At 40.2% G+C, this 72,089-nt stretch overlaps 1 protein-coding gene across 1 annotated transcript; it reads right to left on the reverse strand.

Moving 5' to 3' along the window:
- Positions 1–7,413: 7,413 nt before the first annotated feature.
- On the reverse strand, positions 7,414–44,193 carry DNAJC10 (DnaJ heat shock protein family (Hsp40) member C10). Its single transcript, XM_032783793.2, has 23 exons — positions 44,116–44,193; positions 42,540–42,915; positions 40,066–40,231; positions 38,164–38,214; positions 34,125–34,207; positions 33,781–33,912; positions 32,569–32,662; positions 32,211–32,288; positions 29,932–29,975; positions 29,402–29,539; positions 28,317–28,406; positions 23,611–23,724; positions 23,057–23,171; positions 19,962–20,089; positions 19,526–19,642; positions 17,896–17,997; positions 17,156–17,311; positions 15,706–15,839; positions 13,778–13,831; positions 13,006–13,153; positions 11,292–11,411; positions 9,651–9,770; positions 7,414–8,545 (listed from the first exon to the last, which is right to left on the reverse strand). Exons 2-23 carry the CDS (start codon positions 42,744–42,746, stop codon positions 8,534–8,536), a joined length of 2,403 nt encoding a protein of 800 aa, XP_032639684.1. The 5' UTR covers positions 42,747–42,915; positions 44,116–44,193; the 3' UTR covers positions 7,414–8,533.
- Positions 44,194–72,089: the final 27,896 nt, after the last annotated feature.

The following is a 72,089-nucleotide window of genomic DNA, read 5'->3' on the forward strand; positions in this document are numbered from 1 at the left end:
ACTGGGTGATCACATGGCGTGTTCTTCTCCTCTTTTATAAACTCAAGTTGATTATTTAGGTAGCTTGAGATTTGAGTCAGTACTCATGAATTTTCATTATCTTCAAACTCCAACAGTGTAGATTTCAGCTCATCTCAGAACAGCATGAGAAGTAGCTGAGAATAAACTATCAGAAACCAGTGTCATTTGCATTCAGTAAATGGACTGAGGATTAGAAGTACTGTGCAGCCAAGGAGCAGCCACATGTCTCTAAAGGCACATTTGAGTGTGAAGGCAGGAGAAAACTATTTTATTATTACTTAACAACAAAAGGTTACGCACTTTGTCTTTTTGTCCTGAGACTGTAAGCATGTCTGCAAGTGACTCACATGAGGACCGTATCCCGAATCTTTACTGCCACCTGCTGACAACCACTTTATCTGTCATGTCATTCTAACTGTAGTACGTACTCCAGCTGTATCTGTTACCTTCCACACCAGGACTGAAAAACAGAGGGAAAATATAGTAGCAGTAAGGAATCTGCACTGGCTGCCAGTTTCTCTTGGTGTGTGACTCATAAAGCCCCAACTAGCTTGGCATTTACCTACTTTCAAAATCCCCTCTCTTCTGTTGACATACAGCTGCAGTGATGCTGGCGCTTGATTTCCTTCATGGTGATGTCATAAGGTATAATTCCCAAATCTGAACCTTAGCATCCAAAATTTGGGTACCTGCATGAATCCTCTAAGCTTAATTACCAGCTTAGATCCTGTAGCGCTGCCACCAACCAGAAATTCCAGTGCCTGATACACTCTGGTCTCTCCAAAACCTTCCCTGGGGACCCCAAGACTCAGATGCCTTGAGTCTCACAACAAAGGGAAATAAGCCACTTCCCTTCCCCCCTCTTTACCTCCTCCCAGGCTTCCCCTCCCTGGGTTACCCTGGAAGATTACTGTACTTAAACTCCTTGAATTACAAAACAGAGAGGACAATTCACCTTCCCCCCTCCTTCTTTTTCCCCCTCCCAGTCTTTCCCTGAGAGAGACAGTAATCCTGGCACAGAGATTCCTATCCCCTTGAGCCTCAACTAGAAAAGAAAATCAAACAGGTCTTAAAAAGAAAGCTTTTAATAAAAAGAAAGAAAAGACATAAAAATCGTCTCTGTAATCAAGATGAAAATATTACAGGGTCTGTTAACTTATAAAAAATGAATAAACAGCCTTATTCAGAAAAATACAATTTAAATATTTCCAGCAAACTACACACTTGCAAATACAGAAAACAATGTAAAAACCTATATTGTTTTTCTATCTATACTTACAACTTGGAAACAGAAGATTAGAGAGCCTGGAGATAGTGTGATCACCCTCAGAACCTAGAGAGCACACAGAAACAGAACAAAGGACCCACACCCAAAACTTCCCTCCCTTGAGATTTGAAAGTATCTTGTTTCCTGATCGGTCCTCTGGTCAGGTGTTGTTTGTTAACCCTTTACAGGTGAAAGAGACATTAACCCTCAGCTATCTGTTTATGACAGGTGAAGAGGGGGATTCCAGCAGAGCATTATCAGGGCCCTGGAACTCTCTCCCCATTTTTAGTTTCAACTTGACTGCTGAAGGCTATTGGCCAAAGGAGTTTATTTTTTTGAGGATTTGGGGGACAACCTCCCCCACTACCTGTGATTGATTTTTATCTGGCTTCTTGTATAATGTAGTTCTAGGGAGTCATGAAAACGGGTAGTGCACATCCTACCTCCAGTAGAGGGAGTTGACTGTCCCATGCTTCTCTTGAGGCAATGACAGTTTTACCTCCTCAAGAATGGCAGCATTGGGACCGATGCCTTAAAAATAAACAAGTCAATTCATATTTTATAACTACCACATGACAGGCTTTTATTCTGTGGTTTCAATGCCTCCATGGCTAGCAACAGAATGTGCAGCAAGCCAAGGCATTTTAAAGTGAAAATGGTTAAAGTGGTGTCAGCATCAGAGTTTCAGCAAAAGGAGCTGATTCCACAGCACTGAGACACCTGAGGGCAATTGTGGTACTTTGGGATAATATCAAGCTGTGTTTACACTGTGAAGGCAATTCACTTGGAGTGTTTTTAAAGACGTTCCACATCTGATCAAAACACCAGATGTCTCAACTGAGTTCTAAAATGGGTCTTGAAAACAATTTGGCACTGACTACACCAATAGCCAAAGTGTTTTGCACCCTGATAGGAGAGAGATCAGGTTAGCAATATGCACTGTCTACGAATGGGTTACTTTCCTATCCTACACAGGGACTTAGTGGCTTCTGATGCATCTAGTTTTCTCCCAGTCTCTTTGTCAGGTGTGTGTGTGTGGCGTGTGGTTTTTTTTTTTTTTTTTTTTTTTTAGCCACTCTCCACATTCAAAAAGATTAGGAAACAAGGCACTCCATCTGTTCTGTTTACTACTGTCCATTGAAGCATCCAGAGTTTATTCCAGTTTTAAATTGACACTAAATGAGAATTTGGCTTATGAAGGTGTCAGTGAATGTGCTAAGAGTTCCATTCTTTTTTCCTCCAGAGACTGCATACTTCCTTTCGTTCTGTCAGGACTTTATCTCAGGGTTTTCCCTTGTCAGAGACACAAAAGGAAAACCCATTTTGTTTTTTAAATGGAACTTTAGCAGCAAGGCATAAGACTACCTGCCAGAAAGAGTCAATAAGATTGTGAGCCCCTAGTGTTGATAAGACACATTTTAATTAACTTAAATTCATTCACACTCTTCCATTAGCTACAGCTCCAGTTTTCTTTGTAAACTGGGCGCAGTCAAATGATATCCACAGAGATTTACAGTATCACTGACAGTCACCCATGTGGTATTTCAGGTGGAGGTATAGATGCCGATCCTTGCCCCTGGCTGAGGAGCACTCTGAGAGTCCAGAAGTGTTGAGATGGTGTAAAAGCCACTTCTGCACTTCCCCAATCCGGGGGCTGCCCTGCACTGGTCCAGTTCATTGGTGTGTTAGGACAATTTGAGGACTGCTCTAATGTGTGCCAACTGCCCACAGCAGTTGGCAGTCTCCAAGGCATAAGGACAACTCGGACCCCCTATGCCCGCTAAAGGGATATATGCCACCCAAAGATAGTCTTTTATTTGGGTGATCCTCCTATGGTGTGCTAATCTGGCATTAGCCTTGCACCAACAGAGCAGTTCACAGTTGCTGCGGTATAGGGAGAATCTGGCCCACAGTCTGCTGATAAAGCATGTCCCAGCATATGATACTCTCTTCTATGGATCAACCCAGATCACTAACCCTCAGTGGGGCAAAGTTTGGATGTCTCTACCTTAAAGTAATCCCACACTTTTCCATCCAGCACGATGGTGATGGTGGGGAACCTTTTCCCATGCACTCAGATATCATGGTGTTGAGGACTGGATTAGAACAGAGAGAGAACTTGACTGGGGTTGTATTTATATTCACATGCATAGCCTCTTACTCCATTTTATCAAATAACAAAAATATCTATCACGCTTCCAAGTAATATTTTTTTCCATTAGAGCAAACTTGTTCTGCAAGTTCAATGACCTTGTTGGCACTGTCTTGTTTTTACTGGAAAAAAAACTTCAGATTCCTGACTTCAGAGACAAAACTGAATCTAACATCTGCTCAAAGTATTTGGTGTTCAAGAGCATTTGCACTAGCACAGAGGGAAAGAACTGTATTTATTTGTAAGTTCTATTAGCAGGGATTGTGCTTATTCCTGTATTTTCACTACAGCTGATCTAAACTCATTCAGCAACAATTACCCAGCTAGGGGCACGTTCTTCTTTAGTTTTAACACATTTGGGCTCCTACACTATCAAAAATTTTCTTCATACACAACCATTAGTAAAGTCGGGCATACACATGGCAAGAACCTATTATACACATATATGGCCACATCTTATATATATGATCTGAACCAAGTCCTGGTCCACTTACTTCAGTGGGATCACAATCTGATTCAGTATGTAAATGTAAACAGTAGTATCAGAAGAGACAAAAGTAAGGTAATCAACTTTATCTCACCCACGCTGCACCTATATAATACTTTCTCTTACTAATGATGAGTTAAACCAGATGTAATGATAATGGTTGGGGCACCTTTATTATAGAATATGCAACCCAGAATACTATAATTAACACATTCTGAACTGGGTATTTCATCTTCTCTCTCCACAATCTTTTGAAACCTTCCAGCCAACAATATCCCTACTGCTGATTAGCTTTAATAGTAGCACTTCAAATGCATCTATCGTCCCTAGAAAAGTATTGCAATACTGAGTGCCTATAATCTGTGCTTCAGTACAGCGCCCCCCCCCCCATGGGAAAATGTTTTCTCATCACTTTTCCGTGTTCACGTTAAAATACTTCTTGTGCCAAATTATTCAAGGAAAACAAGTAACTTTGCATGCTATCCTGTCAGCATGTTCAGGCTGCCAAATGTTCGATTTCATGATATTAACTGAATAAGCTTTTACTTTGTTTCAGATGCTTTTCTGGTAACATTTTAAGACCTATTTGTTTCAGCAGTGAATATTTATGTACCATTTTAATTATGAAGACTTATTGATGATCTATATGTATACTTAAAAGACTTGGCATCTGGGAGTTGGATTGATGTAACGGATTTGACTCTGATATGAAGGTATTCAAGCAAAGAATCTGTAAATAAAATGTATGTATAAACTCCTTTTTGTGAGCACGTAGGGTGTGAGGAAGAAAATTTAAAAGGGAAGTGAATGGTATAATGGGCCAGATTTACAAAGGCATTTAGGTGCCTAAAGACCGATAAATGTGTGGTGGAATTCACAAAAGCATCTAACCAGGGTAGGTGCCTAATTCCCCTTGAAAAACACATAATACCTTTGTACATCTGGACTTCAATCTTAGCATCACTTGTTCAGTTCAAGCACTTCATGCTTTAGAAAGAAACAAAAGAAACATAATGGATTCCAACATAGATGACTTGATGTATTGCTAGCGGGCATAAGGCTGAGACTATTAGGACTTGACAAGTTTCTGACATACGAGGCAAAATATGTTGGGTTTTTATTTTTTTCCCCAAATGATTTGAGCAGAAAATTAATCTCCCCTCCCCCATCTTCAAACTTTGAAACATAAAAGATGTTTTAGATTTTATTATAAATTATCGTTGATTTTACAACTACTGAAAAATACAGTGCTTCCAAAATTAATCGAACCTGAAATGTGCTTATGTTAGAAAACAAACTTAAGGTCATAGTTTGGATATCCATATTATTCTGCTTAACAGTCAAAACAAGTCTTGCAACCAGATGTGCTACTAAGTCCACTCCTGCCTGAATCAGCCTGTGTCCTTCTTGCTTTATACATCAGATCAGCAGTAAAGATTCAAGTAGCAAAACATGGCTGACAAGTTTGTCAGATTCGTCAGAGATGACAATTTACTTTTCTGCAGCTAACTAGCTCTGTGGCCCCAACTGTGGTAAACCCCAGTCCTGATTAAAGCAAACATAATTCAAAGAGCCAAAGGCCCATTTCAAAACCTCCAAATCTGTCAGGACAACTCATGCAATTCTCGTGTGTCTCACCCTTGCACTAACCTTTGTTTCATGCACATCCACTTCCATGTGGGGCAGGGGAGGGAAGAAGCCCAGCTGTATTAGTTTGCTGTGTGTAATGTGAGAAATTTGGCTAGCTTGACATTGTTGACTTAATACCCTGTCTTCAGCAGCTGAAGCCCTGGAGAGTGTTCATATTGTGCTCTGGCTTGACTGTGAGACATTCCATGGACTCCAGCCAAAGAAATCCTTTGCACCCCAGGTATTTCTCCATCCTGTGGAGCATGAGTGGTGGATTGAGAGTGGGAAAGGAAACAGTTGAAAGAATCGTCAGGGCTGGGTGTCCTAACATTTCCACAGAGAAGGGAGAATGCTATGGTGCTGGTGGAATAATGTTGCTGGTGGGGATGGGTAAGATTCAAGCTTTATTGTATCTGCCTCTTCAGTGGAGAGGAAATAAGGAACCATTGAACATCACTTCTTAAATCAGAGCATCCAGTTTATATATGAATCATGATTCATCTTCCAGTTAGTTTATTGCATCTACAAACAGGCTATTAGGTATGTTATTTGGAAGAATTTTTTTAATATAAACACTACTTTAAAATATCAAAACAGCAGTTACATGCAGTTTATTTTGAAATGCCTGCTTTTTCTGTATTGGAGACCATGTGATATTTCAAATTGTCAGTTTAATTCTTTATGGAATTTTTTCCCCATGTTTCCATTGTTTTAGAGGAGTTCTTCAGCATCTCCATTTATTTCCACTCTGACAGCAGAGCGACTGGTACTGACGCTTCCCTGATGCTACTTTGAGGGCCAATATCGTGCAATTTATCTTACAGCTTGCAGAATCAGGATCTTCTATTTAATGATCTTGCTATAGCAGGTGTCCTGGACAGTGCATTTGAACTATTGAGTAAATTACAGATTACTAGCATAAAATCATACCTGCGATATTAGCAACAAAGTAAATGTACCTTAAAAAAGCAAGTAAAATAATGTAAGACGAGTGTTTTGCACAGCTGGAAATTAAGTCTAGCCTTTGTGACAGTAAGAACCGGCAGACAAAGCAATTGGCAAATAAAATCTTGCAAGTCTTTGAAAACATACAACATCCTATAACAATTTTTCTAACCATACATAAGGAGATCTATCAGAGGGTAGAAGAAAAAAGTTGAGTACCAAACCTCTAAAAATTTAAAATACAGTTTATCCATTAATCTTTTTTCAGTTCAGTTCATCCAATAATTTTTTTCATTTCATGTCTTGAAATTATGCTATTTCAGAGCTGTGGAACATGGCAAGAATCTTTCCAGACAGACTTCTACACAAACTCCTTCACATCAAATTAAATCTTAACCCATTTTTTTAAATTTTACTTGGACAAAATTCCCTCCGTATAGCCCATTTTGTATTTCTTCTCTTCTACAAGGTGAGGTCTTATATATGTAGACTTCTTGGGCTGCCAAATACTGGTATTCTGTGAACTGGACACTTCTGATGGGCACAACAGTGTCCTATTTCCATACTATCAATACAAGTTTGGAAGGACTAACATGGGAGGGAATATTATTGAATCTGTATGTTCATTTAAGAAAAACCTAAGGGTTCGAAGGGCTGGTAATATATATTAAATATCCTGCAAACAATATACATAACTGTAAACACAGGGTAAAAGTATTTGAGTTTGGGTGCCTCAGATTGGCTAGAGTCACTTTTTGTTTTTGTGTGTCTCACACTCTAATTTATAATATAAGTTACTCAGTGAGGACAGGACCTCTACGAATTTCTGATATACTCATCATTATGGTAACTACAGTAGGTTCAATTGTGCCAAAGCTGGGTGGGTGGAAACGGGGAGAAAAGCTCATCTGACAATGGCGAATCTATATTTTATTAAAGAGTAAATCATTTAAAAAATACAGTGATCTTTCAAAGAAGTCTGACTCACAGTAGACAGTTTTTGTGGACTCCAGTAAAACAAAAATGTAAAACGATTTAAACGTTGCTAAGTGCAAATGGTGCATATAGGATCCTTTGTTGCATACACAATTTTTAAAAAGTATAACCTCAAAGAATGACCTCAGTGTCTACATGAACAATGTTAAATGTCCATTATGAAACAGTCAAAATTCAGAAGGCACTTGTACAAAAAGGGGAAATATGCACGGTGGACCAGGTCCATATTTCATGATGATTTTCAAGGGTGGCTGGGAGCATACAGTTTGACAGTGGTTATACCAAAACAAGTTAAAAGATGTCCCCCACGTATTCATCTGAGTTAAAGAAAAACTGGAAAACTTTACTATGAAACAAGCTGGGAATTCTGTACAGGATACTTCAGTGGTATAACACACTTGTATTTCAGTTAAACATTGAGTTTTGAAATCCTAATATGGTGAGATGAATTTAAAAAAAAAAAAAGACACAGCTCTCCAAGACTTTTGTCACCTCAGTTGGTAAGATATAGCAATATTCTACAAGGAAGGTGATCTGTTGATTCTATAAACCTATCCAACTACTGGTTGCTTGGTGAATTACTACAAAATTAAAAATCCAAAACTAAACTTCCGTCATAAGATTATTTTTCCATCACATTGATGTCAGATGATTCCTCAGTGTTCAGGAAGGGATAGTGCACTGTGCTGTGTGAAAATGCAAGTTTGGCTGGCTTTATTGCACGCTTGTCCACAGGTTGAATGCACATTTCCCTATTTCATTATTGTCTAAGCCCTTGAAGTTTGTGTCTCCTAATCAGCAAGTGAGGCAGTCACAGCCTATGCCCAAATTCTTGGAATCCCTCCACAACAAATAGAGCAACACCCTCCCAAAAGTTTTTTAGAATTCATTTGGACAAGCCTCGGTGCCCCTGAATTCAAACTAAGGTTCATTTCAGTTTTTCCAATCATGAAATTAATCTAACTTTTGTATTTTCATCATGGTGCCTTCTATTTGTCACAGCTTCGGTATACTCTGAAATTGATCGTCTTCAACATCAGAGTTCATCCTGGTGGTAATAAAAATAACAAAATTACAATCCAAAAGCACTGATATTCCATTTTTTTCTTCACACCAGTAATTTTATATTTTCTTGCACTAGTTCTTTAACACCATAACTTGGCTGGACAAACACTTAGTAAATTATTAAATGTCAAAATTTGAGTTTGCTATCTCCTTCCTGCTGGAAAACAGAAATACTAGTCCTGGGCTAATATGTCTCTGTACCTATGTCCCCTTGCCTGCCAGGCTCAAGGTAAGTCTGCCCTCCAGTGTAAGCCCAGGATTCAAACTCAGGCTCAAGCCTAATTTTCCCCTTTCCCCCCTGCCCCACTTTCCACCTACAAACAAATCACATTGACTTATGCTCCCAGGACCCTATGGGGGTGGAGGGTCTGATCCTGAGTCAAGCTGGAATCCAGTGTTCAAGCCCTATTGCTTTGCAGTGTAGACACAGCCCCCCTGGACTTGTGCTTTGGGAGCCTGCCAAAAACATCCCAGAATACCATGGGCTGACTTTTTGTCCTTGTTCTCTGGACAGTCAAGTTCTCTCACTGCACCACTAGCGAAGGGCTCGAGAGGCCACATTTTGGGAGAGTGCTAAGAAGTCTGGGATATGAGTAGTTCGACTCAGGCCCACAAAATGCCGTGTAGATACTGGAGCCCCAGGTTGGGACCCAGGATTCAACAACTACTAATCTAAGGTTACAGATAAATGTAGATGCTCAAGCCCTAGGTTAACAAACCCAGGGTCTGCTAACTCTAGTTCTTCTAAACCAGGGATTACATTGCAGAGTAGACATACCCAGTATGAGGGGCTTGGCTAAAGCACACTAAACTAACCCCAGCTAATGAATGGTCCCTTGGAACGGTCCTTTTTATACTGAATTAAACTTTGGCAGGAATGGTGCAAAAATAGCCTCAGGGAGGATGCAGTAACTGGTTCTGTGCCCATCCACAGAAGCAGAAAAGCTGACTTAGTGAATACTTTAACTAGACCAAGACTGCATATAAAAATACATTTTATGGACATAAAGATGAAAGGCTATCAAGATTATTTAAATAGCTATTCTTTACATTAATATATGTCTTCACAAAAGCCACAAGTTTCCTACCTTGTTTCTAGAAGATTTTTTTCTTTTTCCTTTATTTTTAATGACAGCTAATCTTTCAGTCAGAAGATTGGCTATGCCTTTTGCATCTCTGCTGTCTATATGCTCTCCAAGAACATTTTTCTTTAAAAACAGGAGAAGAGTACATTATTATCACTTCATGCCTTCTCTACTGAAGAGAAATGGATCTTGTGACTGCTGGGTGAAATTCACACCCATTCTGGAAACAATTGCAAGGCCCTATGCAGTGCTCAAACTCCCAAATGGGGTGAATATCACCCTTCGGGGAGGGAGAGAATTTAAGTCTGTGCTTCATAAAATGTCAATTCCCTCAGTAATAATTATTATGGAGTTCCAGTGTGTGTAAAACATGCACATTAAGGAAAACTAACTTTTGATATGCATATTAAATATTTACTCAACTATAAATACATATTTTAGAAATCTATCACATTGTCAGATCAGGCCTGCAGTAAGAGATTTACTGAATGTAGGTAACAAACTCATATTCACAGAGAGATCCCATAGAAGTGAATGGGATTACTATTTGGGCACAGACTAGTTTCCGGGGTAAGGATTTTCAGAATCATGCTCTTAATATTGCCCAATAGAGGCTGTTTGTAAATGCAAAGTAAAATTGAAAGAATAAGCTTTGTCATTAGAAAGTATTGAAAAGTGAACATTTTTTCTGACACACAACAAATAATTATAGATCTTGCCATAGAATAGTTTGGAAGCTTAATAACATCCAATGATTTCTAATGAAAAAGGCGATTTTCTAGAGATGGCTGGAAACTTTGTGATGGAAAGCTTTTTCTTTTGTTGAAAAATGCTAATTTGTTAAAAGCATGATCTTTGGTGGAAATGTCACTTTTGACAGAAGTTTGTTTGGGAAGAAAACTTGAATAAATATTTCGATCATCTCAAAACAGAACATTTCAATTTTCTTTTTTGACATAATTTTGTTTCACTTTTTATATAACACAAAAAATAAAAATCAAACTCTGAATGAAATGTTCTGTTTTATTGAAGCAAAGCATTTTCAACTGGATCAGAAGTTTTAAATTTTGTTTTGCAGGAAATTTTGCAATTTGTTCCTTTTGTTCCATTTAGGAACAAAAACTTGTGACACTTCTCACTAAATGAAAAATCGGGTGCCCACTTAGCTCTACAATTTTTCCTTACTTTGCATTATCAATTTGTCTAGATAGCAGCTTCCTTTCCCATCAGACACAATGACTTATCTCTCATTACACTAGTGTTTTCCTGCTACAGAAATTCCAAGTATTAAAAAAGCATTTTTTAGTGTTTCATTTCCTTTAGATAGATTAGAGAATCAATGTTGATAGAATCCAAAGTAAGAACTATAATATATGTCGACATGTAATTTCCAGTACAAAATTAAGCACAATACAATCTTAAATAGTAGTGGAACTAGAGCACTTAAGCAGCAGTACTTCCCCTCATGTGTCAGAGACTCTCAGGCTTTAAGATCAGAAGGGACCATTATGACCATCCAGTCTGACCTCCTGCACAATGCAGGCCACAGAATCTCACCCGCCCACGCCTGTATCAAACCTGTGTCTGAGCCATTGAAGTCCTCAAATCATGGTTTGTGTGAATCATATTTAAACTAATATTTACCTTTGCTCCTTGGTAGGGATAAAATTTAACAGTAGGGTAGGCTCTGATGCCAGCCGTCTGACAAGTATGAGCATAAGCTTGACAGTCAACTTTTCCAGCTTTTACTTTTCCTTTTACAGTCTAAAAAAGAGAATTGTTTACTAGAATCCCCATTAGAATAAGCAAACTTCAAAATTTCCATGACTCAGACAACTTTTTATAAATTGGAATTGTAGGAAAAACACACAACAAAGAAGCATAGTATAAAATATGTCCATTCATTCTACCAAGTGCAGATAAAGGGTAACATTTTTAAAAAAATGCTTTAAGTCCCAGTTTTAAAATTAAAATAGGCACCTGAAAGCCTAAATCCCCTTGATTTTTCAGTGAGACTTAGGGTATATCTACAGTGCAAGTAGGGGTGTAATTTGCAGTTTGTGTAAATGTACCAATGCAAGCTTTAATCTACCTAGAATGCTAAAAATATGAATGAGAATGTTGTGTTGTAGGCTTCCATATGGCTGTACAAGGAGTGAGGTGTGATTTAACAGTTCTGAAAACTGTACTAAACAGAGTGAAAATGAAAAGCAAAATCTTTATTCAGACTGAAAGAAGAAAAACCATAAACAGAGGCCTGAATAACACTTTTCAAATGGAAAGATCTAGGATGAGAGCTGCAGACACACAAACATCCATAAACGCTGCCTTCGGCGTACCCCTTAATAAGCCCTGATGCAGGGGCATGTGTGCTAGGGATATGGAGGAGGTGTCTTCATCGGGCAGCCCCAGGAGATTACTGTCAATGAGTCAGATCCCGCCCCAGAAATTATGCTGGAGTTGCAGCATCTACAGCAGTCCTGCATCTAGAGGGTGCAAAGGTAGCTTAAAGCCACTTTAGCCTCTCTTTAGCCTTGGTCTGCAAGTTCTGTGCTGCTCCTTTTAAAAGGTGTAGCACAGAATCTCGTCCCTACAACTTTCAAATTTGTGCCTGTCTTTTGGAGCTCAGTTAGGCATAGCTGTCACCAATTTGTTTCCCTATGAAGACATGAACTATTGGGACATCTTTCTTACATACAAAAGGAATGCAAAATCACTGAACAGAGACCTGGGTTTTGTTCTTTGCTTTGACCTTGGACAAGTCCCTGAATCTGCCTGTGTCCCCCACAGATTCCGATCTGTAAGATACTTGCCTACCTCACAGAGGTAATGAGGATAAACTCATTAATGTACATGAAACACTTAGACACTGTGGTGACAAGCACAATTGGCAAGCCTATTTAAAAATCACATGTCTCTCTACCCTGTAAAGGAAGGGGACCATAATTTCTAAGTATTTAAGTAAATAAATACTCGGAAATTATGGTTCCCTTCTGTTACAGGGAAGAGGGACATGTGATTTTTCTAAGTCTACAGAAGAACTTCTCTCTAGTCACATATGCAAATACCTAATGGTGCTGAGGAAATAAACAGAAGGGGAAATAAAAGGCTTGTCCACATAATAAATTATTGTGCGGGAAGTTGATGCACTGTAGATTCACACCATGGCTTGCTGCCTAGTAACTTACTGTGTAGACGTGCCCTAAGATTTATAGTTTTGAAATAAACGTTGTACTTCATGGCAGCAGCATATATAACTGCTACTAAGTCTACTAATGAAAAGCTATATAAGAAGTAGGTATTATTATTACTTATCAGAAGCAAACTAACTGCTGGTGTCAATAGGTTAAAAACTTACCCTAGCTAGCACCTCAAATTCTGGAGCAAAATTTTGGCAGGGGCCACACCAAGGAGCATAAAAATCAATGACCCAATGATCTTTTCCATGCAAAACTTTTTCTGTGAAGCTCTGAGGTGTCAGATCTACAGATACTTGAGGTAAATATCTGAGGAGAGGGGAAAAACATTTATAATAAAATTTAAAACCTTAAATATATTTAAAATTCCAGTTACACTACAGGAAGCTTCCAGAAATTAGGGAACAGCTATAATGAAATGTAAATAAACACCATAATACTTTTATGCTGAAAGGCCCTTTAGTTTACATGAAGTATAGGCATCTAAGCATTATCTCATCTTTCCTTGAACCAAAAATTGAGGATGTTGTCTAATTTGAGTGTGCGGAGGGCAGACGTGTCCATTCAATATGAATGCTCTTTTCTCATCAATATCTTCTTCCTTTCTTCAGAAAACTTGAACCTGGTATTTAGTCTGAATCTGGGAAGTCAAAGAGCTGTGTTCCGAGACTACAATAATGCTTTATATTAATGGTGGGGTCAGGAACGTGATGCTACCTTCACTGTTGTAGGAAGCTAAGAATACCTTCTCTAAACAATGCTTTTAAGGCTTGAGCCAACAGAGTACAGAAGATCCTGCATCTGTCTTGTGAAGCAACATATCCATCTATATAGGCATTTCTAATGCTTTGTTTCCATGGCATCCGGGTGCCAGCTTCTCCTAGACCCAACCATTGGGTTAGCTTGTGAACAAATTTTAATGTAACAACTCACCCAAGTGCCCAGCTTCTTAACGAATACGAATCCCTGTGCCAACCATTGTAACTACTATGAGAGAACACACAAGAAAATACTAATTATACAACAGCTTAAATAGGTTTGAAAGACTGTAGCGGTGTTAAATCTGAACCCAGGACAACCTATTCATGAAGGCTGACATAAAATTCATTTGAATGCATACATTTTAGAATATATTTATACTATAATTTAGATATTGAAAAAGCTATTTTAATTTCAAATCTGAATAATATAAGTCAACGATATACATTGTAAAATACAGGAACATGAAGAGAAGGAAAGCTTGATCCTATGTTATGTTAAATTAAAGGAGAGTAAGGTAAATTTAGTACTTCAGTCAAATTGACTTTTTGTCAGCTAAAAAGACTTGTGAACATTGTCTCTTTGGTAACATTTCCAGATAAATTTGCTACATCTAATATAGGTGGGACAAAAAAATACCACATGATCAAGTGGAAAACACAATTAAGTAAACAAAAAAAAATTTAACCTATATTACAGAGAACATTTTATTATTACAATGGAAATATTTTCAATTAATTTACTTTTCATTCTATTAACTTCTGCATTTCTCTCAGCTCAGACTATGAAAACAAGCTAGTCAGTAACCCAAAGATCTATTATTTGAACTGTAAATACTGTAGGCGATTGTTTGCTCAATGGAATTTTCACACAAATTAGTGAAACTAATAATCCTAGGCTGTGTGAGAGTTTAATTCATAGTCAAATCTAATCCAACAGTTCTTAGTGGCATTTCTTTCCAGGGGCACTATTTATCCTCAGAGTATATTTTAACATATTTCTTAATTACAAAATCCTGCTTTCTCCAAAATCTGACATTATTAAAGATTGAATTTTTTTCCCCCAAAAAATGGAAAATAAAACACCCCTTCTGGGGAATTTTAGTGCTTTGGGAGAGATTTCAATAGAAGAAGAAGAATAAAATCAACTTTCATCACAGGCAGTTCAACAGTCAAAGCTTCAGCTGCCTTTTAGGCACCCCTCAATGCAGTCTACATAATTTACTATCAATGAGCATTTGATGGAACCCTTCAATTGTATAATCAATCATTAGTCTTTCCCAATTCAGTTTAATCTCTTTCTTCAATATTCCATTTCCTCTGAGGTGCCGGGGTCAGAAATGTAAAGTGTTCCATGTTACAAAGTTTTATGATACGCAATAGAATCGGAGCATTATTACAATTTTTTTTTTTTTTAAATGGTCAGATTTCACTTTCCATAGCAGGAGGTTTTTCACTATCAAGCATTTTTCTGTCATTGTCCCAAAGAAATGGTATGGTGGATGGGCTCACTGGACAGGTGAGAGCAAAAGTTCTACAATGTTGACATCAGACACATGCCAAAGAAGGTTATTTATATATAATATCTATCCCCATACTGATCTGTTTTTAAAGGTCAGGTTGCACTAAAGTACGCATGGTGAGTCAGAGCTATTGGCATTTTCTGCAGAAGACAAAGGACTGGAAAATTTAAGGATCTATGGCACTGTTCTGTCTTAACTACATATTTCGCCACTAACATGGCAAAGGACTAATTGTTTGAAGTTACGTAATTCATTTTTATGTTACTAATGAATATGCTGCTCATGAAAACCTCTGGCAAACTTAATAATAAAACATAGGAACCCCAAACAATTATTTAGATAAACTAAATTAATTTCTTGCACTATTTTAGTATTACAAAACTGAAAATCTCAGAATGTGTGAGAATAAAATCATTCATACTGTACTTGTAAACGCTTATGAGTTTCCTGTGGTTTTGACTTACCATCTTAAAGACACTATTTTCCCTCCCAGGCCCTCCTTAATACGTTTTGAAGATACCATAACTCTTGAAATACAAACCATGACATATTTTCCAAATGTAAACAGTTATTTACTTACTAGTAATGATGACCTGCATTTGATTTTTGAGGAAAGAGTCTTATTTCAGGATACCCCTGTACGTTTTCTTGGTGACAGAAAGAAAAATATTTTTGACAATCCATACTGCCAACAGTGATTAATCCATTTAGCAACTGAAAAAGAAAAAATATTGCATTTTCTAGTCATTGAGGTTAGTTCGTGGCATGTGAATACTTCAGAATTTAGACATCAGTATTTGTTGCAGTCTCACCTCTGGAGTACTTACAGGTAAAAAGCAAAAGGCTGATTTTTTTTTTTCCTTTCCTTTTTTTTAATGGTAACTTTGTGTGTGCAATTACATACATACTTTGCACATGAAATACTATGCATGTAGTAGAACCCCTATTTTATAAATGAACTGGAGATTGAGACATTCCTAATAACAAAAACGTTCATAAAATTGGACATCTCAAAATTACAGTAGGTACAGTACATAAGCTGCAGTATGGTGCTCTGAATTGCTTTTTTTTGGTCCCTCTAAGCACTTCCAATGCACTGAAGCCATTGGCATGTGATGGGATGTAAACTTGTTCTTAATTGACACCACTTTTGTTATGGCCCCCCCCCCACACCCTAGTTGGAGAAAAGCGTTCATATAACTGATTGTTAGTATGACTGTTGTTCATGAAAATCAAAGTTATACTGTACATGTCCAGAGCCATGATTACTCTACACACACTGCTAACTGGCACCAAATGGCTATGTGATTGCAAATCCTTGATCTTTGTGCAATACTATTAGGCAAATGACTACATAGAGCAATGGCCATGCAAAGTAAGCACAGACCTCAATACTGAAGTGTGTATAGTTCAGATCACTGAAAATGAGACTTAAAACATCCTGGAAATACTATTTAATAACACCGTTGAAAAAGCCCTCAAACATATATTTTTTAAAAAATAAATATAGATAACCTTAAATTCATATTTTATACATCAATTTGAAATCAGAACTAGATCCTGATTGGACTCTAGGTGCTACCTTAAATACAAATAATTATAAGCTATTCATAAAGGAACTTAGAGGGGGGAAAACAGCTATGGTTACTTAAAGCCATTTCTGATCCAGTGTACATAAATGAGTCTTTTTACTTTTTTTATTTTAAACACAAATACCTAGTCACCTTGTAATTCGCAACACATAAGGAATTAATCAAACTTCAAGGAATGTTATTCTAAACTTGTCAAAATGTGTGAGATTATGGGTATTTAGGAAGACATTAGCAATGTTCAGGAACTCTTTAAAAAAAAAAATCATCATAGCTGGAACATCATAACACTGCCATGGAGGAACTTATCATTTTGTCCATTATACTAATCACTAGTCTTTTTCACTTTATGATAACTCCTCCAGGTCAATTTATTGAACAGTCTCAATACTTCTATTAAATAGGGCATTTTTAAAACTTAGAATGTGATTTCCACTTTACCCTGGCCATCCTTTTCCATTCCGGCATTAAAGCCTGGCAAGGCCCACACCACGGAGCATAGAAATCAACCATCCAGACTTCATCCCGTTTTCTTTGTTTAACTAGTGCACTGAAAGTGTCTGGTGTTAAGGAGACCACCGAAGGGTTCATGAGATCCTAAAATACACAAATAATGAGACTTACATTTTACCTACAATGACATTATCCTGCACATAGTATTATCAAATACAAACTGATTATATAATACTACCATGCTCATCCCACATATGAAGCTTGTTTGTCTTTAAGTATCAATAACTCAAAAATCCTATAAATTAACAGCCTTTGAAGAATGGACTGAGAGTGTAGAGATCTGCACCTTATTTCACAAAGGTTATAAAACTACTTGCAGTCTTAGGTACATGTATTAGGTACCAGTCTCTGAGCACTCTCAATAATGAATGTATTTCTCCTCCCTATAAAGTTGGGAAGTGCTGTTAACCGCATTTTACAGGCAGGGAACTGATGCATAAAGACATAAAGGACTTGCTCAAGGTCACAGAGAAAGTGTGTAGCAGGGCAGGGAACTGAACCCAGGTCTCTGAATTTCCAGACTAGCACTCAGGAGACCATCCTTCCTCTCCCTCCACTCGTTCTTATTTTAAGAATATCGGGTAGTGATACTAGGATAGCTGGTTAGAAAAGATATCTTGGAATGTTTTACACCAAAATAGCATGTGTATAATGTGTGAAGCACATACCTGTATAAACTCCAAGATCTGTTCAGCAGAGTGATGACCTTCATATTCATGAACAGTGGACTGGTTGAACACCACTGTTGTTGGGTACGCTCTAATGTTATGCTATTGAAAAACACAACAACAAAACAAATTGCAAAATATGTTCCTGTTTGCTGCCAATCCATTAAGGACCATTGGTACTAATGAGTCATACTCTTGCTAGCCAATCTGCTTTGCGCAGTACAACTCGTCAAACATTTAGATAATATACTTAATCTTGCCTTAGCGTGGGATGGACTAGATGACCTACTGAGATCCCTCCCAGCCCTACATTTCTATGATTTGTTGGATTTTGATAAATGGGAGTTTGGAAGGCCTAGAAAAGATTATGGACTAGGGTCTCCAACCCTAATTCATAGTGAAAAGGATGCTGGCTTCTTTAAGAGGCTGTGCTGCTGGAGTTTAAGAGTCATCCCAGTGTGCTCATAGAAAAGGCTGTAGTTTTGTTCCCTTAACCAAGTCTTCTGACCTGTCCCTCCTAATTCTCTAAACAAACCAACCAAAACCCTTTATTTGAAGTTTTCAGAAGTACCCTTCTCCAACCTTCAGGTAAAATAGCTTGTACTGTACTAATAATTGTACATTAATTTTGCTATCTGTAAACCTAGATTCTTCAATGATTTAAGTAGCCGTGTACATTGGCAACTCCTCTATCTTTACAGCTTTCAATTCTATGCCAACTTCCCCATGTATCTTACAACTTTAAATTTTTCACTATAAAACCAGAAATATCCTGGTAATCAGTTGTTGAATTCAATCAGTGCACAGATACAGAAAAGGCCTAAGCAAGTAAAAAGGAAAAAATGCTAAGGAAAGTTCCTTCTTTAAATGTGTGGACTCATCCACACATTTCTTGTGACCTCCAAAACTCCTAATTTGTACTGTAGACAAAAGCAATGCAAATTAAAAAGCAGCTGTAGGCTGGCTGGGAACTTGAACTCTTTGTGGCATTCTGAAAATGGTGCTCCATCAGCATAAACTTCTCTGCTGTTTTTATCTCTCCATGTTCAAAGCAATAATAGGACCAGAGTATACTTTGTATATTTTGTAAATAGATTAGGAACAAGTAACTGAGTCGTACTCATTCATTTCTCTCCCAAATATATAATGTATAATAGGACCAGTGTATACACCTCTACCTCGATATAACGCTGTCCTCGGGAACCAAAAAATCTTACCGTGTTACATTGAACTTGCTTTGATCCATCGGAGTGCGCAGCCCCAGCCCCCCGGAGCACTGCTTTACCACGTTATATCCGAATTCGTGTTATATCGGGGTAGAGGTGTATATTCTATATTTTGTAAATAGACTAGTAACAAGTAACTGAGTCGTGCTCATTCATTTCTCTCTCAAAAGGGAATAACCCAATACTGGAATTCAAATCTTTCCTGACCACTAAGGAGGTCGGACAAGATTTTAATCTTATCACAGAACACATTTGAAGTTTACAGATTCTTTTAAGAGATCTGTATAGTTTATTCCCTTGAAAAAAGCCTTGATAATGGAGCACCCTCTTTGGATGTGTTTTGAAATTTTAACTACAAGAAAACAGCATTTATTAAACAAGACCTTTCAATACTTGCAGCTTACCATGTTGCAAAGCCCTTCATGGATTGTGCAGTCTAGTGTGCCAAATTTAAGCTGACCAATAAGGTGCTTTGATGCTTTTCTCAACTCTGGCAACAAAGCTCGACATGGAGGACACCACTAAAAAATGCAAATCATAATACCACTGTTAAAACAAAGCAAAGAACATATAACTCTCCTGTAAGCAGTTCTCTGCAGAAATGTGAATACATATATTAATGTCTCACAGTATGCTGAGCAATTTGTGTGTGGTCTTGACAAACAAGACTCCAATAAAGGATAAAAACATTCAATGTAGGAATGTCGCAACCGTGGATTAATGAATTATTTGGGTGCTCTCTGCTATAGAATATCATCTTCAAAAACAATGCTGGTATTTTAATACAGTATTTCCATATTTTAGAAAAAAGGAAAAGAAAAATAGCAATCAAATACTTACAGGTGCAAAGAAGTCAACAAGCCATGGTTCCTTCTCCTTGCCAGGAAAATTCTGAGGCCCAAGTGTGATAACATGAGAGTTTACACTCTCCTTGGCGAATGCAACTATGTCATACAGGATCATCTTTCCTAAAAACACCATGCCCCAAAAAAACAACCCACAGTTATTCTTAATATCTATATTCTTATGATTACTCTTCATTTATTTACCAAAAACCGGAGCACACTTCATTAACAGTGTATGATTTGTCTTATTATGAATGTTATACCAGAGATCAGGCTGAAGAGCTGGTAAATGCAAACATTGTCACTGGTCACACTGGGCCTGATTGAAAGCCCACTGAAGTCAATGGGACTTATTCAGTTAACTTCAGTGGTCTTTGAACAAGGCTTTATTAAATAAACTGTATAGCTATCATCTTACCTCAATTTATGTAAGAATCATTTCATTGGTCTGCTCAGTGTAAGGGAACAAGTATGGCAATTCATGTTGGACATTTGATATGAAAATGCTTAATGCATAAAACGTCTAGCCAGGATAAAATATAGAATTAGTGTTCTTTGTGGAAAATGCTTTTTATTTTGAAAATGACATGAGTTGAAGAAATTCAAAGCATGCTGTGACCTGAGAGATTGCTAGTGATGATGCAATTTAATATTGCTCTCACTCAGTTTAGATAGATGAGACTCTCAACATTATTCTCTCATAACCAAACTAAGAACTATGAGAAGTACAAGTTGTGGCAAAGGTTGTAGATGCCACCTATTCTGCACACATTAAAAGAAGACATTCCTAAGAGAAGATACAGATATTTTTAAAAACTTGCAAGAAAAAGGTTAGATGAATCGGCACTGATTGCAGTCATACCAGCATTAAAAATAAGATAAATTCTCTTTATGCTGTTTGCATCTTGTACAGAATTTGGCTACAAAATCATCATACCTATTTGACAGGAGCTCTATTGGTCCCTTCTAAAGCAATGGCTTTAGCTCAGTAGGAGGTTGTATCAGACTAAGGGTACGTCTATACTACCCGGTGGATCGGCGGGTAGTGTTCGATATATCGGGGATCAATTTATCGCATCTCGTCTAGACACGATAAATCGACACCCGTACTCCACCTTGGCTGGGGGAGTAAGCAGAGTCGATGGCAGAGCCGTGATAGTCGACTCACTGCCGTGAGGACAGCCAGGTAAGTCGAACTAAAATACTTCGACTTCAGCTACGCGAATAGTTTGAACCTCTGCGCTGGTGTAGCCCAGGCCTAAGTTTCTGGTTGAGATCTTTTGTGTGCTATGCTCTTCATGCGTCAGAGCCTGAGCCAGATCTGCAGCTGGTATAACCATGCATAACTCAATTGAATTTGATGGAGCTACACTGATTGACATGAACTGCAATTCCAGCCCTGAGTCAATACCTAAATTTTTACAGCACTTCAGAATTCTTTCAAGGGGACACTTCAACATTGTAGATTTGGAATTATTTACTGGTGGGCATTGGAGGACCTAAGCGCATATGGTAAAAGTGGCTGTGACTGAAAGCACCCCTCTATTCACACTCTACACACTAATCTACTAAAACTAATAACTCACTGGTCAATAATATCATGGTGAAATGTATGCAGCAATATTATATGTAAAGTTACAAATTCTCGCTGTATGTTGTTAGCACATATTCAAAACCACACAGCCCTGCCTAGACAAACGTTGTTAAACAGGTCTATCCTAAACAAAGGAATGTGTGTTTATCTTAATTTACATATTAGCAATAAACAGCATCCTCAAGACACTAGGGCGAGAAGATGGCAGGAAACAGAGCAATTTTCATTTCTGCAAACACAAATGGGGGAAGAAAGAGCATGGAGCCTCCTTTATCATGAGATACCATGTTGCCTTCCTCCCGCTGCTTTGGATAAACTTCACTTTTTGGGGGAGGTGAGGGGGTATCCTTCAGAAGAATCCAGTTAAAAGATTTAATGGCCTATAAAAGAAAGGGGTAGGTACACCAAGTTCTCTCTCTTTTACCTAAGACGAAAGCACCAGAACCTTTTGGGATTCTGGGACAGATCCTGATCGAGGAGAGGATCAGTCACTATCTTGCTGGAAGACTGTATGTCTTACAAAAAGCCTTGAACTAAAAGTTGCTAGATTAAGTTTTATATGCGTTTTCACTTTTATTTGCTGGTAACCATTTCTAATTTTATCTTTTATACTTGAATTCACTTGAAATTTTTTTTTTTTTTAATGTAAGCCAACCCAGTGGTGTGAACTATTTTGTAATTTCAGCTACAGTAGTAAAGTGTTGAATGATTCCTTAAAAGGATAACAAATCTGAATATCCCTCTGATTGTTCCAGGACAGGGCTGGACACTTCTTTTGGGAAAATTCAGGGCCAGGGACAGTGTGGACTCATCATCCCAGTTGTTAACCAAGGCTAGGTGAAGCCAGTGGAAATCTGTGGTATTGCAGGCATTGATCCAAGTCTGCCCAATACATAGACAGAATACTTGTTAACTGTGGGAGTTCCAGGCAGAGAGCCAGGACAAGGCATTGTGAGGCACTTGGGGTTACAGGGAAAGAGGTGATACAATTCTTCACTGGTGTGGATTTCACTCCAGAATGTGACAATGGTGGGTGGGATGTGAAATTAGCAAATGGACATATAAAATATGAGATCAAGTCCCAAGATTCTAAAGCCAAAAGCACTATGCAAGCAGCATGTTCAGCATTTGGGGAAGGGTGTGCCTTATGTCATTTTTCAACTACCTTTGCCAAAGCAAAGAGCAGCACTGATCGGCCTCAAATTCCCATTCTTATTCCAAGGCTGTAATGATGTCTTTACATCATTACAGCCTTGGAATAAGAGGGGGAAATAGAGGGAGTACTAAAAAGTGAATAAGTAGGAGGAGAACCTTTTGGTGTTTGAGGATTGCTTACAGAATAATATAACAAGACAATAGGCAATGTTAAAGCAAAATTATGATGTAATATCATTAGAGTTGTGGAAACAATTGTTCTGAAAAACAAATTCAGTCTGAAAAAGACTTCATCTAAAAAAATTATACACTAACTTAAAACTTCTGTCAGTTTGCCTTACCATGATGAATTTCATAATCTTCAGTTCCCTTTCCTTTAAAGACTGCTAGACATGGCTGATAGACATACAAATTACTGCAGACACTTGGTGCAGTAAGGCAGTCAATCTTTCCAACCTATTATTAAACAAACAATATATATATATTTTTAATAAGGGAATCTAATTTATTTATATTATTATATTTGAAAAGTTGATGTAAGTTAAGGTGCTTTTCCAAAATGGTATTTCCTGTCAGTTATGAATGCAATATTCTTTTATAAGTGCTAGTGATCTTGATCAGTTTTATGATTGATACAATGTTTAAGGTGTAATACAATTCACACAGATGTGTTATGTACCACAAGCACAATTAGGTAGAGAAAAGCTTCTAAAAACAAAACAATTTAATTTTGCAACACAGCTAATCACTGCTAATTCTTACCTCAAAGACAGGTATAGGAAATGGAAACTAAACCAATCTCATTTCTTCCAAATAAAATGTTGAGAGAACATAGCATCTGAGATAAATACTCAGGGATGAAATTCTGTAATGCTAAATAAATGAGTATTCTTACCTGAATATGTTCATCTTTAAGCAGAAAATTCAGTTTTTTAAACTCATGCACATTTGACTTGTCACTCTCACCAAACTGAAAGAAAAGCAGCCACCGGTGACGAGCCACGTGGTCCTTAAAATGGGAAGAAAATGAGAGAAAAATGCTTATCTTCCAGTTTCCACCAGTTATGTAAGTTAATGTTTTCAGTCATGTTACTGTAAATCAAATGCTAAGTAATTCACCAGAACCTAAACCTGTATCCAACACACATTGCATTGCCCTTCAGCTTTCCAACAGAGCACTACCCTAAGAGAGAAAAAAAAAACTACTTTGTATATCTTTTTAATCTTGCTTACAATTTGCCTCCCTCATACTAGATCACAAGTGCTAAACTTTGCACTCTCTCTTTAAAGCAGTGATACTCAGACCTCAGTTGTTCAAGAGCCAAAGTAGCAATCAACATTACCCAAAAGAGCCATAAGAGTGTAAATTCACTTTTTCATTTACTACAGTACAATTCATATTTAACAGTATGACAGGAAATATTTTATTTTTATATATAAAATTTTATATAAAAATAATAAAAAAAAAAATTCCCCTCTCACCCCTATGGGTGGTATGTGTCTTCCTCAACCTCGGGTCCTCTACCAGAGGCCTGGGAGTTTGAGGGTTCTGCGCAGTATCTTAGCTGTTAGCACTGCACTCTTCTGGACAGAGAGCTCTGATGTTGTTCCTGGGATCTGTTGGAGCCACTCACCCAGCTTAGGAGTCACAGCCCCGAGGGCTCCTACCACCACTGGGACCACTTGGCCTTCACTTTCCACATCCTCTCTAGTTCCTCTTTCAGGCCCTGGTACTTCTCCAGCTTCTCATATTCCTTCTTCCTGATGTTGCTGTCACTTGGCACTGCTATATCTATCACCACCGCTGTCTTCTGCTCCTTGTCTATTACCACGATGTCTGGTTGATTGGCCAGTACCTGCCTGTCCGTCTGGATCTGGAAGTCCCACAGAATCTTAGCCCTGCTATTCCCACAACCTTCTGTGGAATCTCCCATCTGGTCTTGGGAGGGTCTAGCCCATACGCTGTGCAGATGTTCCTGTACACAATGCCAGCCACTTGGTTGTGCCGTTCAGTGTATGCTGTTCCTGCCTGCATCTTACATCCTGCCACTATGTGTTGGACTGTCTCTGAGGCCTCTCTGCACAGTCTGCACCTTGGGTCCTCTCTAGTGTGGTAGACCCCTGCCTCAATGGATCTGGTGCTCAGTGCCTGTTCCTGTGCTGCTATGATCAGTGCCTCAGTGCTGTCTTTTAGTCCAGCCCTTTCCAGCCACTGGTAGGATTTCCCAATGTCAGCCACCTCAGCTATCTGTCGATGGTACATCCCATGCAGGGTCTTGTCTTGCCATGGCACTTCTTCTGCTTGGTCTTCCTCCCATGTCTGCTGCTGCCTCAGGCATTCTCTCAGCAGCTCATCTTTGGGGGCCATCTTACTGATGTACTCCTGGATGTTCCGGGTTTCATCCAGGACAGTGGCCTTGACGCTCACCAAGTCCCGCCCGCCTTCTTTCCGGCTGGTATACAGTCTCTGGGTGTTGGACTTGGGGTGGAAACCTCCGTGCATTGTGAGGAGCTTCCGGGTTTTCACATCGGCAGCCTCCATGTCCTCCTTTGGCCAGCTCACTATACCGGCAGGGTATCTGATGACCGGCAGGGCGTATCCGTTGATGGCGTGGATCTTGTTCTTCCCACTGAGCTGGCTCTTCAGGACCTGTCTTATCCTTTGGTGATACTTGGATGTTGCTGTCTTCCTTGCCTCCTCATCGTGGTTTCCATGTGACTGCAGGATGCCAAGGTACTTGTAGCTGGTCTGTATGTCTGCTATGTGGCCCGCTGGTAGTTCCACCCCATCAGTCTTGACTACCTTCCCTCTCTTCACTACCATCCGGCCACACTTCTCCAGTCCGAATGACATCCCGATATCCTCACTGTAGATCCGCGTCAGGTGGATTAGCGAGTCGATGTCTCGTTCATTCTTAGCATACAGCTTGATGTCATCCATGTAGAGGAGGTGGCTGATGGTAGTTCCACTCCTGAACCTGTACCCGTATCCAGTCCTTGTGATTATCTGGCTGAGGGGTTTAAGCCTATGCAGAACAGCAGCGGGGACAGTGCATCACCTTGGTATATGCCCACACTTGATGGCCACTTGTGCAAGCTGCCTTGAGTTGACTTCTAGTGTTGTCTTCCATAGTCCCACTGAGTTCTTGAGGAAGGTCCTTAGTGTCCTGTTGACTTTGTATAGCGTCAGACATTCACAGATCCACGTGTGCGGCATTGAGTCATAGGCTTTCCTGTAGTCAATCCAGGCTGTGCTCAGATTGGTCTGTCTAGACCTTGAGTCTTGGGCGACTGCTCTATCTATGAGCAACTGGTGTTTTGAGCCTCTGGTGTTGTTCCCAATGCCCTTCTGAGCTGTGCTCATGTACTGGCCCATGTGGTCCTGTAGCTTGGCAGCTATGATGCCTGATAAGACTTTCCATGTTGTGGGGAGGCAGGTTATTGGCCGGTAGTTGGCCGGTTCTGTCCCCTTGCAGGGTCTTTCATGATCAGCACTGTCCTTCCTTGTGTTAGCCAGTTTGGGTGGGAGCCTGCTGCTAGCAGCTGGTTCATCTGTGCTGCTAGGCGTTCATGCACTGCTGTTAGTTTCTTTAGCCAGTAGGCGTGGATCATGTTGGTCCAGGTGCTGTCCAGCTCTTCATGTTTTTGACCCGCTGCTGGATGTCTTCTACTGTGATGGTGACTGGTTTCTGTTCTGGGAGATTGCTGTGCTCTGTTCTCAGGTCCTGCAGCCACTTTGCACTGGTGTTATGAGTCTTCTCTTTCTCCCATATGTTCTTCCAGTACTGTTCAGTTTCTGCTGCTGGTGGCTCTGCTGTTATTGTGTTGTTGCACTGCGGTTGGGAGTACACCTTGGATGGTTCCTTGGAGAACAGGGCATTTACTTTTTTGGCCTCTGCTTCTCTAGTGTATCTCCTTAGCCTGGTAGCTAGTGCTGTGAGCTTTGTTTAGCAGTCTCTAGGGCTTCAGATGGAGTCAGGCCCTTGTATTTTTTCAGTAGCCGAGTCTTATCCTTAATCTCTACACCCTTCTGTAGTTCCACCAGCTGACTAACTTCTCTCCGAGTCGCCTTGATCTTATCCTCCCACCTCATTTTCCAGGGTGGGTACATACTGTTGTTCTTCTTGATCGTGTAGCCAAGCATCTCCAGGATTACAGAGGCTGTAGCGTATACCAGTTATATATATATATATATATATATATATATATATATATATATATATATATATATATATATATATATATATATATATATATATATATATATATATATATATATATATATATATATATATATATATATATATATATATATATATATATATATATATATATATATATATATATATATATATATATATATATATATAATTCTCACAGCAAATAAGTTAATAACTTAGTGCAAGTTGATAACTTAATCGGTTAATATCACAGTAAAAGCATCCTGATTGGTTAATAATTAAACGTGCTGCAAAGAGCCGCAGGCGACACATTAAAGAACCACTTGCAGCAAACAATATTATTAGGCTAGTGAAAGGAGACTGAGACTTAAGGCTTGTCTTCACTACTGTCTAAATCGGTGCTGCTGCGATCGATGCAGCAGGCATCGATTTGGCGGTCCTGATGAAGACAAGATAAGTCGATAGGAGAGTGCTTTCCTGTTGACTTCAGTACTCCATCTCCCCGAGAGGTGGAAGCTACATTGACGAGAGAGCATCTTCCATCAACACAGCGTGGTGTAGACACCGTTGTAAGTTGATCTAAGCTATGTTGACTTACCTCATTAGTATAGACCTGGCCTTAGTTTGGATACATCCTAACACACACAAACCCATTCAATTGAGTCTTTAATGATTAGGATATCTAATATCTAGGATATCACTAGATTTAGTTGTCAAAACAGTTCACTAGGAACTTAGTCAATTAAAAAGAAAAACAGTAGCCATTATGCCATTCTGAGTTCTTTTATGGTTTTAGTCATATTTTCCTGTTTTTTAAAAAAATGCTTTTCCTCAGTTGCTGTGCGAAAGGCCCAACTGCAAATAGAGGAAACAATGAAACTCAATACAGATAAAAGGGCATGAAAACATAGTAAGCTAAAGAGAAAAATATTTTTTGGGTATAGTAATTTTAAGAATTGTTTATACAAGGGGTCGGGAGCCTCCGGCATGCGGCTCGGCAGGGTAAGCACCCTGGCAGGCTGGGCCAGTTTGTTTACCTGTCGCATCCAGAGGATTCGGCTGATCGCGGCTCCCACTGGCCGCAGTTTGATGTCCCAGGCCAATGGGAGCGGCGGGAAGCCACGGCCAGCACATTCCTCTGCCCATGCCGCTTCCCGCAGCCCCCATTGGGCTGGAATGGTGAACTTTGGCCAGTGGGAGCCAAGATCGGCTGAGCCTGCCGACGCGGCAGGAAAAACAAACTGGCCTGGCCCGCCAGGGTGCTTACCCTGGCGAGCCATGTGCCAGAGGTTGCTGACCCCTGGTTTATACCAATAGGAGGTGAAATCTTTTCAGAAAGACAAGACATTATTTTGCTTAATGTGGCTTTTTAAACTTAAAATCAGAAATTATTTACTTTATTTTTTTTTTTAAATTTTACCTCTAACGAGGCTGCAGAGAGCATTTCAAAATCTGGAAGATGCTGCATGATTTCCAAATATATCTCTTTTGCATCCAAGGAGTTAAGAAACTAGAAAAGAAAAAAGTCACTCAAATTAATAAAAAATGTATAAACATTAAAATGATTGTTGATTAGCAATCCTCAACAGAATTAACCTGATTAGTCCCCATTCATCAACTGAAAAATGCTGTTAATCAACATATGTTTCTTGATTCAAACTTCCTTTTAATTGCTATTACAAGAACACTATACTCTAAGCAGTCTGCTCTTTTAGGCCCAGATTTTAAAATGTATTTAGGCACGCTGTGCTCAGTGTTGTGATGCCTGAGTCTCATTTTTAAAAGTGATTTAGGCACATAGGAGACTAAATCCCACTGTCACACATTGCTTTTCTCCCTATTCCTCGCACTAAAAACACAAAATACCACATGCTTTCTCAAAACGAGTGCTAAAACAAAGTTCTGGCCTCAACTCACAAAATACTTTGTTTGGCAACATCTCTTTTACTGTACTATTTGTATAGTTCAGATCACTGTATTTCTGTAATTTTGCAAACATCAGGAAGTGCATAAGAAGTAGTAACTCAATGCTGGTGGATTTAATGTAGTTCCAGTGATTGTTACTTTCTCTTCAGGTTCACTTTTGCAGAAGGGCTTAGGTGGCCATAGCATGAGAGAGAGAGGGTGAGTGTCGTGTTTCAGACTAGTGATTTTCTTGCATAAATTAAGATTATTAACCTCAAGACAACTGAAACAAGAGTTTAAGGTGATATGGTAATAGGAGGATAGCGCAGCAGCACAGCACAACACATATCCATAGTGACAGGCCATGCAAGTCCATTTTCATTGCATGTAGATCACATTTCTTTGAGATTTTAAGAAGGGTATCTAGCTCATTATATATCAAATTTACCAATAGCACATAAGTTAAATGTAAAACTGGGAACAAACATTTCTCAGTGTAATAAATTCAATTTTCTTTGATTGGTGAATGTGTATAATCCACTTTCTCATCACTACCACCACATTGTATGTAGACACAAACTGTTTAAAAGTAACTCATACCAAAACACCTCCTTTCTCTTTATTAGTTAAGGTGGCTCCAGGTGGAAAGTATGCGGTAGTACTAGATGAGATATCCAAATTATCACAAAGCTCACCCTGGGTTGCACAGTCCATCCAGCCTACATTAACAAGGCCTTCCTGAAATAAAAAAGCAACAATCTGAGTGTGTTATTTTGAAAGTCAAGGTCAGAAGAATTTCTGCAATGACAACAGAGGCAACTAGTTAGTTTTTAGGAGATGGGAAAAAGGAAGACTTACAGGGAAGCACAATAATACTTTGATAGTCATGTACTCCATTTTACATGTACATCCTTTAAATATTGGGTTCCATTATATCAAGTCCAATAATGAGATGGCTCTCAAACATAAAGGTGATTTGAAAAATAACTTTTTGAAAGTTATTGGGTGAAATCTTGGCCCCACTGAAGTCGGTGAGAGTTTGCCATTGACTTCTATGACATCAGGATTTCACCTTTTGGAATTCTGATGTAAATATAATGAGTAACATCTTCAAATGAAATACTGCTTACCAACATGCCAGCTAGTTTAAGGCGTGCCTGGGAAGTCAAACAATCTGGAAAATGAAAATAATGATTTACCTGTAAACACAAGGCTTTAAATGATCAAATCACTAAACTTACTCTAGTTTAGAATTTTTCTTCTCATCACCAAGAATCCCAGGAGGAAGCAGGCTACAGTTTCACAACGCATGTTTGCTAGCTTTTAAAAAAACAAACAAAAAAACCCCACTTTTTTGTGGCTTTTCAATTGAAAATCTTGAGAAGCTACTTCCTATGTGATGACAATTGTGAATGAAAATATTCTATATTGGCTTCATCAGTAGAAAATTCTCTCTCATTTTGAAATATGAGCAATGTTTTACATGGCTTATGATTCCTTCTCTTGTAAACGGATTCTCACCTGAGCAATGTTTTAAAAATATCTACCTATGTATCAAATTTTGTCATAGAAAAATATTTCATTGGAATTATTAGAAACCCCAAAAACATTTCTGAAAAGTAATAACTTGAGAAGATAACTGATTTTTTGACAAAGGAAATGCAGTAGATTTAGTCTACCTGGATTTCAGTGCTTGATACAGTTCCACAAGGGATATGATTAGTTAAATTGGAGAAGATAGGGATTGATATGAGTATTAAAAGATGGATAAGGAACAGGTTAAAGAAGAGACTATAATGGATCATACTGAAAGATGAACTGTCAGGCTGGAGGGAGGTTACTATTGGAGTTTCTCAGGGATCAATCCTGAGACTATTCTTATTTAACATTTTCATTACTGACCTTAGCCCAAAAAGTGGGAGTGTGCTAATAAAATCTGCGAGTGATACAAAGTTGGGAGGTATTGCCAAAATGGAGGAGGACCGGAATGTCACAAAAGAAGATCTGGATGACCTTGAAAACTGGAGTAATATAAATGGGATGAAATTTAATACTGCAAAGTGCAAGGTCACGCACTTAGGGACTAACAACAAGAATTTCTGCTATAAACTGGAGACTTATCAGTTGGAAGTATCAGAGGAGGAGGCAGACCTGGGTGTATTGGTTGATAACAGGATGACTATGAGCCACTAATGTGATCCTAGGATGCATTAGGTGAGGTATTTTCAGTAGAGACAGGGAAGTGTTATTGCCTTTATACAAGGCACTAGTGAGACTTCAGCTGGAATACTGTGTGCAGTTCTAGACTCCCATGTTTAAGAAAGATTAATTCAAACTGGAAGAGGTGCAGAGAAGTACTAGTAGGAGGATCCGAGGAATGGAAAACCTACCTTCCTTATGAGAGGAGCCTCAAAGATCTTGGTTTGTTTAGACTAACCAAATGAAGGCTGAGGAGAGATGTGATTACTCTACATCAGAGGGATAAATACAAGGGAGGGAGAAGGGAGTTATTTAAGTTAAGCGCCAATGTGGACACAAGAACAAATTACCATTAACAAGTTTATACTTGAAATTAGACAAAGGTCTCTAAACATCAGAGGAGAGAAGTTCTGGAACAGCATTTTAAGGGGAAGAGTCGGGGCAGAAAAGCTAACTGGTTTCAAGACTGAGCTTGATAAATTTCTGGAGGGGATGGTGTGATGACTGCCTACAATGGCACGTGGCCCATCTGTGATTGCTAGTACAAATGTCTCCAGTGGTGGGAGAGGGGACACTAGATGGGGAGGGCTCTGGGAAGGGTGCCAATCCAAACCCCCACTGATTTATTTAAGAAATTTACTCCCCCACACATACTTTAAAAAAAAAAATTGATCATATTTGTAGTTTGCAATATGCAAACTTAGGTTGTGCAAAGGCTACATAATGCCTAAAATATTTAATCCTTATTCAATGTTTTCTGCATTGATTGGAAAGGGAAGTCCACCACTCTCACCAATCCAGGGCCAATGAGCAGGGATGCTGTGTACTTTTTCAGTATCTGATGCTGCAGCCTATGAGCTGTAATGCAGCCTAAACCTGTTTGTGTCAATTGCATGGGATGTGGGGGCTACTGCAAAAGTATGGATCCCATGGCCAGGCCCCGTTGTGGGCCCAGGACAGAGGCCCATCCTGCAACACATGTAGGGTGTGCAAGTACCACTGTAAGGTTCCTCCATTAATGTTCCCTTTCCCAAGTAGCCCTATAATGAGGTTTAAGTGGTCCACATGGCCTTGTGCTGGCCTACAACACTATGGGTGAATTTTACTCCATTAAAACCTTCATTAGAAGCAGCAGCAAACGTGTCACTGTCAGTGTAAAACAAAAGAATTGTTTTCTCTTCAATCAATTTGCCTTATTTAATATATTTACCTCCACCCTCAGCACAGAAAGTGATCAGCCAGCCAACACCAGAGGCAAATGAAGTTTGAATAGCATTAACAAAATTTCCTAAAAAAAAAAAAAAAAAAAAAAAGGCACAAAATCCATATCAATTTGTTCGATGTTTTGTTTTAAATATGAAAAAATATTGCATGTAAAACTATGAAACAAGCATGCTTATTAGCACAATTAAACAGTTTTTTAATTTCAAGTACTGTGTGTGTGTGTTCAGCCTTGAGTAAGAAAGACTGGGTACACACACTCAGTTAAATATAGATATAATCCTGGCAACACCTCCTTGTCTTAAAAACAACATAAAAAGATCAATAACCCAAACAAATTACATTACCTGCCCATAACTCTGTCACTGTGCTTGTGACATATTGCATGGCAAAATGCATTAAACTTTCCTTTGATCTGTCTCCATAATATTTCACTGGATTCTACACACAAGCAAAAAAGAAAAAAAAGGTGTGTTAACGCAAAATTTAACTCATAGAAATCATTACACAGTAATTAATAATTGAAATTATTATTTACACTGCAGATGGACCTTTACTAAAATCCTAGATACAAATGTTTTCCCCCTCCATTCCAAACTTTAGAGTGTTTGGAGTTCAGCCTTAAATTTGAATGTTGTGACTCAGGCCCTTGTCTAATTTATATGTGGCTTTCATTTAGTCCAGCAATACAAGGATTATAGGGTCTCAGAAATGACAGTTCACATAGTCATGTTTGTTTGTTTAAAAGAAGTGAATATTGTGCCAGTCTTCTGTTAATATACATCTCTTCTACTTTAAACTCCTCAAAAGTTTACGCATTCTCTCCACTATAGCATGTGCTGAACGCTCAATAACTAGACTAAGTAGCATGCAGTACAGCATATTGGTACAATAGAAGAAATTTTGTAAAAAATAGTGTGGGTGTCTTTTAAAGGAAAACTGTCAAAGTTCCTTAGGCGTAAAGCAGAGTATTGCATATATTTAAATATCATCCTACATTGTTGGAAAGTCCAATACAGAACTGTGATAGAGGCAGTGTGGCTCAGTGGATAGGGCACTGGTCTTGGTGTTCAAGGCCTTGTATTCAATTCCTGGATCTATCAGTTACTCGTTGTACGGCCCTGAACAAATCATTTAACTTCAGTGTCTCAATTTCCCCAAAATGGAAGAAATGATACTTACTCTCTATTGCAAAATGATCTGAAGAGAACTGTTGGAGAGGTATTTATTTATTTCCTCATTTAGTTGTAATATGATATGATTAAAAATGGAATTGTCTAGTGTAATTGGGCTGTTCATGGTGAATGAAAGTCCAAATATTTTTTTTTTATAAATGATGAAGAATAAATTACACTATTAAAGAAAAATTCTTTATCGCTATAGCATCAGTGATCAAATGTATTTTAGTTTAGTATTCTTCCTTAGAATTCTTTAACTTTAATTATTTTTATATAAAAATAAACACATAACAAAACATAAATACATGCACAAGATGGAAAGAGCATATATAAATGTCCATTATTTATAAAACCTGGAAAAAAACAAAACCGTTTACTCACCATTCCAGTTTTGAAAACATAGAGACTTGGATAACTATTAATTCCTTTGATCCGACAAAGCATTCTATTATCACCACAATTTACAGCTCCAATGCGTATTAGTCCATCCATTTCTTTAGCAAATTCTCTCCACTAAAAAGAAGGGGGGAAAAGAAAACTTGGGATATTTTTCTTTAGAAAACAATTTTCAAAAAATTCTTCTGCTGTTGGCTTCTTGAATCACGGCTGTTTTAGACTTTGGCTTCAGCATGCAAATCAAACTTGACAAAGTTTTACTCTAATTAAAAAAAAGCGTCTACTTGAAATACATTTTCAGAATTAAGCTGTTGACTGTAAATACATACCGTGGGTGCTAAATCATGGCAGTGTGAACATCGAGGAGAATAGAAATTGATGAACCAGAGTTCTCCAGAGTTAACAGCAGCATCTGGTTAACAGGAGGAGACAAAAATATACTTAAGAGTTGATAAAAGCTTCCTTTTAAGTTGTGTATCTAGAAATACCGTGAGTGAGAGAGAGAGAATAATACACACCCATTTTAAGGCCTGAGTTCAAGTGTCTAGAATTCCCTGATTCAGTGGATATCATTAATATCTAGAATAGTGTAATGACTGCAACTCCATTTACACTCACTCTGACACATGCAGGACACACAACAGGCATAATTAAAGTGAAATCACCAGGTTAACTATGAAATTTTGTTTACATCTAACTGAGCTAGTAAACACACTAGAGTAGTAGTTAAAACACTCCAACAGATTAAACATATCCTTTAAATATCAGAAGAATTATAGAAACTTAGTTACATTAACAAAATACAAACACTACCTCTACTCATCAGCTACACGTTATCTCCTGACAATCACTTGCACTCTTGCCATATGGTAAGTAATGCTCAAATCTGAACTGAATAAAAAAATCTATTTCAAATGAGAGAGATTTATTTTTACATCTGAAAATGCAATTTAAAATGCAGGCTGGAATCAGTCTAATGTGCTTTGGTAAGGGGCCAGCTACCTAATGACTAGTCTCAAAGGGGAGCACAGAATCAAAAAAGTGTAGGACTGGAAGGGACCTAGAGGCTCATCTTGTCCAGCCCCAAGGCAGGACTATGTAATAACTAGACAATTCCTGACAGGTGTTTGTCTAACCTGTTCTTAAAAATTGCCAAATGACAGAGATTTCACAACCTCCCTAGGCAATTTGTTCCAGTGCTTAACCACCCTGACAGTTAAGAAGTTTTTCCTAAAGTCCAGCCTAAACCTCCCTTTCTGCAATTTAAACCCATTGCTTTTTGTCCTGTCCTCGGAGGTTAATGAGAACAATTTACCTCTCTCCTCCTTGTAACAACCTTTTATGCACTTGAAAACTGTTATCATATCCCATTTCAGTCTTCTCTTCTTCAGACTAAATAAACCCAATTTTAAAAAATCTTCCTTCATAGGTTTTCTAGACCTTTTTAATCATTTTTGTTGCTTTCCTCTGGACTCTCTCCAATTTGTCCACAACTTTCCTGAAATGTGGCACTCAGAACTGGACATAATACTCCAGCTGAGGCCTTAACAGCATGGAATAGAGGGGAAGAATTACTTCTCATGTCTTGCTTACAACACACCCCTTAATGTATTCCAGAATGATGTTTGCTTTTTTTTGCAACAGTGTTACACTGCTTACTCATATTTAACTTGCAATCCACTATAACCCCCAGATCCCTTTTTGCAGTACTCCTTCCTAGGCAGTCATTTCCCACTGTGCATATGTGCAATTGGTTGTTCCTTCCTAAATGGAGTACTTTACATTTGTTCTTACTGAATTTCATCACCTATATTTCAGACCATTTCTCCAGTTTGTCCAGATCATTTTGAATTTTAATTCTATCCTCCAAAGCACCTGCAACCCTTCCCAGCTTGGTATGGTCTGCAGACTTTATAAGTGTACTCTCTATGCCATTATCTAAATCATTGATGAAGATCTTGAACAGAACCGTACCCAGGACTGATATGGACTCCACTTATTATGCCCTTCCAGTTTGACTGTGAAACAGTAATAACTACTCTCTGCGATCACTTTTTCAACCTGTTAGGTTCCTTCCTTATAGTAGCTCCGTTTAGGCTGTATTTCCCTAGTTTGTTTAAGAGGAGGTTATGCCAGACAGTATCAAAAGCCTTACTAAAGTCAAGATATACCACATCTACTGCTTCCCCCATCCACAAGGCTTGTTACCCTGTCAAAGCATGTATGTATATTAGAAAACTCATTACTAAAGGGATACCATTGATGTCAAATCACGTGGTTCAGAGTCCCTAACTTTTGTGGGGTTTTTCAGTCATGTTTCCTATGTTAAAAATCTCTCTGCTGTTGCTGTGTGAAACACCTAAATGAACAGGAGAAATTGACTACTGTCCTGTTTCTGCAGGTGGCCAGTGTTCTCATGTGGAACCTCTTTGTCTTTGTGAGGCTCTATGTGGGTATAATGGTGTACCTTGGTGGTTCAGCTTGCAGGTGCAAAGCCTAGCTGACGATATAAAGAAAACTCTGCACAAAATGCTGTCAAACATATACAAGTGGGAAAACAATGACTTTTCCCCAACATTCTATATTAGTTATGTTTATCTTCTAGGTGTTACTTCTGACAAGAGGAGAAAAAGATTGCCATAGAAGTGAAATTAAGTTGGCTATATCCCTTTAATTTTTTTAAACAGAACTTTGTTTAAATTCATATATCCAGAAGTTGTGATAAATTCATATATAACATGGAAGTTGTGATACACAGAAAATTACATTGTTTTGTTATAAAATAAAATTTGTCATTAGATTATCATTAGCCATAGGTTAATTCACCACCTATCATAGAAGAGAGTGCGAAAGGTCCTCAGAACAGCAGAAACAGTGGTTCAATGGCATGGGGAAGGGGCAATAAGGTGGTGGCAAAACAGGCACACAAGAAGGCTCTCAGTACTGGTTCTGCAAAGCCTGTCATAGCAGGGATTTGAGGGATTGGCTGGGGTCTGAACCACTGGTAACTGCTTGAATCCAGTGATCACAAACACCTGAGTAGGGTGTGTACTAGGGTGATGGCTGCTGCTGTGAAAATGAACACTGAGGGGGCATAGGGCTGTCCTGTATCTTGGTTGGAGGATGGATTTTAATTCCCTTTTTAATTTAAGTAATTAATCCTCATATACTTCCCGGCAGTAACTCATATTTTTTTGGAGTATATATGTGTGTTTCATCTTAGACGTAGATTCTACTGTCAAACAAATGCGTAATAGATACAAAGAGTAGCAGCAGTGCATTGCATGCACACTTAAGGAATCTGAGCCAAAATGTATCTAAGAAAAACAAGCTGTCCTCTTCAGATATCTGTATAAAAAAATCACTATCACATCCTGATCTAATTCATTTGTATTTTGTCTTTTCTATTTTGTCTGAGAAATATTGTTTGTGCTACAAGATGTCAGTATGTTTGACTGAAAACTACTGTCTTAATATAATGTTGAAGTATAAAAAAAGATAGTTAAGATTTACTAATTTCCAGATTTACTAATTACCTCGATATAAAGCCACCTGAAATAATACGAATTTGGATATAACGCAGTAAAGCAGTGCTCGGGGGGGGGGGGGGAGGGCTGTGCACTCCGGTGGATCAAAGCAAGTTCAATATAACACGGTTTCGCCTATAACGCAGTAAGATTTTTTTGGCTCCCAAGGACAGTGTTATATCGAGTTAGAGGTGTGATAGTAGAACACTGGTAATTGTCTGTGAGTACACACAGCATCTTATTTTGAAAACACATCATCAACTCTCTGTAAACACGAACAATAAATATGAGAGGGGAAAAACAAAAGCCCCCACCCACATCATTGATCAGTATGAGCTGTTTCCTGGTGTCCAGATTAAGACCTTTTATTTTTGACATTAGGGAGCTAAGATTTAGGAATGTCAGAATAGGAATCCTGTCAAATGGTATCTTCAAACAAGCAGAATTGCAGGTAAGTAGAAGTTACTGAATTGCTAGTTTTGGAGATCAGCTGCCTAGTAGGAGATGTGTGCTCAAGACACAAGACCATAGAGTGAGAATTTTGGAGGATAATAAATCTGGAGAAACAAAGTTACAAGGTAAATAATTTCCCCTTCCTTCAGATATTACACACTTTCTTTCAAATTCAGTCTAAAAAGCTGACAGGCATTGATCTGCATAGCATTTGTTAACTGAACCATGATCCTCAAAAACATTTTTATCTTTGGAAATAATGTGCACTTTTTCTCTGGTGGGATTCTGACAATTTATAATCTATGTACACCATGAAAATATTCAGTCTGAAAATAATATTTACACAATGTTAAAATATTAGTGAACCCATATGACTTGACAGACATACCAAATTCTCCTCTATCCAATGTTATAATTTCAGGATCATCATCATAAATACCTAGTAAGAAAAAATACAAAGTCAGCAACTATGTTTTTCTTTTGCAATCTTTACATAAAAGAATCCAGAAACACTCCTGTGCTTCTTGCACAAAATAAAATTTGTAGAAAACAAAAGATGGTGCATATTAGCAAGGTAAAAGATTTTACCATGTGACATGTAATTCAGTGGTATGTATAAAATTCATTTGGTCTCAGTTCAATTCCCAGGAGATAAATGTCCACATCACAATAGCCACCATCACAGCTGGGAACCTTCTGGTATCTTCAGCAGACAAATCAATCTTTAAGTAGGCATAGGAGACTGAACTGGCTGTTCACACAAAGACGTGGTGGATCTTTGTGTTAGATGAGACACAATACTGAGTGCCTGATGAGAGTTTGAGAGGCAGCACAATTCAGTTGATAAGAGCACAGCACTGAGACTTTCGAAACCCAAGTTCTAATCCCAGGTCTGTCACTGGGCTGCTGTTTGACCTTTGTCACTTTCCCTCTTGGTGCCCCAAACCTCTCTGACTCTTTGTCTGGCGTATCTATTTAGATTGTCAGCTCTTTGGGGCAGGAACTGTCTCAGTATGGTTTGTACAATGCCTAACACAATAAGCCCAAATATCAGTTGAGGCCTGTAAGTACTACTATAATAGAAATAAATAAGACAGAACTTCAGTCTCGTCCAGAGATATCAAGCCACCGCCATATGGAAACAATAAATTCACAATAAAAATCCAGAAGAAAAAGAAAACAAGCATAACTGTACATAAACTTATAATGAATATTCAATAAAAGTTAAAAATCTGACATTTTAAATCAACCACTTTCATCAAGAAGTGCAGACTCAAACACGTGATTTTTTTAAAATTATTGTAACCTCTAAAGAAATTTGAAATCACTCTCACTTTCATGCAATGTGCATGTCTCTGGTTTATTTAATTTAGGTGTACACAAACATTAAAGTAGTTCTTGAGGTTTTTGTTTTATAAAATGTTCCCTTTGTATTCTGAGTTTTTTCAGGGTTAGACTGCTTTAGCAAAATACAAGTGTAGAAATTCTCTCCTTCACTTCTGATGTTTTTAGCCAATTGACCAAAAGAGAGGCTCACTTCAGCTTCCATATTTATGGCATGGTAGAAATCATCATTGCAGTCTTTCAGTTGCCTATTTTCCAGGTTAGCTACCTGTGTCACAATAGCTCTGAAAAGACATGGCTGTCTAATTCCCAGAAAATATCTGGACAATTTTTGTTTGAAGAACTGATTTCAAAATCATTTTTGGCCTAACCCTATTGCTCTGGTGTGTATGCTTACTTCCTGGTATTGTTACATTGATCTCCAACAAGACTCTATGGGAATTAACTGTTTTGCAGGAGTGGGCTCTTTACGTATAAAGTGTAATAAATAAAAAATACTTGTTATGGGAAAATACTTGTTATGGGTTTCCAATATAAAAAAAAATCATCTGAAGGAATTAAAAAGAAAAAACCCTTCCCTGTATTAAGAAGTTAATACGACACTATTAGTGTTTGATTGCAAATGAACAAAGATCATATATAATACGCATATATATATATATACACACAAACTATAACAGAAGAGTAAAAAAGCAAATACTTAGTATAATGAGTGGATTTCATACCAAGCTGACTGTATTATTACTGCTGTTTGGTGATTATTTTAACAAGATACCTTAAGGCTAACATAGTCAGTAGGGAGAAAGGAGAAAAAAAAAAGCTGTGGAGGCCAGAAAAAGGAAAAGGGGGTCTAAGAGGACAGTATGTGCATAGAGTTGGCATAGCTGACAATTTTGCATTTACTCAGAACTGTGAAAGACAAGCAAACTACAAACACACATCTTACCAAAATCATAGCGATAAAAGTTCCAGCTCTCATATCGACCTCCTTGCTGGTGATCTTCAAGACCTTTCTCTCCATATTTATCATACTTCTTCCGTAGCTCATCATCTTTTAATACTTCATATGCTCTATTTATTTTCAAGAAGTTTTCATGAGCATCTGGATCATTCTATCAAAGGAAAATCACAATAATTAAATGTCTAATGTATAACTAAAAATATTAAATGAACTTTCAGCAATACATTTGTTTCAATGTCTCCATAACTATGAATGTTGTAAAGTTTCTCAATGGAAGTTGCCAAGCCTCCAAGCAAGACAACCAGTATTGACAATAAGGTAGAGTAGCACAGAGAGGTCAACTCACACTTGAAGATCATCTTACAATAACTTTGAAAGTCTCTGCTTTTCTAATCACTCAAACGTGAGCTGAATTTTACACCAGACTGTTAAGCTAGCAAGGTTTCTGTTTGGTTTTTATTCTGTTTATTTTATACTTAAATATATTAGTGAATTAGATGTAGTGATTGCAATATGTTATTACAGTGCAATTTTCCCTTAAGAAAACACTTACATGCTCTCTGAGGATTTATCATTTTCCTACAGAAATAAAACTTGGGCATGTGCTGGCCTTTGGCTCTGCTTTATTGGCATCTATCTGGTGGCACAAAACAACTGCAGCTATGAATTCCTGACACAGAAGAAATCTCTACCTCCCACTCCTCTTTCCCATCCCCACTCAGGTGTAGGGGAAGTGATGGAGACAAGGTGGAGATAGAATATAATGTTCTCCATTAATCCTTGGCTAGAGACGAGTGATCCTCTAGGGACAGACCAATGCTGTAGCTGGCAAATTCAGAACAATCCTTAGGCTTCCTTTAAATACATCAAGGACCATTTTGGCTTCTAGTCAGCTCCAGAATCAGAGGAGCAGAAAGTTGGCTTACAACTACTTTTACATCCCTTCTCTTGGTCCTGTGCTGACTGAGAGATCTAGCTCACTAGCATTCTATTAACTCTCTCACCTTTCCCATTATTACTTAAAAATTTGCCTTAAATTACTACATTAATGTGCAGCAATACTAAAAAATAAGTTATAAAGAGACTATTTTCCACCTGATACACCTGCACAGCTGCTATTAACATTACAGACAGTTTACATGCCTGAATCAGTGTCATCTAAGAGTCTATAAAAAATGTATGTTTAATTCTGCAGAAGGTATTCTTATATAGCAATATTTCCATATTTTATGGAAATTATAGATACTACTTTGGAATCTTAATACTTTTGAAAGTATAAATAGAGAATCCCATTAAAACTTATAAAGTAGCTGAGAGCATTTCACACACAGCTGAGAATAAGCTATTCTATTTCAAGTGGCATATCACTTATTGCTGAATTGCTCTTTGAGATAGCAAGAATCAGTCACATATAGTAGGTCACAGCTAATCCATTTTTATCTTTATTGTGGGGGGAAAGGCATAATAAAATAAAGTCTTCCTAATTAGAGGCTATATACGATAACATATTCCTCAACAGTTAATCCATGTTCAGTCACTCTTCTCTTCCCCATTGGAATGTTAGTACTGGGTATATAGTCAAATATATATTTGCTTCCTAGACCCATATCATAAATGTTTGGTCAAAGTCCTTCTCCTTGATGTCAAGTTCAACAGTATAGCATCAACGTTTGCATTTTAGGCCCCACTCCTGCAGCTTGCTCTGTGCAGGCAGATCCTTGTGTCCACAAGAACCCTCACTGACATCATTGGGGCTCTCTGAGGGTGCAGGGCTCTACATGCATGGAACAAGTAGCAGGATCAGTAGCAGGGCGTTTGTATTGTCTTACTCCAAGACTTTTAGTCTAATTAGTCCAGCAAATCTTGAGTAACTTATAGGAGAATTAAAAACATATGTTTCTTTAGTGTATTTGAATTTACACTAACACAGATTTCTCTTAATCAGTGTAATGTCTTCAAAATTTGATCTGCCTCCTGTCTCTCCAGGGGTCCTTCCATTTCCCCTTCTCAACCATAGGCCATCCTAAAACTTTTGCTTTCCCCTGCTCAGTTTCCAAACGGGACTGACATGACATAGCCCAGCAATATTTATTTCACAGATGCAGCTTTCTAGTAAGAACAATAATTAATAGCTAAAACCAAAAGAGGCAGTGTAATTCTAAGTAAGAGAAAGCACTGAAGAAAATGTATAACCTAATATGCCTTTCAGCTGCAATGGCTCAGTATGACTTCAGTTCAACTTGGCCATAATTTACTAATATATTCACTCTTTTACTTTTGTTTTTCTTTGCAGGACAGTCAGCTTGTCTAAACTACTGTAAGTATCATGTTATTACATCACTTCAAAAATCTAAGACACAAAGATGCAAAGTTTCAAATTTGTTAACTTTAAAATGAACTTTTATTTGCTTTTTAACACTGGACAAATTAGCTCACAGGAACTCAAAGATTTTACTTACCTGATTTTTATCAGGATGTAACTTTAATGCCAGTTTTTTGAAAGCCTGTCTTATTTCTCTATTACTTGCTTCTTTGGATATTCCAAGTAAATTATAATAGTCCTGATCAGTGCAAACAAGAGCTACCAGACATGTTAAAACTAAAAATAACAACAAAGTTCTTTTCAAATCTCTAATGCAGTCTCCTTTAGATAATAAGAACTCCATTATGAAGCTTTTAAAAAGTTATACAAGTTACAATTCAGATAGACTTCAAAGGGCGTATCCAATAAGTTCCAAGATGTTCAAAAGATATGGATGTTTAATTTAAGGCGTTTTCTTTAAGATTTTAGTTGTCATAATACACAGTCACATAATAACTTGCAAAAGTTATAACCTGTAAAGAGGGAGAGAAAGCCATTTAGTAGAGGTTTCGCTATATTACACTGATGTTATTAAGAAACATTAACAGCTTTAGCAGAATGCAGCCTAACATTAGTAACAGCAAAACTGGAACAATGTTTTGATATTTCTACTTAATTTAAGTGTTAGTGGTCATTAACTTTTATCACTCCTTCTCTGGTATGGGCCAATTTTGCAAAGCTTTATTCACATGAATAGCCTCCACTGAGAGACAGTAAAGCCTAGACATGTTTACCAGTTAGGAATACATTTATCTTCTGCTGGCTTTTCCTGCCTAATATTTTTTCCCTCCTAGTCTCACTCACTGAGAGGAGGAGCTATTTCTGCATGTGGGAACAAGTAGTTTAAAAGTAATTGTTTTAACATTGCACAATCTTTCATACCAGGAGTGAAAGGTGTTTCAATTAGACATTTAAAACCCCTTAAAAACCAAAAACGAACCTAAAAACCTCCCTCATTCAAATGGCTTCAGCTGGCCTAGGGTGGCTGCAGAATCACGCAGACTGTTGTGTACCTAGATGTACGCAACCGTGGGGGATGATGTCTATCTGTGCATAGTATAAGTGGGCTATGCAGGTTGTGGGAAACAGGCTAGGAACAAAGATAGCTCCTTTAGCACCTTAACTGGGGCGGGGGTTTACACAACAATCGGAAGAAGAGAGCAGCAGCTGAGTGTGTGACAGGCTGGGGATGGAAGGCAGAGGGCAGAACACGGGTAAACCAGGGCTAGGGCCGCTAGGAGAGAGCATGCTGTGGGGGAAGCAGGATCGGGACGAGAAGAGGAGCTGGGACAGAGGGGAGCGGGACGGGGAGAGGAAGGGGAGGCGCAGGGCTGGGGGGAGCGGGACGGGGAGAGGACGGGGAGGCGCAGGGCTGGGGGGAGCAGGACGGGGACGGGGAGGCGCAGGGCTCGGGGGAGCAGGACGGGGAGAGGAAGGGGAGGCGCAGGGCTGGGGGGAGCGGGACGGGGACGGGGAGGCGCAGGGCTGGGGGGAGCAGGGCTGGGGGGAGCAGGACGGGGACGGAGAGAGGAAGGGGAGGCGCAGGGCTGGGGGAAGCAGCCCAGGCAGGGTGGGGGGCGGCTGAGGGCACGGCTGGAGTGGTGGGATGCGAGGGGACGAGGCAGGTTTCCCGTCTGCTCCTTCCCCGGGCGGGCCATGCAGGCCGCTCCTACCGGTCTGTGCGGAGCCCGGCTCCCGTGCAGGAGCCGGTGGCGGGAGGCGGCGGAGGAGGGGTCGGCGCGGAGCAGCATGGGACAGGGGAGGAGCAAGGCGGCGACCGGAGCCGGATCCGGCTCTGAGCCGGAGGCAGGTGGGGCCCGGCAGCTCTTGAGTCACTAAGCTGGGAGGGCTGACGTGGCCGCGGCTCCTGCGGCGGGGCCGGGCTCGGGCTCGGGCTCGGGCTCGGAGCGCGGGGAGGGCCCGAGCGGGCCTGTCAGCACCGTTCCCTGTGCTAGTCCCTGGGCCCAGCGTCTGTGGTATGACAGGTTGCAGAGGAGCAGCCGTGTTAGGCTGTATCTGCAGAAAGACCAGGAGTCCTTGTGGCACCTTAGAGACTATCACATTTAGCTGAGCATAAGCTTTCGTGGGTTCCAGCCCACTTCATCGGCTGCATAGCACGGCCCATACAGGAAGAAGATATTTGTACATACAGAGAACACGAAAAGGTGGAAGTATCCAAACCAACGGTAAAAGGCTGATTAATGACAATGAGCTAAGTTAAATATCTGCTCACCTTTTTGTCAACTGTCTGAAACGAGCCATCTTGATTATCGCTACAAAACTTTGTTTTCTCCTGCTGATGAGAGCTCATCTTAATTAATTAGCCTCTTACAGTTGGTATGGGGGTGGAGCTGCCCCGATGATTTCCCCACTCTGGGTAAGTGTGACATTCCCCTGTGTTATCTGGACCAGTGATCTGCTGGGTCACTCCAACCCTCGCCTCTGGGAGCCAGCCTTACCCTCCTCTGCTGTGAGAACCCCCCACTCCCAGGCTGTTCACGCACAGCCTCTAGCATGTAAGCTGCTCCTAGTGACGTGCGTGAGCACTTTTGGCCAGCTGCTTGGCTTGTGCAACCAAATGACACTAGCCAATATCTCTGGGACCAGACACTACCTTTGGACCTTCTGTCTTGCAGTGTCCAGTTCGGCTCACTGATTGCTACAAACTTGTATGGGTTCGTCAATTTAACAAAGAAATTGATATGTACCAGGCTTGTTATCCTAAGGGGAGTATCTTACATGCTTCAAACCAAAGGCTTCAGGTAGAATAAACAAACAGATTTATTAACTATAAAAGATAGATTTTAAGTGATTATAAATCAAAGCACAAGAAGTCAGATTTGGTCAAATGAAATACAAGCAAAACGGATTCTAAGCTGATCTTAACACTTTCAGTGCCCTTACAAACTTTGATCAGAGCTCCAGTTGCTTGGTGGTGGTGTTTGTAGATGGAGGTGGAAGAGAGAGAGCATGGCAAACATCTCTCTCTTTTATCATGTTCTTTCTTCTCTCTCGGCTTTGCCACGGTCCCCGTCCCCCCTTCAGAGTCAGGTGAGCATTATCTCATCGCAGTCCCAAACTGACCAAGGGAAGGGGGTAACTCACTCAACAGTCCAATAGATGCTTTATTGCTGCCCAGGCCAGTGTCCTTTGTTCCTGTGAGGCTGGGCTGGGTTTGTCCCATACATGCCCTGATGAGGTGTGAACTTACCCTCATGCTCCTGTAGAGTTTTGCCTGGGCTTGTTTTAAGCCATGAGGACACATTTTCGTCCTCAAAACTATATACATGAAATTACAATCTATAATAGGCCTGCACAATTCATAAAGCGGTGAGGGCCATATTACTCCAAAGAAAACAGCTGAGGCCGAAACCCCCTGGCCCCGCTAAACCCCTCCCCCCAGCGCTGCCCAGCCTCGCTGAAACACTGTCCTTTTTCCCTCCCCTTATTTCATGGGGGGATGACGAGCCGAGTGGGTGGGCGGGCAGTGGCAGTGAGGCTTTATATTGGGGGGGTGAGGAGGCGAGTGGTGAGTCAGTGGCTGGAGGGGGGCATCCATTTTCAGTATTTTAATTTTTGGTACTGCTTAATTCTCTCACATATGTTTGAATATGTGTTTTTTGTAGGATGACATAATATAATGGTTTCATGTCAGATCAAGGCTTACTTAGCTTTTTAAGGCCATATCTGCACTACAAACTTTGAATTATGTCAGTGTAAAGGTATTGCAGTTAGTGTACGCTCAGGTGTGTTGGTCCCTTTTGTCAGTGCTGCATGTACTCACCAGGAGTGCTTGTGTTAACACAAGTGCAGTGTACATTGGGTAGGTATACCAGCATGTCATGGGCTACCCTCTCGCACAATGCCTTTTGGGGAATTCTCACAATGTGTTGTGGGTCACACATGAGTCACACCAGGAGGGCTGGGAGCAAGGGGTCAAGTTCCCATCATGCTGCATTATACATCCCATAATACCATGCCTATCCCATAATTTCCTCACCTTTTTTTTAAAAAAAAAAAACCCACGCAGCACTTGTCACTGACAGAAGCATGTAGCCCACACAATTCTGCACTAGTGTCATGAACACTGTGAATACAGGACAAATGATCCTCTCCTCTGGTATTGGCATAGTCACAGGAAGTACTACAACAAGGGATGTGACAACATTTTTGAGGACAAATTGCTAAAGGACATAGCAAAAAATAATTCAGAGTTGATGGTGGCTTTCATGGAGCAGCTGCAGATGGTGAAGAGCTGCTTCTGGGCCTAAGAAGCAAGCACTTACTGGTGGGATCACATCAAAATGCAGGTATGGAAATACAAGCACTGGTTATAGAACTTTCTGACACAAAAGACCATGTTCCTGGATCTGTTTGAGGAGCTTGCCCCTTCCCCTCCAGCTCATGGAGACCAGAATGAGAGCTGCTTTGACAGCTCAGAAGTGAGTGGCAATAGCATTGTGGACGCTTGAAATGCTGGATTGCTACCAGTCGAGGGAAATCATTTTGGAGTTGGAAAATCTACAAAGGGGGTTATTGTCATGCAAGTGTGTAGGGCTGTTAGTTATATCCTACTACACAGGACTGACTCTAACAATGTGCACGACATCATGGATAGATTTGCAGCTATGGGGTTCCTGAACTGCGGTGGAGCATTAAATGGCATGTATATCCTTATTTTAACCCCAAGCCACCTTGCCACAAACAACAGTAGCAGAAAGGGCTTCTCTTCCATCATCTGAATAACCATAGTGGATCACTGGGAATGCTTCACTGATATCAGTGTGGGCTGGTCAGGGAAGTGCATGATGCTTATTTCTTTAAGGACACAAATCTGTTCAGGAACGTGCAAGTAGGGACACTTTTCCCAACTGACAGATTACCACTGACAATGTTGAAATGCCAGTTGTGATCTTGGGGACCCAGCTTATCCCTGGCTGACAAACCTGTGTAGCAGCCACTTTTGACAATACTAGGGAAAGAATCAGTTACTCAGGTGGAGAATGACAGTGGGATGTGCTTTTGGTAGATTGAAGGGATGCTTAGATCTCTGTGAGAAAAATACCCAGTGGTTATAGCTTCCTGCTGTGTCCTGCATAATATCTGTGAGGCAAAGAGGGAGAAGCTGCTGCCAGGGTGAAGGTGGAATGGCTGGCTGCTGGATTTGAATAGCTAGACACAGAGGCCATTAGGAGAACTCAATGCAGAGCTGTGTGGCTGAAGGAGACCTTGGAAGAGCACTTTTATGGTCAACCACAGTTATGTGCTCGATCTGTGCCCTGATGTTTTGAGGGGATGGTTAGGAACTGTCATGCTTGGTGTATGTTTATGTATATCACAGTCTTTTAATGAACCTATGAATTATACAGTGATTATGGTAAATTTATAATTCTACTGTTTTTCATTGAACCTATGAGTTCTGTGATCCTGTACTATTAGAATTAATGTGTGCTCTGAGTAGCACTAGGCATTCTGCAGTATATTATGAAGTAATAAAGATATTTTTATTTCCAAAAAATAAACATGTATTGAGTACCAAAACAGTGCAAAACATTAATGTGCAATTAAAGACCAATACACTGCAAACTTGTAATATTTACAGAACAGAACTTTAAAGTTAGAAAGATAGAAAACATTAGTGTCCATTTCAGTCCAGTTCTGCCAAACATATACCAACCATGGCCATTACAAGTCAGTGCACCCTCAAAGCCGCAACAGCAGCAGCTACAGATAAAACAGATGGCTGTATCATTGTGTTTACAGTCAGAATGGAAAGCAAAAGGTAAGCTTCAGAATTCCCTTCCCTTATTCCAATCAGAGTTTTAAACAAAACAAGTTTATTGACACTTTAACTTTGGAGTGCCTCTTTACAGCACCGTTCTCTGGTTGCAGCTGTGATGAGCGTGGCCTGCTGTTGGCAAGGGTATATGGGAAATGAAGAGGGAATTTTTTGGTTGCATAAAAATATAAAATGTCATCCCTAATTTCTGTGGATCTGAATACAGGGAAGAGCTGAGAAAGAAAACAAAGGTTTGATTAGCTGATAGCCACAGCTAATTTCAACATGCACAAACCTCTTAGGACACCAAAAATCCAATCCTGTTCTTAAAAAAGGTACATTTTATTAAAAACAAAAGGGAAAAAATGCATCTGGAACTTGGACTTTTTGCTAGATCTTAAAAGAAACAATTATAAAAATTAAGCACCCAACAGTTTTCTTGGGGGTTCAGCTTAAAGGTTACAAGCAAACAAAAGCATCTGGGGTTAGCACAGAGGAGATCTACAAGCCAAAATAAAAGAAGCCTGATTGTGTCTAGCTAAACATTCTGATCTACTTACACATTTGGAGTTCAGATAAGTAGTTCTAGGCACGATCTGATGATTTATGATCATACCTGGCTTCAGCTGCGTATAGCATGGCTGCTCTGTCCCTCCAGTGCAGAGAACAACAGACAAAGGGGAAGTTTCTTTCCCAAATTTAAAACTTCTAGCTTTCCCATTGGCTCTTTTGGTCAGGTGCCCACTTCCCCCACTCCCCTTTTACTTGCTTTACCTGTAAAGGGTTAACAAGTCCCTCAGGTAAAGAACAGACACCAAGAGGGATTTTACAGCTAACTGGCTGGCTGAGTGTCCATCAAAGGGAGCTATCCCCCATCACAGCCTATTTACTGCAATGGTGCCTGCCAAAGTCATTGTGGAGTGGCATGGGGAAGTCCTCTACCACAGAGGACAAAATAAAGCAACCCATCCATAGAAACCTTTGGGAGAGGATCGCAGAGTGCTTTTATGAAAGTTTCATCAAGATCCTTCAGGAGGATATAAAGGACATCCCTATGTAATATGTAAACAAAGTGTTCCATATCTTCTCCCTCACCCTTCCCTTCCTGCCTAAACTTACAGGAAAATGAAAAGCAGATAACTCTACCTCTGTTTGTTGTAGCTCTACTTTTTCTTGCAAGAGTGAAACCATGAAAGTAGATACCTATGTCCTGCTAACTTGGGGTTCGGCCGGGTGCCATCTTCACACAGAAACACTTTAAGGGAGAATGAAATGCACACACTTACCCACAGTTCCTTCCTTGAATTGGGCTCATCTGTGCTCAGCTGGTGGGACTGACTAGATACTGGTTTAGTCTCAAAGATCCTGGCTCACAGTATAGCTGGACTCCCTTTCCCCACCATGTCTCCTTCCTCCTTATTGTTCAGAGGAGGGGCTCTCTTTCAGGCTCCACTGAGGTAGCCACAATGGCCTTGTGGGTGCTGGTGGGTTCTCCTCCAAATATGGCATATAGCTCATTGTAAACGCATTAGGTCTGCAGATCTGCACTAGATTGATTAGTGGCCTCCCTTGGTCTTGCGGAAAGCCTCCTGCAGTGCCTTTGCTTTCATGTGGCACTGCGGCTGATCCCTGTTGTCCCCCTTTGCCTGCATCCCCATTGTAATGTTTCTGTAGAAGTCCATATTTCAGCAACTGCACTGTTCCTACACAGCTTCTTCTCCCCACAGGCCCAATACCTCCTGTCTACTCGAGGCAGGCGCATGTAGCTGATGTGGTCAGTTGCAGGCAACAAAGAAGAGCTGCTAGATGTGCTTGCCAAATTCAGCAGTCAGGAAAAGACACTTAAAAAATATGTGGGGATTTTCAAGGGGGAGAAGGGTGGCTTCTCATCTCTGTGACCCCGAACACTTGCGTTCACAACTTTGACTAGAGCAGTCACTGTTGGGCATTGTAGGGCTACTGCTGGAGAATTGTTAGGGCTGACATAGATCACTCAGTGTCGCATTGTGTCGGCCATAGTAAGTCAACCAAGGCTCAATGCCGTTCGGGGAAGTGGTGTTACTTAAGTCACCATAACAGGGTGCTTACGTTGGTGGGAGACAAATTTGAGTGTAGAGACATGCACAAGTAATCAACCCTGGTTGACTTATTGTGGATCTAACTTTGTAGTGTAGACCAGGCCTCACTGTGTATTAAAGTAGTAAATTCTGTTCACAGTATTCAGACTGACCTTATGTGAAAGAAAGGGAGCTGCTGGGAGGGCATTCTCTGTGGGGTGGGGCTTTTCCACTTTGGAACCCCTTCTTTGGTACGTCAGAGCCTGGATGTGTTGACCTTGAAGGAATGCTAAGAAGTCTCTCTCTTCCCAGCATTTGGGGAGCAGAGTTGGAATGTAGGGCCTGAGTCAGAGGAAAGCTGAAGACTGAGTATTCTATGCACAGCAGGGCTTTCAGAAGCAGCATTTGAGTTATGCATGTGTAAATATTTGTGGTAACTTAGCTTTTTGGGCACTAGAAATATTGCTTGCATGTGATGTTGTTTTCAATAGCTGATCATTCTTTTCTACAAATAGTAATGTATTTTGTAAATATACTTTCCTGTATGGTAGCAGGCTTGGGGAATAGGGAGTAAAAGTAGGAAGGCTTGTAAGGATTATTTGTATTACTGTTGTGCCTATGAGCCCTAGTCATGGACCAGGACCCCATTGTTCTAGATACTGTACAAACAACAAAAATATGACCCCTGCCCCAAGCAGTTTATAATCAAAGTATAAAACAAAGGAGTACAAGGAGACCATGAGACGGTTCGCATGATAGTCAGCCTAGATGTTGAGTATTTTTAGGCATCACTGAAAAGGAGGGTTTTGAAGAAGGAAAATGGGTTCAACTTGTGGATGTTTATGGGGAACTCTCCTGAAGGTGCTAGATTGAACATTTAACAAGTGGGCAATGGAGGCTGGTATCATGGACCAAGCAGAGGCAAGCATCAACAGCTCAGTAGTGAATGAAAGATGTTATAGGGAAGAGGATAAACTGGTAAAGAGCCTTGAAGTGAAAATCAGTACCATGTTTGTTGTCGGAGAGCCAGTTGAGGCTAAAGACAACAGTATATAGTATGGAATACATTTATTTTCACTAGTTTCAATAATAACTTGACTAAAATAAAATGCTTTTCACAAACAAGAAGCTTTTCAAGAATAATATTTTTAATTTGTCTGAGATTCTGCTTACACCAGCGGACTTTGAAATTTAGCATATACATTGAAAGTGCACTGGCCTGATTGATCCCAGCCAATCTATTGTAGTTTTAAGAATGAGGGCTTTGTGATTTTATCTCAGAGGTTGAAGGTGTTACCTGCACAAATCACTCACTTCCCAGCATGTAGGAAGGACGGAGTTCCATTATACTCCAAACTTTTGTTTCATTGTTATGTTATTCCCATGCCACCCCTTGTAGAGAGTGAACAGAATAGCTGGGGAAAGTAATGGATCCAGTATGTTGCAATGGGAAAATGAAATTAATCTCCAATGGGGTGTGGGTGAGGGAATCTTCAGGGAAATTATTCTTAAATTTTGATGAAGAAAATTCTTAGTAGTTCCTAATCCTGCAATATGCTGTGCTGATAAAGTAAGACTAACGTTTTAAAGGTGCAATTACTTTAAAAGAAAATAGGCATATCACAATTCTAAGTCTAGTTAAGCATCATAAGAAATATTTGTGATTGTATTCCATTCATTTGTGACAGTGTTAACCCACATGTCCATTTCTAGTTACAACTGAAGTATATGTAGCTGTGTTTTAGTTACATACTTATAATTGTGAATGTCAAGTTTATGAAGAACTGACTCATCTTTCTGGAAGAGACTGTCACACCTGGAACATAATCTATTTCTGTTAATACAAAAGAGTCGTGCTCTATGAACAGGGGTACAAAATAACACAAAAACAAAAGATTGGGAAAACTTTAGATTCGCTCTGCTCCCTGGAAGTTGATTCATTCAAGAGATTTTTTTTGTATAGTTTAAAAAAAACCCACCCACGCTTAAATAGAGAAAAGCAATTCACTGTTAAAATCCTTCTTTCTTTTGCTTTGACTTGTTCCCTAGAATGAATCAGTGATGGCTGGGTTAGGACCATACAGTCTAACCTGAGTAAGAGGCGGCATGTAGCTGTGTCCCTTCCTCCCCCAAGGTGCAAGCCAGGGACCAAATGTTGAGTCTCAGTCTTCTTCTCTACTTGCTCTAAGGGGGAGATAAGATGCGCCTGATATCTTCCTGGCATAGATTATTCCCCTATCTGTACTGGCTGGCTCACCCGTACTACTAAGTTTAGATTCAAGTTGCCAAGTTGTGTACACTATAAAATATCACGGATTTCATTTAGTCTGTGTAAGTAGAATTGGCCCACAGTGCTAAGAATTCCACTCACAACTATACATATTTCTTCTGGGTTGCCATAATTTCAGACTGAGTTGTGTGAGATGATACATGTAAGAGGGCAAGGAAAATAAGTGACCCATGCAACTGTTTGTTTTCCATTTTTTGCCTTATGTAGCAGAGGAAAGACTCTAGAGGGAGCTCTTATCACATAATTTCTCAGTGAAGGGAAAATATTTTCATGAAGAAAATTAATCTAGCTGCATTAGAGAATGAACTTAATGTCAGATCTCTTTTGAATACATCTGTGCTGTAGGAGATGTTAGGATACCACAGGACAGTTATTTGCAAACATAACCTGATACGTTTCCTCATTTGTACAAGGAGACTTAGCTCACCATTACTTGTAGGATGTGAGTATGAAGGAAAGTGAACTCAGTGAAGGAAATTTCAGTGCTATGAGCATAATATAAAAGTCACATTGTGACCTTGCTCCTGTGGGAGCTGTCAGGGCACAGCAGGTGAGGGAGGGTGGGGGAAGGTGCCACGCTGCAGTAGGTGAGGGTAATGAGCCACTTTACCTGAACAGAGCAGATGCAGACAGAACACCTCAGAGCTTTGAGGGAAACCTCTGTCTCATTCTCTTACACATGCTTGTGAAAGGTACAACATATGGTTATCTGAGGATCTGCTGCCATGTGCCAGCAGGCACATCAAGTAATAGTGGTGTAGTGACAGGAATCTGACTGTGCCTCTTCACTAGCTGGTCAGATTTCTATTTGAGCTGTGGAGTGCAGACCTCAGATTAAGCTAAAGCAGTCTACAGCAGCGATCAGGCAGTGGCAGTAGTGCTTGATTATTTCTACTCCTTTTACTCTTGGGGTATGTCTACACTACGGGATTACTCCGATTTTACATAATTCGATTTTTGGAAACAGATTGTATAAAGTTGAGTGCATGCGGTCACACTAAGCACATTAATTTGGCGGTGTGCATCCATAGTACCGAGGCTAGCATCGACTTCTGGAGCGTTGCACTGTGGGTAGCTATCCCATAGCTATCCCATAGTTCCCGCAGTATCCCCCGCCCACTGGAATTCCGAGTTGAGATCCCAATGCCTGATGGGCAAAAAACATTGTCGCGGGTGGTTCTGGATACATGTCATCAATCCTCCCCCTCCCTCCCTCCTTCCGTGAAAGCAACAGCAGACAACCGTTTCAAGCCTTTTTTCCTGGGTTACCTGTGCAGATGCCATATCACGGCAAGCATGGAGCGCACTCAGCTCAACACAGAAATCATGAATATTGTAAACACTTCGCACATTATCGTGCAGTTTATGCTGAACCAGAACCTGCAAAACCGGATGCGGAGGAGGCAACAGCGTGGTGATGAGAGTGATGAGGACATGGACACAGAATTCTCTCAAACCATGGGCCCTGGCACTTTGGAGATCATGGTGTTAATGAGGCAGGTTCATGCTGTGGAACGCCGATTCTGGGCCTGGGAAACAAGCACAGACTGGTGGGACCGCATAGTGTTGCAGGGGTGGGATGATTCCCAGTGGCTGCGAAATTTTCATATGCATAAGGCCCCTTTCATGGAACTTTGTGACTTGCTTTCCCCTGCCCTGAAGCACCAGAATACCAAATTAGAGCAGCCATCACAGTTGAGAAGCGAGTGGCAATAGCCCTCTGGAAGCTTGCAACGCCAGACAGCTGCCAGTTAGTCGGGAATCAATTTGGAGTGGGCAAATCTACTGTGGGGCTGTGATGCAAGTAGCGAAAGGTAGTGACTCTGGGACATGTGCAGGTCATATTGGATGGCTTTGCTGCAATGGGGTTCCCTAACTGTGGTGGGATGATAGATGGAACCCATATCCCTATCTTGGCACCGGGAGAACCAGGGCAGCCAGTACATAAACTGCAAGGGGTACTTTTCAATGGTGCTGCAAGCAGTGGTGGATCACAAGGGACATTTCACCAACATCAACGTTGGATGGCTGAGATGGGTTCATGACGCTCGCGTCTTCAGGAACACTAATCTGTTTAAGCAGCTGCAGCAAGGGATTTACTTCCCAGACCAGAAAATAGCCTTTGGGGATGTTGAAATGCCTATAGTTATCCTTGGGGACCCAGCCTACCCCTTAATGCCATGGATCATAAAGTCATACACAGACAGCCTGGACAGTAGTCAGGAGCTGTTCAAGGATAGGCTGAGCAAGTGCAGAATGGTGGTAGAATGTGTATTTGGACATTTAAAGGGATGCTGATGCACTTTACTGATGTGTTCAGACCTCAGCGAAATCAATATTCTCATTGTTATTGCTGCCTAATTTGTGTTCCACGGTCTCTGAGAGTAAGGTTGAGACATTTATGGTGGGGTGGAAGATTGAGGAAAATTGCCTGGCCGCTGATTACGCGCAGTCAGACACCAGGGCGATTAGAAGAACACACCAGGAAGCACTGCGCATCAGAGAAATTTTTGAAAACCATGACTGGCCAAGCTACGGTGTGAGAATTCTGTTTGTTTCTCCTTGATGAAAACTTGCCCTCGTGATTGACTCATTCCCTGCAAGCCACCCACCCTCCTCCCTTTGATCACAGCTTGCTTTCAAAGGAAATAAAGTCACTATTATTTAAAAACCATGTATTCTTTATTAAAGTGATTATAAAAATAGGAAGAGAACTGACAAGGTAGCCCAGGTGGGGTGTGTGAGGAGGGGAGGAGGGAAGGAAGGAAAAGACCACTTCAAAACTTGTTGAATGACAGCCTTTTGCTTGAGTTGTCCACGGGGGTGGAGTGGCAGGGTGCACAGAGTCTTCCCCCGCCGCATTCTTGGGTGTCTGGGTGAGGAGGTTATGGAACATGGGGAGGGTGGTTATACAGGGGCTGCAGCAGCACTCTGTGATCCTGCTGCTGTTCCTGAAGCTCCACCAGACGCTGGAGCATGTCCGTTTGATCCTGCAGTAGCTCCAGCGTTGCATCCTGCCTCTTCTGATCTTCCTGTCGCCACCTCTCATCTCAAGTGTCCCTCTTGTCCTCACGTTCGTTGGATGCTTTCCAGTACTGTGATACTGTGTCCTTCCACTCATTCAAATGAGCTCTTTCACAGCAGGTCAACTGCATGATCTCAGAGAACATTTCTTCTCGCGTGCGTTTTTTTTTGCCGCCTTCTCTGACAGCCTTCGGGACGGAGGAGGGAGGCTTGAAAAATTTGCAGCTGCAGGAGAGCAAAAATGGAGAGAAGTATTTAAAAAGATACATTTTACAGAACAATGAGTATACTCTTTCATGGTGAACAACACTATTCACATTACATAGCACATGTGATTTCGGTACAAGGTCACATTTTGCATCTTAATATTGAGTGCCTGCCACTTTGGTATTAGAGATCACAGACACAGGGCCGGGCCACAGAATTCGGCTCGTATGCGGCCATGGTAAGCCATTGTCTTTTGGCTTCTGCAACCTTCATAAAAGCAGCGCGCTTCTTTCCCATACCAAGCAAAGCCCATTGAGTGCTGTGGTTTTCGTGTTAATGTGCAGCAGCAGAAACCAAACTAATCCCCCCCATCTAATTCTCTGGGATGATCACTTTACCCCTTCCCCCATCGCGTGGCTGGTGTCAGGGAAGATCCCTGCTAGCCAAATACAAACAGCTCAGTGCTAATGCCCCCCATACCACCACCAGCACTTGGCTAACTGCAGGGAAGGATTTCTTTTCAGCCACAGACAAACAGCCCTGTAGGAAGGGCCACCTCTGTCCCTTTAATTAAATTACCGTATTTCAACCAGGTTACCATGAAGGATAACACAGCGAGATAAAGAACGGATGTTGCTTGAATGCCAGCAAACACCGGGACCATACGCTGCCAGGCTTTGTCATGCAATGATACCAGATTACTTGCTACTAGCATGGCATGGTAAAGTGTCCTACCATGGAGGACGAAATAAGGCTGCCCTGCCCAGAAACCTTCTGCAAAAGGCTTTTGGAGTACCTCCAGGAGAGCTTCATGGGATGTCCCTGGAGGATTTCTGCTCCATCCCCAGACATGTTAACAATTTCCAGTAACTGTACTGGCTGCGAATGCATCCCAAGTCCTCAGGGCAAATTAATCATTAAAAAATGCTTGCTTTTAAACCATGTTTTATATTTACAAAGGTACACTCACCAGAGGTCCCTTCTATGGCTTCATGGTACGGGATACTGCCTTGGGAGGATTGGGAGGCTACTTCAGCCAGGCTGAGAAAAAGATCCTGGCTGTCGGGGAGAAAGGTGTGCTGTGTGCTCTCCACAAGCTCATCCTCCTCATTATCATCATCTTCCCCATCCACAAAATCCTCAGGCATGCCTGAGAGTACCCCCTCCTTAGAATCTATGGTCAGGGGTGGGGTAGTGGTGGCGGTGCCCTCTAGAATTGCCTGCAGCTCAGCATAGAAGCGGTATGTCTGCGGCTTTGCACTGGACCTTCCATTTGCTTCTTTGGTTTTCTGGTATGCTTGTCTGAGCTCCTTAACTTTCATGTGGCACTGGAGTGAGTCCCTATTGTGTCCTCTCTCCATCATGCCCTTGGAGACTTTTTCAAATGTTTTGGCATTCTGTCTTTTGGAACGTAGTTCTGCTAACATGGAATCCTCTTCCCATACAGCGATCAGATCCAGTACCTCCCATACGGTCCATGCTAGAGCTCTTTTTCGATTCTCGGACTGCATGGTTACCTGTGCTGATGAACTCTCCAGGCTGGGCAAACAGGAAATGAAATTCAAAAGTTCCTGGGGCTTTTCCTGTCTACCTGGCCAGTGCATCTGAATTCAGATTGCTGTCCAGAGCGGTCACAATGGGATAGCTCCTGGAGGCCAATACCATTGAATTGCGTCCACACTAACCCTAACTCGAACCGGCAATGTCGATTTCAGCACTACTCCCCTTGTCAGAGAGGAGTACAGAAATTGATTTTAAGAGCCCTTTATGTTAAAATAAATGGCTTTGTTATGTGGACGGGTGCAGGTTTAAATCGATTTAGTGCTGCTAAATTTGACCTAAACTCGTAGTGTAGACCAGGCCTTGGTGGTGGAGAGTTCTTTCTTGGAGTTTGGGTCCTTTCCTGGGGCAGACAGGTTCAGTGACTCGTCCAAAGTTGTTGTTGAGAGTTAGTGTTGGGCAACAGCGGAATCCAAGCTTCTAGTCTGTGGTTCCCTGTGCTCAATTCCCTAGACACACTGCCTTTCAAGGCATGGGGATAAGAAACAGCTTCAGACTGCAGTGCAGACAAATGGAGATTAGTACACAAATCTGTTTTGACATATTATTAAAATATAATATTTTTCTGGGTGGACTGATGGTTTCTATATTTAATGTAGTAATTTACAAGAGATTTAGTGCTGAAGGAATTTGTCTCCTAACTGTGCTGTATGTTTAGTCTCCAGATTGATGAACTGTAGAGCTAAATCCACCAAAAGCTTGTTTACAAAATCAGAGGAAAGCAGTTACTTACTGAATACTATCATAGATCCATTTTAATGTCTCCTATTAGCAAATTAATTTAATATTGGCAAAAATTAGTTTAACTTAATTAGGAGAGGGCAACAGTACCAAATATTTCATGTTTGATTAGAATTTCTTGGAATAAACAATCTCAAGGATTTTACTCCAGGGTCCCATTAGTTGAGCTATATTTAGGTTTGCTCTGATGCCATCTAGTTAACTTACAAGGAAATTCACATTAGAATTGATTTCCCTTTTATGCAGTTGTTTACAGATGTCTATGTACAGGTGTTAATGACCAGAACTAATAGTTTTTAATATGAGTACATTATCATCCAGAAAAGATGAAACACAAAAGATCAAATTCCAGTCATGAAAGTCTCTTATCACGTAATATAATCTCTGTTCCAGACAGGTGCTTTTTGTGCCTCTACAAAAGTATCTGCAAAAATATTTATCAGGGGTTTTTTTTGGATGATGGATAGCCTGGTTAATGCAGATTCTCTACTTCATGGCTGATGCTGACCCCTCCCATTGTAAGGACATTTGGTGTAACTATGGAATCAAAATTAGTCAGAATGTAGAGAGGGCAATATCTGGAGGGAACAAACGCTCACTCTTCTCTGCTTGAGTTTGGCCATTGTTACTCACTGATGCCCTGAATGTGTTAGAGATTTTAACAGGCTTGCAAAGTCAAGAGGCACTCAAAAGTTAGGAAATGCCAGAAAGGACATGAGAACAAAGAGCAATGTTCCTTTTAACATAGTATTTTGCATGGAATTCCCTAGCTTTTTAAAAAAAGAAACTGGAAAAAAAATTTTACCATGTGGTTACCCATTGATATCCACTTGGTTCATCAGCAGGGCTGGAATCTTTAGATGCACTACACAGACCTCTGTCACTTGAGCTAATGGAATAACTGATAGCCATAGTAGGCTGCCATCCTCCGTGTGGACCAGCACTAGAGGAGACAGAACACTTTGTCAGTGGGTTTTACTAAAATTTGCTGAAAGCAGAGAAATTGTCATATGCAGGAATCTTGGGTTCCATTCCAGGCTCTGGAGGGGAATACAGTCTTCTGCCTGTTCCTCCACACTTGATCACTTCATCTGTATGTAATCCAACCTGTACTTGTCCAAATCCTGTCTATTCCCCAGCTTTAGTTTCTTGTTCCAATCCTATTCTCTTTGCCTTTCCAGTCTCCACTCCCCGGGCATCTCATTCCATTTCCAGGCTTTCTAGTCTCCCCCTCCTAGATCACTATCTGAGACCCCCAACTCTCCCTGACTCCCAGTCTCACTTTCCTTACATCCAGTCCCAGTCTTCTTGCCCAGGAAGTCCCAGTTACTCCTCTTCCTGCTCCAGCTCCTTGTCCCCAGTTTTCTTTCCCAGCCACTCCCAGATCCCCCTCCCAGGTCCTTATCCAATCTCAGTCTCAACCCAGTGTCTCTGGTTCCTTTTCCCAGTCTCTTTGCCCAGCCAGTCCCAGTTCTTCCTCAAGCAACGTCCCTATGGGTACTCCACTTTGTGTACTCTCACCCATTGGGTCTTTAATCAGAGACTCTTGGAGTAATGCCTGTTCACTTGGCAATGTGCCCTACACTCCCTGTGCCCCACTCAGGGCTATATAGGGCTGTGCAGGCTAAGTGCCCTCTGTTCCTTCTCAGCTGCCTTGGCCTGAGACAGAGCATTAGCATGCCTGACTTTTGAAGTCTCTTAGCTTCATTTCTCTGCTTTAGTTTATTGTCTCTACTATAGTTATTTTATTTACTTTCTCACAATCTCTTTCCCCCTTGGGGTTGGGGAGTTTCCTCTGCTACATACTGTTGCAGTTTAGCACACTTTGGATGTAAAGATGGCATATACCTTTTTATTTAGACAGTACTAAGTCATTTAGGAAATCACCCAGACTGTTCATGGTTATTAGAAATCGATCCAAAGGTGCTGTGCTTCTACCCAGAGACTCCCCAGTTAGATCTCAGACTGTCATATTGTGCTATAAATCTTCACATATATAGATAACCTCCTTCTAGGGTGTTGGTCCTTTCCACATGATCTCTATCTACTTACATGGCCTTACTTAAGAATGTCCATATTTTGGACACTTGCAAAGCTGCCATTTGGTCTACCTTCTTAAACCGTTATGCAGTGTTCCAGCCTTCTAGATCAGATGCTGCCATTGGAAATGCAGCTTTGTCTTCAGTCTTGGACTTGGCTCCAAAGTATGCCCCTACAGCTGGGGGTACTTCTCCGTACACAGGTGCTGACTCTGTGGGTGCTCTGGGGCTGGAGCACCCCCAGGAAAAAGGTAGGTGCTGAGCACTCACAGGCAGCCCCCCCATCAATGGATCTCCCTCCCTGCATTGCCTCCTGCCCCCCATGGGCCCCGCCGATCAGCACCTCCCACTGCAAAACAGCAGTTTTTGTGGCGTCAGGAGGCACTGTGGGGGAGGACCAAGGGTGCAGTGCGCTCAGGGGATGGGGTGGAACTGGGTGGGGAAGAGGCAGGGCAGAGTGGGGGTGGGAAGAAGCCAGGAAGGGGTGAAGTGGGGGAGAGGTCTGGGTGGAACTGGGGGAGAGCACCCTCTGGCAGATTAGAAACTCAGCATCTATGACTTGATAGTCACCTGAAGTGGAGGACTTATAGGGACACTACTTGGAGAAGAAGGAAAGGTTCTTCACCTTGTGCAGTAACTGGAGTACTTTGAGATGTGTTTCCCAGTGGGTGATCCACTACCATCCTCCTTCCCCTCTGCTTCAGTTTTCCTCTGGAGACTTCATGGTAGAGGAGAAACTGAGGGTGGTTCACCTGCACGATCCTATATAGCCTCAATGGGGAATGAGAAAGTGTAGAGTGTATGCGAAGGCTAACAGGCACTACTACTAAAAATCTCTAATTAAAGGTACAAGGGGTGTGAGTACACCTGAAGTGGAGCGCCCATAGGACACGCATATGTCTAACTCCAGTTACTGCACAAGGTGAGTAACCACCTTCTTCTTCCACACCACAGCTCCTTATTAGATCTCTTTCCTTGCCGCCTGTTCCTGTTCCTCTCCTACTGATTCTGAGTCCCAGTCTCCTTGTCCAGCTTGCCCCAGTTCCCTCCTTCCCTCAGGTCCACATTTGATGGAAGTGTTCCTGCTCCCCACAAGTCAACAGACTTGCAGTCCTCACCCATTTCCTTCGCTGCCTTACCAGTCCCAGTTCACCCCTTTCCCTCAACAGCTTCCGGTCTCCTTGGCCAATAAGTCCCAGTCTCCACTCCTCCTATTTCCGCTCACAGTTTATTGTCCCTCCTCCAGTCCCAGTTTTACCATACTCCTTGTCCCAGTGTATACCTTTCCCTCCCCCCTGTACTGGTTCTTGTTCCTTCTGCATTCAAATTAGATGGCTTCCTCCTCCATGCTGCTTGGGTACCAGCAGTGGGCATCATTGAGAGCACAGGAACGACAGGCTCCCAGCTCTCAGCTCTGGTGGTTTGGCTTCAGAACTGCAGGAAGTAGCAATTGCAGAGAGAGTCTTTCTGATCTAACCCCCACCTCCCCCTCCCCCGAACCTGGGATTGGAGCATGCTCAGTCTCTGTGAGGATGACATGTGCACAGCCTGGTCAGTACTAGGAGCTGTGATAAGACGAAGCATGCCCAGTTGATCTGTGAGGATAGTTTATGCTCAGTCTAGTATCAGAGGGGTAGCCGTGTTAGTCTGGATCTGTAAAAGCAGCAGAGAATCCTGTGGCACCTTATAGACTAACAGACGTTTTGGAGCATGAGNAGAATCCTGTGGCACCTTATAGACTAACAGACGTTTTGGAGCATGAGCTTTCGTGGGTGATTACCCACTTCGTCGGATGCACGAAGTGGGTAATCACCCACGAAAGCTCATGCTCCAAAACGTCTGTTAGTCTATAAGGTGCCACAGGATTCTCTGCTGCCTTTATGCTCAGTCTGTTCAGCATTAGGATTTGAGAGGCAAAAGCATGTTCAATAAAGATGGAATCTGAGATTTTAGTTTCTATAAAAGCAAAGTCGTGTCTCTTGAGCATGTGTGAATTGCAATTTTACAAAGGCTTGTAACTTAGCCATTTGGGACAGCAAGAGGCAGTGACACACATATCCTTACCAACTTTCAAGTTCCCGCTCCAAAGCAGGGGAATGGTTGAGCACTTTAAAGAAAAAGTGTCAAGAATTTTTTAACAGGGGCAAAATAATGTGTCTTCCCTAGTCTTGTCCACAGGAATGGTTGAAGCGTTTTGAGTGAACGTGCTCCTCATCATTACCGTTTTTTGAAACATATCAGCCCTGGCTGTTGTAATCACAATGACTTTCGCTTTTCTTGCTATTTCAAGTGGAAAGCCTCTCCTGGTTGAGTTTTAAGAATTTGGTGTTGTACATCTGCATGGTATGGAACAATGTTGTTTAGTTGCACTCCTTCAGAAAAGGCACTTTCAGAAACAAGTTCTTTGATATTTTGAATGACTAACAAGCCCACCATTAACACCTTGCACAGCATAACTGCTGACTTCCATTTGACATAACAAAGATGAGTGAATTATAGCCTTGGACTGAATCAATGCCTTTGCAAAAGAAATGCCAGCCACACTAGTATTTTTTGTTTAGGTAGAGAAATGTGTGAAAGGAAATAAATTAGCTATGATGAATGAATTAAACCTCTTGAAACTGCAAGAATAAGATATTAGAGACTGAATTTTAAAAAACATATTTAAACTAAAAAAAAGTCTTAAATATTTTAGGCTAAAAGCAATTGTTAGAAAACTTGCAGAAGTGAGTATAAGATTTTAAATTGATCACTAACATATAAATGCTTGCATGTGTGTTCACACAGCCTATTCTATAAACTTTGCACTGTATGAATTTGTAGTCCATTTATGTATTTTTAAAAGAACAGTTTCTAATACAGCACATGGAAGGTTTGTGTTGCCTGATATTTGCCTAAGCCTAGTGTAAATGCCCTGACTAATGTGTGTATGAAACAGAAAGGAAAGAGATCTGGGGGTCATAGTGGACTACAAGCTAAATATGACTCAATAATGTAACAGTAACAGTGTTGTACAGAAATCAAACATCCTTCTGGGATCATTGTATTAACAGAAACGTTGTAAGCAAGACATGAGAAGTATCATAATTATTCTGCTATACTTTGTGCTGATTAGGCCTCAGCTGGAGTATTGTCTACAGTTCAGGGCATCACATTTCAGGAAAGATGTGGACAAATTGGAGAAAGTCCAGAGAAGAGCAACAAAAATTATTAAAGGTCTAGAAAACATGTCCTATGAGGGAAGTTTGAAAAAAAAAAAGGGATTGTTTAGATTAGAGAAGAGAAGATGGATAGGGGACATAACAGTTTTCAAGTCCATAAAAGGTTGTTACGTGGAGGAGGGAGAAAAATTATTTTCCTTAACCTTTGAGGATAGGACAAAAGCAATGAAATTGCAGCAAGGATAGTTTAGGTTGAACAATAGGAAAAAAATTCCTGTCAGTTAAGCACTGGAATAAATTGCTTAGGGAAGTTGTGGAATTTCCATCATTCGGGATTTTTAAGAGCAGGTTAGACAAACACCTGTCAGGGATCGTCTAGATAATACTTAGTTCTGCCATAAGTGCAGAGGACCAGACTAGATGACGTCTCGAGGTCCCCTCCAGTCCTATGATTCTGTGTGTATCTGTTGGGGGCATGTCTTGGGTCCCAGTCCGGAAGTACTCTGGGCTGTCACCCAACAGCAAGAGTCAGTGGCTGCTCCTGGCAGTGTCACTCAATTACCAGAGTCAACGTTCACTCCCAGCAGTGTCTCCCACCGGCAAGAGCCAATAGCCCAGGGTAGGAGAACCTAGGTTCTCCCATCTCCACCAGGTTCCAACCCAGAGCTCGATGATATAATTCAAAGTATACAGACTAGGAAGGCAGGTGCTGCTATGCCCCTTCCCTGGGCCACTTCCTATGCTGGCTTCAGTTCCTCTGCTGGTGCTACAAGGTCATTTCTGAGTGTCCCTTGGCCTGCAAAAATGATAAGCTGATGGAAAATTGCTTCTACTGTAGTGGCAGAAGCAGGGCCAGCTCCAGGCAGCAGCCAAGCAAGCTCGTGCTTGGGGCGGCATTCCGTCCAATCCTAGGGTGGCATGGCCACCCTTTTTTTTTGTTCACCGCCCTGGCTGCCCTGTAGGGGGTGGCGGTGCGGAGGAGGGGAGTGCCCTGTTGGAGCCAGCTGCGCAGTCCGTCTGCCCCAGCCATTGCCAGGTCTGCAGCAAGCCCTGCAGCCCGCGTCCTTCCCTCCCTGCCGACTGGAGAGGCGCGGAGCCCTCCTGGCAGGCAGCGTGCCGGGAGGGGCCGAGTAGCGAGCATCCTCACTGAAGGAAGCCCTGGCCGCCCCCCTTCTCTCTCTCCCCTCCAATTCCCTGCCCCCTCTCCCCACTAGCCAGGGCACTCACGCCACTGCCCAGGGCACATCTGGAAAGCAAGGAGTCCTGCTAGCTAAAAGTTTGCACCCTGGCTCCGGCCACCCTGCAGGTTTTTTATTTTGCTTGGAGTGGCAAAAAAGCCAGAGCTGGCCCTGGGCAGAGGTCTGTGGTTTGGAAATGGAAGGTCCAGGGTCCATTCTATACAGCCAAATAATATGGCAACCATGAAGTCTACACAGGCTTGAGTTTGTTACATTTGGAACTCAGTTGCTGGATTTAAATTCCTCTGAATGAGCTCTGCTTCAATGAGTGGTGGAGGTAGCATACTAGTTAGTACATAGTACCACTGCCGTCTGTTGGATGGATTGTCAGAGCTGCTCTAGTGTTTTGTGACCACAATATCCTATTCAAGCTGATTCAAACAAAATATAAACAGTGATATCATTGTAGCTGGACAAAGCTGTGATGAAATCATATATGTCCAGTTTAACTGATGACTTTGGTGTCCTTAATGTACGTTTGTAGCCAAGTATCCATTTCAGATTAATAATATTGATTATTTTATTCAGCTGTACATCTACATTGTTTAATTAAAGTTATTTAATGTCACTTCTGTTTCATTAGTTTTTAAAATGACATTAAATGGGTTTTTAGATACTATTGTAGCTTTGCTATTTAATATAAAGTTTGATACGTGTAGCTTTACTACTGTTGAAGTGAATTTGGGGTAATAAAATTCAATATAATTAAGCAGCATCTGAAGAAAACTTCAATTAAAACATCATTAAGAATAAATTGCATTTGCCTAGCTAAGAAGAGAAAAGCAAACCCACTCTGCTACTAATTTGGATGTTAAATCTCCAGAAAGAATAAGCTGATATAAATCAGGAGTGATGATAGTAGAGCCAGAAAATCAAATGAAACTGATTTCCCTTTTTTATAGGGAAGTGCAATTATAGAGACCATAGGCCAGAGTGAACAATGAGTCCACTCATAACACAGTGGTGAAACTTTTAAGGACTAAATGTAACGAGAAAGCGATCATATGAATTTATTTACAGATAGAATGCTTCACCCAGGTACCTTAGTGCTGCATTTGATTTAGAGCAGCAGTGTCACTGGCAATTTTGCAAGTAAGAACTGTGTTAAGAAAATTGTCTATGAAGTGGAAAGTACTTTTCTGGCCCACATTCCACTTGTAAGTTTCCTTACGTCTCTTGAAAACTTGATGGTGTTTCGTTTCTTTTATAACCATCTGTTTCTTAAGATTCAAGAAGAAAACATAGGGCCTGATCCTGAGAGGCCATGAACACCCACAGCTCCCACTGCTTCATGATTTCTTGGGATCAGTTCCATAAAGAAAACCCAGGTGCATATGCTGTATGGCAGTTTTAACTTCTTCTGAAGCATCAGGCACTGACTACTGGAGAGGCATCAAACAGGACAATCTGAAACAGCAGTCTGATTTTATATGGAAATCTATATACCCAAGATTTTCAAAAGTGACTAATAATTTTTGGATATCTCAGTTTTTCGGTGCCCAACTTGAGACCTCTTCAAGGAACCTAGAGTGAAATCCTGGTCCCACCTAAGTCAGCTGGAGTTTTGCCATTTATTTTAATGGGGGCTGGATTCCACCTTAGATTTGCAGAAAGTACTGAATTTTCTGAAAGCACATCCCTTTTAAGGTCTCTCAAGTTATGCATCCTAAAATGGTGACCCAGAATCACTAGTTTCTGAAAATCTTGGCCCCTGTTCCTAAAACAAATAAATTCAAAATCTGCTGCCAATGAATAATAATTGGATTATCAGGCCTTTTTTCTTATGCTGACCAAGTATAAAGAGATTAAACCTTAACATACTTCATAACTGGGCTATCATATCTCATATCCCTTTAGTGCGGATAGATAGTTCTTGCAGTAGGGTTTGTAGGACATCTGCCAATGTTATTCATCCTAAAATCTATCTGAACTTCTCACACTCTCATTAGACAGTTCCATACTATGCAGCTATGCATTTTCTGGAGCATTATTAAACTTATGTTAATTTATACAGTGTTAAGGAAAAGCTTTACAAAATTGCACATCTTCATCTAGTTGTTGAATCAATAGTTCCCTAATAAAAGGTCATGTTTTTTATTCTGACCTTGAAATAATTGTTGGAAATGTTGCATGTCCCAAGATGGTTAGGAGAAATATCAAGTACTAGTAATTATCTTTGACAGTTAATGCTGTGGTTTTCTTCACATAATTCTGTCAGACTACAAATTTATCAATTATATTGCACAGGAAATTGAAGTCTTGTATTTATAATTAATATTCTATAATACTGATTAGTATCATGATCTATAAGTACTTGATTAAATGTATTATGCATTTGTTTAGAAAGGACAAATACAATGACACTCGTGCCACTCCTTCCACTGAGATCCAGGATACAGTAGCTTTGATTTCTCAGTTAATGGTATGTATTTTAGTGGTATATCTTCCAAACACCTCTCTTGCAAATGAGATTAAGGCAGGTGCATTTATACAGAAAGCACTTTCTATACAGATCTAAGAGGTGACTCACATTATCCAGCAGCGTTGAGATGAGAGAAATGCAAACTCTATCAGTGTTCCCTAACTCTAGGAACCAGAATATACATTTCTGTCTTATTGTTTGACTTCAGCCAAGTAATTTCTCTGCTTCATTTCTGTTCATCTTTAAAATGGAGTTTATATTCATAAATATTACAGATAAAGTGCTGCATGAATGAAAACCATTATGGGTCAAATTCTGATAGTCCTAAAATAAGTCCCATTGAAATATACGGGACTACTCAAGGTGAACAATGGTGTCAGAATCTGGAGTACTAAGTACTTAAGTAGGTTAAAAGCCACAGGCTGACACATACCCTGCCCTTTCTATGCTATCCGGATTTTTACAAGGAGATCCTGTGTCCCGTAATCACTGTTAGCATTTTGTGTCATGACAGAGTAGCATTTTGACACAGTGCAGTAATGTTGCCAGCAAATATCATTTTGGTTGCACCAGATATGCCAATGCATGGGTGAAAATTTTTCTACCAAAACTTTTTTTACTCCACTAAAAAATGCAAATCCATGTCAACCAAACACTTTTCAAATTTGTGTCAAATGTGTCAAATTAATATGGTTTTTAAAAAAAAATCCAGAAAAATAGTTTTCTTTTAGTATTTTTTAAATGAAATATTTTGGTTTTTTGATTCAAAATGACTGTTTTGAAATTTACTTCAGTTTTTTATTTTTTTTTAAAGTTAAAGCTCAAAGTAAGCAAAACATTTAGTTTTGGGTTGAATGAAATGTTTAGTGTGACTGGAAAGTAATTTCCCCTCCCCTCCAACTTCTTTGGTTCTCCTAAAATGTTTTCAGATTTTTATTTTTGGCTCAACACAACATCCCACCCTCCCAAATGTTCGGTACAGCTAGTGAGCCAAAAAATCCATTATCAGTACAACTATAAATGCACCACAAAATGGAAATACATCATCTCCTTAAAACATACTTGCACATCACATTAGCCATGCGAGCAAAAAAAAAAAAAAATCAACACTAGGTGTTTTCCCCATATGTATAGTTCTACTGAAGTGTTAGAATTCCAGTGTGCTGCATTCTCTAAGAGCTGAGTGACAGCTGTGGTGAACAGCAGCAAAGTGCTTAAATTGACTAGGATATGTGTTTGAGTGTTCAGCAGACGAGTGTGACAGAAGCATGTTTAAGAATTTTTTTACAACCATAAAATGTACTGTAATAATAAATGATAAGCTATTATCACCTCATTAGGTCATCTCCTCTGAAAAATATTTTTTTGTTTTACTATCTGTGATATGAGGCCATTGCATTTATCTAGATTTATAAGTTTTAATGATTTGCCATTTAATTTCATAGAAAAAAGCATTGCTGTCTCTCTTATGGAAGTCCTTTGTTTACAAAGTAAAGCAGTGTAACTTAAGGGGTGAAAGAAGCGACTGGCATTGGAGTCATCGCTTTCCATTAGTGTATATGGCATGCAAAATGTTCTGTAGACTGTTCTTATGATCCAGGTGAAATGACCAGGATAAAAGAAATGCTGCAATACTTAGCTATTATCAGCTTTCATTTTATCATCCAAAAAGGCAGACTGGGCATGAGGTTAGGAGCAGTGGTTCGTACTTTGTACTGAGGAATACTACAAATCAGTCAAACCAAGGCTGAATAAGGGAAAGTTACATCAGCTCTTTGATTTCTAAAGAAACTATGTCTGTATCAGTGCACCTGTATTAATCTCATTTGCACAAGCAAAGTTTTATTTAAAAAATTTGCCATTAGTATTGAGTGTGTTGTATCAGGTGAGGAGGGAAGTGATGGATTATTGTTCCTTGAGTCTGGATGGATAAAGAAAGAAAAGCAGCAGGGAGGGGTGTGTGTGCAGTGGCTGAAGGGAGGTGGCAGAAGAAGGGGCTTTCTTCACTGAGGGATAAAGGAAACAGGTGAGGTTCTGTACTATGGGGAGAATATGAAGGAGCCTGAGAGTGTTTTAGCCCCTCCAATTGTTTTGAACACCAGCCAATTTTAACTGTCAGAGTAAAAATAAATGTGGTGTTATGAGGAATTATGCGGTTGAAGATACACTCTGATGCATGAGGTTCTTTTTATAGCCTGTGGTCATTCTAGGTCCCATGGCAATTTGGGTATTTGTATTCTGCCTACCTAAAATCTCCCTGCAGTTTCAAATGGATGAGGAAATCTTGATTTCCTGTCTTAAAAGGAACACTGTGTGATACTTGAGAGCTGTCATGTTCCATTACAAAGGTAGTTGCATCACAGTGATATCTTTTTGAATGTTTGCTCTGTAAAGGTACAATGTGTGTGTGTGTGTGTGTGTGTGATTTGGACTTCTTTCAAAGGGAGGATGTTATATAAATGTAAGATTATTTATACTATTAACTGTGCTTCTGGTTTTCATGTCTAATAGTATAATGTAACTAAACCTCCATATAAAGGCAAAATGGAAAAATAATAAATTCTGGGTTCAAAATGCACTGTTATGAATATCTATAATGTCATGCATTGGAAAGATTTAATTAAACCCTTATGCACAATTGAATACCTCTGAAATTTCATTTCACTTGCCACCTAGCATCTGTATTTAGGAGTAGTATAATCACAAGTTTTGTGACATTTGATACAAGATTTTTATTTGCACAATGAGAACCTACCTCAATTACAAGATTAGTGAATACTTATTCATTCTGGTTTATACAGTACAAGTTGTGCAGTAATAAAAGATCATTTTTACTTTATGCATGCTATGAAATTCACTTTGTATCAAAGTACTGGAAGGGAGGGTAATGTTACCATTCAAAAGTAGTAAAAAGAATAAGAATAAAGAATAAAATACTTCTGCATGATTCTTTTGTGTGTGTGTTGTGTTTTTTTGTAAAACTTCCAGAAATCAGGCACGCATTTAAATTTTGTAGGGGAAATGTGGGATCTGAAGTGTTCTTGTCTTTTAAACAATTCACATATCTCCAAAAAAGGCAAAAAGTCATAGGATTCACATTTTAAAGTAAACAGTATTTTTTCCACATTAAAGTTCGTGTTGACAGGTATAAGTTCCCTCTCCCCCCACCACCTGCCTATAATGGTAGATGGATGTATTTCAGCTTAACCTTTTCTGCATGATAAATTAACATACTAGTGTTGGATATGTACAAGTATGTGAAAAATGTGACCATTGAAGAAATAAAGAAATGAAATTGTTTCTGTGATAACCATGATGAATTAAAAAAATCCCTATTGTAGTTATGTGCAAATGGTTTGAAATTAAAGAATATCAGATGCCATAATCTTTCTGATAAATCCTCAGCCACAGTAGTGCTCTGGAGAGAGAGATTCAGGATTGGTTCCAGTTTGGAAATGTGATGCCAAAAAGGCAATGTAATTAAAATAGGCAAACTGCAGACATTTTAGTTTCTGTGCTTTATATTCTGTGTGGAGATATTAGTGTAAAATTAATCAGTGTAATACCTATGAAAGCAATACTATGGAATGACTCTCATTTTCAATGTGTTATAGCACTGACTGCAGAGCTACTATTGTGGTTTCTAAAGCAAGCATTCAATTTCATTAATGGTACACTATTTATATTGTGCATTACCTTTAAAGTTAAAAGAACAACATGGCTCTTTGATCTGAGCAGATTTGTATGCTTTTTAGAGTCCAAGGTGCATCATTACAGTCGACCATCTGTAATCTTACCTACACGTAAAACTTTGATATTTTCAGTACATCTGAATTAATGACTATGCAGATATTTGGCTTGATCTTGTGGTCATTCCTTTCAGATAGTGCCCCAAATGCTTCTATGCTTGACTTAGTGTTCAGCAAGGAAGATGTCACTTATAAATAACAAAATCACACTCCTTGTGTTCAGGATCCTCCAATGATTCACCCCCACAACCTTCTTAATCCTAATCTCCAGTTTGCCACATTGTGATTTGACAGAAATTGGGCTAAAGTCAGAGCTGTTGTGTAAATAAGATTTCCTTACTCTGAACTAGCTTCCTTAGACCTACTCACACCCACTTTTTAATGTGAAAGGGAGCCTCTTGTGGCCTTCTGTGCACTGGGGTTTTGCCCTGGTGCCACAATTGATGGTAGCCACTAATGTGACAACCCTGGTGAAAGACTCCATGTATAGACAAGGAAAGCTACGATTTGCACTAGTTGATCTTATCCTGGTTTCAAGTAAGGGCTCCACTTTTACAACTTGTAGTTTTTGGAGTCTACACTTAAGGTTGCACCAGTACAACTTGTATCAGTGACTGGCTATCAATCACTGGAATCAGGGTAAATTTCCAGTGTAGATATGATATAGGATTGTTTTCAGTACCCATCTCTGTTCCATCTTTGCTTATTGCCCACAATAAGTGCTACTTGCCCCAAAACTGTCAGCCTTTTAAGGTTGAACATAACCATGTTTTGACCTGGAAATTGTCTTGCATGGAGTTGAAAGAAAAACTTCACTGTCTGCCATAATTCCCTTTTAGCACTATTTCTATTTTATATAACACATAATTTGACAGGATGATTTTCCTCTGTCACAAGCATTTTTCACAGAAGCATTTTGTGTTTCTTTGTTATGAAATAGTGAAACAAAATTTCTTGTAATATGTAATGTTTATGTGGATATGCAAGTAATCAACATCCTTAGAATATAGGCCCAATCACGACAATTCTTTGGCTTGGGAATATGTGAGCCAAGGACCTCTGTGCCCTTTGGCAACTGGCATCAAGGGAATGCATAAAGTTTTACAGGGCTCCCCTGAGTCAGGTATATATATAATAATTCACCAAAGGGTGACATATGAGGTCTCTGAGAGCCAGTAGCCCACTGGTCATCATAATCGTCTTGAAATGTATGTATGAATAATATTTAAGGAGTTATGATCTATGCTGGAGATTATGTTCCCAAAGCCTTGGAGTTAAGGCAGGTAACCAGGAAATGTTATACCTCAGACTGGTTCCTTCCCAGCAAAGGGAAAGAGATGCTTCTCTCCCTGTCCAGCTGGTTTACAATATAGGTCTATT

This window comes from Chelonoidis abingdonii, chromosome 10 (genome assembly GCF_003597395.2).
Source record: "Chelonoidis abingdonii isolate Lonesome George chromosome 10, CheloAbing_2.0, whole genome shotgun sequence".
NCBI lineage: Eukaryota > Metazoa > Chordata > Testudines > Testudinidae > Chelonoidis > Chelonoidis abingdonii.

Bases quoted from the DNA above. Each gene is read 5' to 3' on its own strand.
- DNAJC10 (XM_032783793.2), bottom strand. From the start codon at position 42,746: ATGGAGTTCTTATTATCTAAAGGAGACTGCATTAGAGATTTGAAAAGA. The intron at 33,913-34,124 runs GTATGTATTTAC...CCTTCTTTTTAG, and splicing joins GCCATGATTTAGCACCCACG to TGGAGAGAATTTGCTAAAGA. The intron at 29,540-29,931 runs GTAAGCAGTATT...TTTTTATTTCAG, and splicing joins TTAAACTAGCTGGCATGTTG to GAAGGCCTTGTTAATGTAGG.